Genomic DNA, 72089 nt, shown 5'->3' with positions numbered 1-72089 from the left:
TGTGTTGTTTGTATTTGTTAGTTTTGTTAAATGAAATTTAGTAGTTTTTGTGGTTTTCAAATATTGCGTAACCGATTTTTAGGCATTGCGTGACTAGTTTTTAGGTATTGTGTGACTTAGGTATTACCTAAAAATCAGTTACACAATGCCGACAACCTAGTCATGTAATGCTTGAAAAATAGTCATGCAATGCTTAAAAACTAATCTCACAATAACCTAAAAACCAGTGACATAATGTCTAAAAACCAGTAATGTAATATCTAATAATTCATTGATTTGCTTACTCGCGTCTAGGTTTAAGTTGCTAAAGTTATATAGTGTTCTAATTTATAAATATGTCTAATTAATTTCAATCCCTCAACTTTGGGGTTTTATGAATATAAACAAATAAACTCAAGAACTTAAAACACATACCTTGATATCATTTTTGTTCTTTGGAATAGCGAAAAAGAGCTACATGGCGAGATAGACAATATTTGGTAAGAGAGAGAAATTAAGATTTAATTTTAAAATTTTTTTCTAGATGACGAGATAAAGAAAACTGAAACTATTTTAATTTGTCTGAAATTATTTAAAGAGCATTGTTGTCTAGTCATGTCAAAAATTGAGTAAAAATAATTAAAATTATAATAAATGATATTTTTGAATTGAGCTTATGAAAAATATTATCTCTCACAATTTCTTTATAAACAGTCACTTAATTTTGTCCTTGTACTATTGTTTTAACGTGATGGCCAAAAAATTTGAAAAAAGAAATCAACTTCAGATTTGTCCTAGACCTACTCTCTTAATTTCATTAATTGCTAAACTTATCAGCATAGCTTCGCTCAAATGGTTGGAGCAAACTTCGAAGTTTTTCAGGCACAGAACGCTGATGTTCTCACCTAGAAGTCGCCAGAACATCTTTCTGGGGCAATATGGTAGTAAGACCAGAGTCAGCTGAAGCAATGTCCAAACATTTCACTAAAAAAGCAGATTACTATAGCAGTTCACATGTAAAATTAATGAGTAATGTTGATTGAGACCATGGGACTTTCTCAACAATATGTAGTGTGGAAATGAATCCAAATATAACGAAAACAAGGGTAAGGGAGCTCGGCCGACAAAGCGACATCACATGTTTTGGGGATTTGTTAGAATATACTGGACCACATATGAAATTTTATGGTTTCCTTGTTCTTCTGGATGTTTTCTTTGTGATATATATTGTGTCTGGTTGCCACCGAAAAATGCGATCTCGTTAATCGGTTACCCTTTACTTGAAGAAGTAGTCCTAAACTAAAATTTCATCTTCTACAATTTATCTAGCCACTACCCTTTTAGCTACTAAAGACTAGGGTTACTCTGGATGAAGCTTGCATGCAACAAAAAGTTCTTATTGGGTACTTCTCAATCATGAATTTCTCCTTTCTCTCATCAAAAGTTATCGTGGATATACTGAGATTTGCTTTGTGACTCACAATTTTATCAGATTAAAGTTTTTTCTCTCTTGGAAGTTGATCAATTCAATTCCTCAGATAATAAAACTAAAAAAATAATATGAATATTACTATTTTGAAACTAGTCATATTGCTGAAGAGTGGACACTTAAGCATGCATTTTTTATTTTTACTTTTCAACACAATGACTCTTGGTATAAGTGAACAGGCTCTAATTTTTTCAGCTTCGTTTCCGTGTGGGATTTATGAACCTTTTCTCATATGACCAATAATTTTAAGAGACGAAACTTTGGACTTTGAAACTTTCTTTTTCTTACAGCAAATATGTGGCTAACATTTAGCAACAACCAGGATACGCCTCCCCTTACGTTTACGCAAACATTACTAGCAAAGTATCTATATATATGCGTTGAATTCAATATCGTGAGATATATGATTGATATACGCAAACTTTACCTCTATGTTTGGTGGTCGAGCAGTGCTGGAAATGAACGTTACTTGGAATATCTTGTTGGAATATTAATTGTCTCATAATGTCCTGGAAAAAATGATGAGGTTTCGTTGCAGCGATTTTAAAACACTGTGCCAAGAGGACAATTGTACTAAATGTGAGCCAAGCAAGAGTATACGTCTCAAATAGACAACCCTTCCTTAATTGATGTTTAATATATAAATCATTAAGAGTTATATCAGTTGTTCTGGCCTACAGTTTAACCCATATATATATGCAATGCCGAAAATGGAATCATTTGTTTACTTCAGAAAGAGTACAGTCCTATATATATTTTATATTCCTGAACAAGTCATGAATGCGTCCCACAAATGTTCGATATCTTGTTTACAAATTGTTAGAAAGAAAAATTATCACTAGCAAAGGCAAGGACATTTTATCTTTGCTGCAACATTGCTTCAATATAATCTATATAAATATCTGGCTGCCTAGCCACACATATTTGCCCTTTTTGCACATACGTAGATGGATTGACCTGCTCTAGATCACGGATTAAGAGTGCGTTTGGTAGGAAGAGGAAGGAGTTGGAAAGGAAGGGAAATTAACAGTATTTTGAGGTTCAAGTTTTGTTAAAAATTAGCAGAAATTGACAAATTTTGATATGGGATTTGAGATTTAAATATTTAATTTCTAGTGTTGTTAACAGATTATAGTTTTAACTCATATCATATCTAAAGCATCCTTAACACTGTCAAGAGGGTAATTTTGTTGCGTTGCATGATTGACCTCGACGACCTTTGGGAACAAATGCAAACTGTTGAAGCACAGGTCAAGATTTCTTAAGATAATAATATAAACTAATTAAAGTCATTAATTTCGTGAAATATATATAAATATATATATATATATATATGTAAAGACAGAAAGAAGAGGTGGAGGTCCCACGAGCCTTTACGAGAAGTAGCTCGTCGACTAGCTATAGTTGCAAGCCAACAACTTTGTTCAACCAAAAGAGAAGAAAATTTGAGCGAGTGTGATTGCATTAAGCATTGACTATTTGGCGACATTGTCTCACCATTCTAAAGCATTGCAACAAAAGCACACCTTTCCATTCATCAATCCCTCAAGTCCACATCCTTTTCTCTTTCCTGTCTATCCCTTCCCCATGCCTACTCTTTTCCCATTCTCACATGTTTCGTGCTACATTCTCACATGGGAGCCCCCGCCCTAGCTAGCCCTTATAATGTGAACCCATCCTTTCATGACCTTGGTTAGCCTTTTAGAGTTGGCGGTGATCACTATAGTGCTCCGGCGAGGCTGCCGAAGAATTCACCGACCACAGACATGACCCCAATTGATTAGACAAGGCCTTGTTGGAGGACAAGGACTTTCTTTTTGGTCGTTTTTAAACAAGGCTAGTAAATTGAATCGAACTTCAAAATTTGGCTCTTTACTATGCATATAAGAAATGATAATCACTTTAACCTAATTGTTAGGCGATTGCATGCCTGAATGGCTGGATTGCTTTATATTTTGCACCACTTTGTGAATCACAATAATCTGAGAACTGGATGAGAGAAAAGGAAAGAAATTAGTTGGTGATATGATTTATATCTTGTCGGAATACTTATGCACACGTAGTTTAATTTGGGACAAGATTATTTCCTTATCATTCAATTAATGATTTGATCCAGCTTTTTACAAGCTAACATTGTGAAAAGGAAGCTTCAATCATATCACCGGAAAATAAAAATGTCACCAAGTTGAAAGCAGCCGACCAATTTCGACAACAAGCATCTTTTCGAATGATATGGCCAGTACCAGAAATCTTTGCCTAAATTTTCAGCCAGGTGGTATTCGGATCTTATTGATCTGAATCCTAGTCTCAAATTTGAAATCTCTAAATTAGAATAATTCGAAATTGTAATTGTCAGAGTTTTCCTTTGAAGACAAGAACACATTATTGAATGAAGGAAATAGAAAAACTGAAAAAGGAACTCCGATATATGGAGTCAACAGATATGATTTGTGATTTATTGCTTAGAAGATTAGAAGCGGTCTTCAAATTGATCGACTAGGAAGCAGATGCAAGATAACCATGACATCCTTGGTGGATCCTAAACTTCATTGCATTGACATCGTTTAAGACTTCGAAGCCAACACTTTTGCCTGCAGTAACAAGATTGTTAACAGATTCAAGACTTTGGTACGATTCATCATACTTCAACTCATCAAAGGCTTTGAGACTGTCCTTCATGGAATAGACGCTATCGTTGTCATAATTCACGCAGACTACAGCCTAACCCCAACTGGGATAATCAGGTGAATGATTCGTCCGATGCTTAGCTACTGATAAGGAACTGTTGGCCTTCGATGCTGTTATCCCCAAAGCAATACTGGTAAGGCCAGTTATAGTGGAAATGAAACAGGGAGGATCTGATTCCAGTACCGATCGAGATGCAGTCTTCAGGATACTCTATCTTATTGCAAGTCTTTACCATGAGGGCCTTACCTGTTTCCTCGCTATTATTGTCAAAGATTGATCTAAAACAATGAGAGCAATTAGAGTCATGAGGAACTAGGAGGACAGATTCACCAATTTGACTAGCCATTTTCAAAACAAATGAACAACTGAAGGAAGATGCCATCATTGTATATATGTCTGCACTCAAAAGGCTTTTCTAATTATGGAAATTTATCAACAATAATTTGAATATGGACATGTTAGCCAAATCCATGGTTGGTGAATCTTGCAGCACAAATGAATGGATATTGTAAAGAAAATTGTTTCCAATCAGCACAAATGATGAATGCCTAGTTTAAACAGGTCTATGCTATGGAATTTTGTTTGATCATTGAGTGTCTGGTTGGATGAGCTGAGCTAAAGTTCTTGATGGCATGGGGGAGTCCTCGTGTTCATGAGCCATGTTGTATTGCAAACTATGAGCTGCTCTAAGGATGCTTAGTTTAGCAGGTTCGATTTTTATGGAAACTTTGAATGAGCTGCGTTCTGCTAGGTTGGATTGAGCAAAAAGGAGAAGATGGCTTTTCGGATGCTATGTGGTACCGAGTACACGTGGATTTTGTGGTTGTGTTATTGTGTTGATATAGTGGAGCAAAACGTTCTTGACGGTCGTTTGGAATTTCTGTCTCTTTGGCTGTGTGTTTTCAGTAGGTGGATACTTCTGGATGGAATAAGATACTGGTGGAGATGAAATGGAATACTGCTAAGATCGAAACCGACCAGATTTTGGCTGAAATACATGATGACATGTTTACCGATGGAATGCTGGATGGTACTGATAGGTGGGTTTGCTGATTGGAAGAGATGGTTTCAGGAGACAAGGCCACATTTTTTGTGAAAGTGGCTGTTGTATTTTGAGCAATCTGTAGAATGCGTACATGTGCAGATTGTGCGTAAGGCGAAGTAAGAAAAAGAAACATGCATGCAGGTTCTGTTTCCCCGTCATAGGTTCGGGTGCATGCAAAGTCTGTCAATATTAAATGGAAATGTAGTGTAAAGATTATGAGATGGCCCATTGTGTTCCTATGTGTATAGGAACAGAGTACGGTTCAATGGCATACTTTCGTCGGCCAGTCTTGTATGATAGGAGTCCAGACTGATCTCTCTTTGGTCGCACTTCCTGATAGAACTTGTATCTTTGAGATATTCCCTTTAATGAAATGAAATATTAATTTTCAAAAAAAAATTACGAAAATAATCTGATATCAATCCTAATTTTATTTTTGAAAAGCGTTTAAGGTGATTTCATTCCTCAAGGTAATGTACAAAGAACTACCCTTGTATGGTAGTGGTGCAGAAAGCACCAATCAGGGCTATACCTCCCTTATCTGCGAATATGAAAGAAACAAAACCTTCAACCCAGTTGCAGATGGGATCAGAGTAAGCATAAGAGACTCCCTAAAATGACCAACAAATGGCCCAAGCATGGTCATCCCACCACAACCCGGTTTCCTTTCCCCATACAAGCAGACTTATTTTATCTGTCATAAGAACTAACCACTGCAGTTTAATATCCAAATCATCAGGCAGCCAAAACATCCTTTCAAAGTCATCACTACTGACCCTTCACATCTTTCCTGGTCTCCCCACCTTTGCATAGCACATTTGTTAGACAAAACCATGACTCTTGCCCATTCTCTGAAATGCATCAACCAGAAAACCGCGCAAAGAACTTAAACCAGGACAGTTCAAAATTGAAAGCTAGCGTGACAGAGCATTCCTCAGCGAATCATAATCCTTTCTCTGGCAATAATACACCATCCCAGAATCAATTCTTCTTTCTTCACCAGAACGCAGGTTCACAGTAACGCAGTAAACAGCCACCTTGAAGGACCAAACCAGCAGAAGACATTGGCCCAAAGACAGAGCAGAGAGCAAAATTTCCACATCATGCTCCAACCAACGGGGTCAGAGTCGTAGTCACTTACCAACATACACAAACATCCAACCAGCTCCATCAAACCCCATCCAGACTGGCGAAGAATAGCCCGGTAGGGGTCATAGCACCATATGTGACATTTGGAAACTCCATAGCTTGCTTTACAGCTGCAAAAGATGAATATTAGGTGATAGCCAGCGTTAAGAAAATAACCTAGAGGTGAATCAGAAACGAAAAAGCAACGTGATTTGAAGGGGACAAAACTTCATAGTAGTGTGCCAAAATTATTAGATTATGACTAGGATAAAAGAATGATTTCATTCTTGTTTTATCCATCACTAGTGAATGAAATCTTTGATTTAGTGAACGAATTTCAAATTACTCAGTTTAATATGTTTTGGATTAATTTAAATTTGATGAGGACCTTTTTTTTTTGTTCTCTTCTCATGCATCCAAATAGCCAATAGTGCGAGAGGCAAATTTATAAATTTTCCCTTTTTTTCATGGTAAAACAAGAAAATGTACCTCAGTTTCTCAGGAAAAAGGAAAAAAGAGAATGCACCTCAACCTGATTCAGCACAATGTTAGTAGGCTAGGCTAGATGAGTGGCTTACTATTACAAGCCAATTGGATTATAGCACAAACACACTACTACCCACTTAATAAAACTAGAATATTGGTATCTTTGGATCTTTGAAGCGATTACAACTAGAATTTAATTCCTAATCGGAGCACAGATATAAAATATCGTCAGAGACTCGGAGTTTGTCCAATTATCAGAATTTGATGTTTTATACCAACCCATCGAAATTTACTCAGAATATATGGAGCAAAATAAAGTATAGATTGTTAAAAAAAATTATTAGCAACAAAGGAACATAAAATAAGTAAAAACAGTAATTGATCTGAAGCGTGGTATTATTGTCCTTAAGGATAATTTTTACCCTTTCGGAGTATAAAACTCGGTACAAAAGGACTGTAGCGGTTATCTTCCATGATTCAACAGACCATTCTTTATAGTTTGCACAAACTATTAAGGGATGACAGGAACAACAGAAAGGAAAAAACCCAGCTAGAAAAGAAAGGAGGCAGAGAAAGCTTAACAGAAGAAAAGAGGCAAAGGAAATTAGTGGAGAAAGCTTAAGAGAAGAAAAGCTTTGGTGTGTGTTATGGGTGAGGGTGTGAGGCTGTATTTATAGGTATGGAGTGAAGTGAACGTTGCACCAGATTAGGGAGTTGAGAAAAACCTAGTCAACATTTATACTAAGTCAGATAAACGTTGGAGCAAAACTAGGAGAACCAAGTAATCATGGTAGAGTTTGAGTTTGATTTAATCAAAAGTTGAAAAAGCTTAAAAAAAAAATTAAAGCCAAGGTACAAAATGTCACTTGGGCACAGTCCACATGTGTATTTCCGCGCAAGGGGGGAATTTGAAATTTTTAAAGGTTTGGCCCAATCTTGTGTGCGCGCGAGCCCACTCTGTTTTTCTTACTTGCAACAAGCCCATAGTTGGTTTTCATATATAAGGCATTCACCTTTTATGTATCTTGGCAATGTGAGATGTTTGAACCTTATGAAATATATTATTTTCCAACAATCCCCCACATATTTCATAAGGTTTTATAAGAAGTTTTGCTGGGTCAAATTTCATTTGAGTGTAATGCATCGTGACTGGTGCTTTTTAAGTTATGAACCACCTCTAGAAAGAATAAAATATAAGTCACAGAATTTTGGTGAAGTTTGTAACTTATATGAACCAAAATTCTTTATGTGAAATATAGTTTTCATCAATCACATTACACCTCCACAATTTCTGCTATTCAACACGGTTTTGAGCGAATAGGCCATTCGCGTGCCTGGTTATTCATAAGTACTCTAGAGAATTTACCATAATTCTCATAGGAGCGGCCCCACTCCACACTTATATAAGTTGATTCCATCAAGTGTATACTGTAATATAATACATTACCCATAAGGGATATGAAATGCATTAAGAGTTTAACTCAACCTCTCTTGCATTACAGTTTTGCACTACTTATACACCATAGGAGGGACAATAATTTCAATAGTACATTAATTTATCAACAAATAACTTGTTATTACCCATATGAACCTAATTCGTGAGATTTCCAATCACATAAGTTGGGTTACTACTATTTGTTGATTTTCTCATTTGGCTTAAGTCTCATTCCTCTTGATGTAGCATTAATTAATTTTCTTCCTAGGGGTTTAGTTAGAGGATCGGCCAAATTCAACTCTGACTTCGCATAATTAATGGATATAATTTCATCTCTAAGTAGCTGCTTTACTACATCATGTCTCAAATGAATGTGTTTATTTTTACCATTGAAAGTTTTATTCTTTGCAATGGCTATTGCCGCTTGGCAATCATAATGCATGGACACAAAAGATGTTGGTTTCATTCCCAACGGAATATCTGCTAAGAGGTTTCTCAACCACTCAGCCTCATTACCAACCAACTCCAAAGCTACAAATTCTGACTCCATTGTAGATTTAGCAATTATTGTTTGTTTGACTGATTTTCAAGTTATAGCACCCTCACCAAGGGTGAATACATAACCACTTGTAGATTTCATCTCATCTGAATCTGAGATCCAATTAGCATCACTGTATCCTTCTACAGCGAGAAATCCATTATATAAAATACCATAGTTTATGGTACCTTTCAAATATTTTATCACCCTACTCACGACAGTCCAATGATCTTTATTAGGACTTTGTGTATATTTGCTCAGTCTACATACAACATAAGCTATATCTGGTCGAGTATAATTCATCAAATGCATTAGACTCCCAATAATCTGTGCATACTCAGACTGAACTACACTATCACCTCTATTTTTCTTTAATTGGATATTATTATCATAAGGAGTACTCACAAATGTGAGATCAAAATGTCCAAACCTTTTAAGTAGCTTCTTAACATAATGCTCTTGTGTTAGCATTAAGTCACTATCACATCTTATGATTTTAAAACCCAAAATAACTTTGGCTTCTCCCAAATCTTTCATGTCAAATTTAGAAGCTAAAAAATATTTTGTTTTATTGACCACATCAATGCATGTACCAAAAATAAGCATATCATCAACATATAAGCTAATAATCACACATTCACTATCAACAATTTTTGTGCACACACATTTATCAACTCCAACAGTAGAAAATCCAGTACTAACAAGAACTTGATCAAATTTCTCATGCCATTGTTTTGGTGCTTGTTTCAAGCCATATAACGATTTAATCAATTTACAAACTTTGTTTTCTTGATCAGGAAGAATACATCTCTCGGGTTGTACCATATAAATTTCTTCTTCTAAATCACTATTTAAAAAAAGTGATTTTTACATCAATTTGATGAACAACAAGTTTGTAAATTGAAGTTAAGGCAAATAAAACACAAATTGATGCAATTCTTGTTACTGGAGCAAAAGTATCAAAATAGTCAATATTTGGCTTTTGAGTAAAACCCTTTGCAACTAATCTAGCTTTGTATTTATCAATAGAACCATTAGGATTAAATTTCCTTTTAAAAATCCATTTGTAACCAATTGGTTTGGCTCTAGGTGGTAAATCAACTAATTCTCAAGTTTGATTTCGTAAAATCGAATCAATCTCATTTTGTATAGCTTCTTTCAAAAATAAACTTTCATTAGTAGAAATTGCATCAGCATAAGTTAAAGGATCATTATCTACAAGATAAGTATAAAAATTATTATTAAAAGAAATTTCCTTCCTTGGTCTTTTACTCCTTCTCAAATCATCATTTTGTATTTCAAAATCATTTTTACTAAAGAGTGCACGAGAAATTGTATTAATTCTTAATGGAAAAATATGCTCAAAAAATTCAGCATTCTTTGTTTCAACAATTGTATTACAATCAAGAACATCACTTTTTAATACAAGAAATCTATATGCACCACTATGTTCAGCATAACCAATAAACATGCAATTAAATGTCTTAGAATCAATTTTTCTCTTCTTAAATTCAGGAAGCATTACCTTAGTAAGACACCCCCATACTTTCAAATATTTTAAATTAGGAGAATAACCTTTTCATAATTCATAAGGTGTCTTACCAGTTTTCTTATAAAGTATTCTATTTTGAATATGACATGCAGATAATAAAGCTTCACCCCACAAGTTTTCATATGCATTAGAACTAACAAGCATAGAGTTCATCATTTCTTTTAATGTTCTATTTTTTCTTTCAGCTACACCATTTGATTCAAGAGAACATGGAGGCGTAATTTCATAAATTTTTCCTTCTTTTTCACAAATATTATTAATCGGTATATATTCACCCCCTCTATCTGGTCTAACTCTTTTTATCTTTTTATTCAGTTGATTTTCTATCTCAGCTTTATATTTAATAAACATGTCAAAAGCTTCAACTTTATGCCTAAGCAAATAAACTTTAGTAAATCTAGAATAATCGTCAATAAATGCAACATATTATTGCTTAACACCTCTAGTCATAGTTTGTTTTAGATCTCCTAAGTTTGTATGAATTAAACTTAATAATTCAGATTCCTTATTTACTGAAATACAAGTTTTCTTAGTTGATTTCATTTCAGCACATATTTCGTATTTATTAAAGCATCCATTTTTAATATTAGAAATTAAACCTAGTGATTTCATTTTCTTAATATAGGGAATGCTAACATGTCCTAGTCTACCATGCCATAAATCAACAGAGTCAATCATGTAAGTAGAAGAATTACCATTTTCATCCAAAATATTGGAAATGTTAAGTACAAAGAGTCCTTGATTGCAATAACCATTATCCACAAACACATTATTTTTTGTCATCACAATCTTGTCAGATTCGAATGACGCTTTCACCTCAACCTTGCCTAATAAGGCCACAAATACCAAGTTTGCCCTTATATTGGGAACATGAAGAACATCATTTACAGTTAGGGTTTTGCCAGATGTGAGCTTGAGAAGGACTTTCCCTTTACCAAGAACTTGAGCAGTTTGAGAATCACCAAGTTATATTGTCTCTTCTCTTTCTCCTACTGGAGTATAGGAGGTAAAGGCATTTCTGTTTGCACAAATATGTTTGGTAGCACCTGAGTCTACCACCCATTCCTTCACACTGACCACCATATTTGCTTGTGAAATGACCGCGGTAATTACATCGTCGGATTCATTTGCTTTGACCAAGTTGACTCTTTGATCAGTAGGTTTGTCATTTCCCTTTGCTCTTTTCCTGCATTGTGCTGCATGATGCCCTGGCTTTCCACAGACAAAACAACTACCTTTCTTTTTGAAGGTAGGATAAGGAGCTTTGGGTTTATGATCAGATTTGTAAGGGTATCTTTGTTGACGCTGGGTTCTGCCTTGCACAAGATTAGCTTTAGTTGCAATTTCCTTAGCTTTGGAGGCCTTAATCTCCCTACAGGTTGTGTCTTCAATGATGATCTGCACAATCAAATCTGCAAGTGACAACTACTTTTCCTTGTGCTTCAGTTGTTGCTTGTATCCATTCCAAGATTCTGGCAGCTTCTCAATCAGCAACCCAGCAACGAACTCTTCTTGCAAGTTGATTTTTTCAACCTTAAAATCATCCACCAGCTTGTGGTATTCATTAATCTGACTCTTGATGTCCTTGTCATCATCTTCCAGCGATAAAAGTTGCCAATCACAAACTTCTGTTTCTCAACATCTTTAGTAGTGTATTTGACTATCATTGACTCCCATATTTGCTTTGCTTTTTTGTAAGGGCTGTATACATCAAACAACTCATTAGAAAGTGTGCTAATGATTATATGCCTACATACCTTATTTGCATGCATCCATGGTTTCAGCATCTTGACATCATCTGGCTTGGAATCAATTAGTGCAAAAGCCACCCCATGAACATCAAAGATTGAAAAAATCCTTTCTTGCCACCTTTTGAAGTTTCTGCCATCAAAGACTTCTATTTTGGAAATATCTGGAAATGGTTTGGCATATGAAACCGAGGGTATAAGAGGAATGGTCATCGAAGTGGGAGCTATGGGGGAACCGTTGACAGTGGTGGTGGCAGTAGGGACAGAGGTAGCATTAGGAACAGTGGTAGCAACATTATCAACGTGGGAATGCATTATCCTTAAGAATGTTAAAAAAAATTATTAGCAACAAAGGAATATAAAACAAGTGAAAACAGTAATTGGTCTAAGGCGTGGTATCACTGCCCTTAAAGATAATTTTCTCTCCTTCGGAGTATAAAACTCGATACAAAAGAATTGTAGCAGTTATCCTCCAGATTTAACAAACCCTTCCTTATAGTTTGCACAAACTATTAAGGGATGACAGGAACAACAAAAAGGAGAAAACTCAACTAGAAAAGAAAAGAGGCAGAGAAAGCTTAAGAGAAGAAAGGAGGCAAAGAAAGTTAGTGGAGAAAGCTTAAGAGAAGAAAAGCTTTGGTGTGTGTTGTGAGTGAATGTGTGAGGGTGTGAGGCTGTATTTATAGGCATGGAGTGACCAGGTAAGCATGGTAGAGTTTTAGTTTGATTTAATCAAAAACTGAAAAAGCTTAAAAAAAATCAAAACCAAGATACAAAAAGTCACTTGGACACAACTTACGTGTGTATTCGCACTCAAAGGGGGGAAAGCTGAAATTTTTAAAAATTTGACCCAATGTTATATGCGCACGACCCACTCCGTTTTCCTTACTTGCAACAAGTCTATAGTTGATTTTCATATATAAAGTATTCAACTTTTATGTATCTTGACAATATAGGATGTTTGAACCCTATGAAATACATTATTTTCCAACATAGATTGCTGGCAAGCAATTAAGAAGTAGACCAATTAAGTAATGATAATATAGTTTTGCTGTTTTTTGTTTTCATCTGTGTTTCTTTCTTCTAGAGTTAAAATTTATTACACAACCACAGAGAAGGTGGGTAATGCAGCCAAATCCAATCCTTGTGCTAATAGCTGAACAAACCCTCCTTAGTTTGGCTTGATTTAAAACCCAAATTATGGGGCAATTCGAAAGCTATGTAGCTTAGGAGGCTTAATCCAAAAACCGTGGAGGCAATGTTGGACGAGCGAGCTGGAATTATTAACTACTTCCTGGTTTTTTTATGATGAATCAAGTGCATGTTGATCAATCAAGTCAAACAGTTCATCTCCGATCCCAAATCCAAGCATCCTAGCCATGTCACTTGTCTTCAGTCTAGGTTTTGGAATGCCTTGCTGTTTCAACCATGCGTATACAATGAAGACCTTCTTCATGATAAACAACTCCAGGGCCTCTGGATTAAACACAACTCCCATTCTCATGCTCATCTGCCAACATATACGAGAGGGAAAGAAAAAAAAATTAGGCCATTAAAAATATTTTCTCTGCCTCTCAATTGGGTGTTCTATATATTTCAATCGACATTACCTGGTGCGGGACTAACATGGCTGCATAACGAGCTAATTCTCCAGCTCGCCAGTCCAACAAGACAGGGAGCCAGGGATAAGTAGCATCAAGTCTTACAAACCATAACCTTATATCAGGAAATTCTGACAGTTCTCGTGGATCATGTGGATCATCTCTTGTATAATTAATAGTAAATCCAATTGTTCTTTCAAGAAACTCTTTTGCTTCGGCTGCAAAGATAGTAGAGTTTATCAGGGTTACAACCTAAAACTTTATGAAAATATAAGCAAATGAAAATCTATATGTGATTTCTACCTGATGAAGGTGAAGTAATTCCAGTAGCAATCTGAAATGGGGATAAATCAAGCCGGCGTATAGCATCATTATCAATGACTACATCAAATCGGCCTTCACTTGGAGGCAATGGAGGCTCTACCTGGGGTGAATCTGTGGGTAACAGAGTTTTAAAAACAGATTTAACATAAATTTCCAATTTTAATCATGGGTAACTGGGCATAGTATAAAACTTAAAAATAGCTAAATTATACTTAATCAGTAGTTCAGACCCTTTTGGGCCTTATCTACTAGTACTAGCTACTTTTCCAGAATTCTAATTTTAACATCCCATCTTGTAATTTCAGTCTCTATTTCCAAATTCCAGTACTTTGCAACAAAATATCCCTATATACGGTACGCTATCAGTATCAGATTCTTGTTCTTTCCTTTTTCCTTTCTTGTTCTTCCTCCCCCAAAATTGAATTGTTTTAATCAAACATTGAGCACAAATTGAGACCAGGAAATAAAAAAGCAACTTCCAAAATTATATCTCAAAACGAAACAACATTCTAGCTAGTAGTGAAATTGATCAGTCGTTACCATCCTCATCCCCATACAAGGAGAGGTCAAAATTTCCGGAAGGATTGAAGGAGACTGAGACTGCAACCTGTCCTCTTTGTCGACTGAAGCGAGTAATGGTTAAAGCAGCCACTGAACCCGAGATGGGTTTGCATGAAATCCATGGAGTTGAGGAAGGAATAATGGTGTGTTTGAGTGAAGGAGAAAGAGGAAGTAAAGGGTTAATGGCAGTAGCCATGAACTGTGTATTTTATGGCCGCAAGAGTGGCTTATATAGTTTGTTTCTGTCTCTTTTCACTTTATCTACTAGGTAGTCGGTACTTTCGCTTGCGGCCTTGTGTTCGAAGCGTTGATATCCATTTTATGAGGTTTTTGTAGGCTGTTGCTCAGGCCTATCTTACAAACATGCTTCCTCTTCATCTTAAAATATTAATCTTAGAAATAATAAAATGCATGATTTTACTTTTATTTTTATATTCAACAAAATAATTATTCAAATTTTTACCTTTATTTTTTATATAAAACGAAATAATTATATTTGAATATAAGTGAGTCTTACATTTTAATCAAATATATTTTTTAACATAAGCCCATATTTATAAATATAAAGATTTTATGAGTTGTGCATTCATACATTTATCTATCTACTCTAATATTCAGATTCAATCCCTTTCCTCCAATCTAAATAAAAATAATGTTATATACTTAATTTATGTAATAAGATTTTTTGATTTGTAAATTTAAATTCTTAAATTTAGCTTTTATTTAATAATTGTAAAAAAAAAACTCTCATAATTAATTTAAGGAATCTTATTTAAATATTACCCAAAATTACATATAATTTTAGACATTAAAAATTAAAATAGAAGATAATACACTGCGCTGCAACAACCAAACAAAAGAAGAAAAAACACATATCTTCAGAACAAGTACATACTTTAATCCTATTTTAATTATTTCCCTTCCCAAACTTCCTTCGCAAGCGAGCCTCCTTCAATGAAATCCAAAGTAACATTTTTTCTTTCAAGTTATCAACATACCGGAAATACGCATGCCTCCACGACTCCTTCAAAACTAAGGTACCACAAACACTCCAAAATCCCACAGCAAACCCCGTAGCAATGCTAAGATAGAGCCATAGCTTGTCTTTTGAACCATCAGCACCATGGGATGATGGCGTCGAAGGAGAGTTGTCTCCTGCACACCTTGTTTGGAGGGGAACCCCACAGAGCAATGGATTGCCCTCGTAGTTGGACGAATCATTAAGTGTTTGGAGCTGATTCCCTGTGGGAATTCTTCCTGACAAGTTGTTGTAAGATAAGTTCAAGTGTGCCAAAAGTGACAAAGAGGCAAGGCTTGGAGGAATCGTCCCTGAGAGATTGTTCTGCGACAGATCAAGAGATTCCAACAATCGCAGGTCGCCAATATTGTTGGGAATGCTTCCATTTAAATGATTTCTTGACAAATTCAAGGTGTCCAAAAAAGCCAATCTAAATATCCCATCCGGCATTTCACCTGTAAGATCATTCTTTGAAAGGTCAATGTTCTTGACCTGCAGAAGAGTTCTGCTATATTCAAGTTCTCTTCCCTTGGTCCCAACCAGGAGTGTCTGCTCATTAATGGTACTATCTTGGAGGTCAAATAACTCTTCGTAATCCAAACTTGTATTGCCATACTTCAAGCTGGTGAAATTATGGAAACATTTCGGAATGGATCCATTAAAATTATTGTCTGAAAGATCCAAATCGTGGATATGAGAAAGACGGCAAAGTTGTTCAGGAATGTTCCCCTCAAGCAGGTTCGACCGAAGCTGTAAAATGTAAAGCCGAGGTACATTCCGGAAAAGGTGTAGTGGACAAGGAATATTGCCACGAAGATTGTTGTTGTTCAATATCAACAAAACGAGGGCACATAACGAACTCAGGGAACTTGGGATTTTACCAGAGAGGCTATTGTTTGAGATATCCAGAACTTTCAAGCTTGGCAATTCATTCCAACAATTTGGAAGTTCTCCAGAGAACCTGTTATGCCCGGCAGAAAGAAATTTTAGACCCTTCATTTTGCATAATGATGATGGCAAGCTACCACTGATCTGGTTCCTAGAAAGAAAAAATGTTTGCAACCCTGGCATTAGTTCCCCAATGTTCTGTGGAATAGAACCTGAAAATGAATTTCTCTGGAGATACAATTGCCTTGCATTAGTCAACCAAAGTGGGATCTGGCCCTCGAAGCTATTCCTACTCAAATCAATAATATCTAACCATTCTGAGTAAATTTGTCTGGGTAACTTGGCCTTGATGTTGTTATTGGAAAGATCTACGTACCAACATTTAGAAAATAATCTGGCAAACCATTCTTCTTCTACAGTGTCCGAAATCCCAGCATTGGAAATTATAACATAGGAAAGATTGCTTTGAACTTGAAGCCAAACTGGAAAAGAAGGACCTACCAGGCAATTAATTAATGTGAGGGTTCTAAGCCTGAAAGGAGGAACCCAGTCATGTTTCACGTTAAAAATCAATGACTTATTTGGATATGTTGTGAGCCTGAAAGAATCCAATTTGGTGAGATTTGCTAAATGGGCTTCTGTCAAGACACCTTCCATTTGGTTTGATTGTAGATCCACTATGGATAGCTCGGTGAGTTGCCCAAAACGTTCGGGAATTGTTCCATTGAGATGATTATGAGAGAGTTCCAATAAACTCAAGGATGACAAGTTCCCTATAGAAGCCGGAATTGAACCCCAAAAGAAGTTAGTGTTGAGGTCCAATTCTTGCAAATTCTTGAGTGCTCCTAATGATGCTGGCAAGATTCCTTCGAGGTCGTTGCCTCCTAAATCAAGGTACTCTAAACTGTTCTTATGGCAAGCTGAGAGACGGTCCAGAAACTCAACAATTCCACCGTGGAAATGGTTCGAATTGAGACTCAAAACTCTCAACTTGCACAAATTTCCGAGCCAACCCGGAATTGTACCACCGAAGCGAATATTTGTTGCCAGATTAAGCACTTCAAGATTGGTTCGGTTAGAGAACCAGTGCGGTAATGGAGACTTAATTGAATTGCCAAACAAATTGAGGACCTCAAGTGAAGTGAAGTTGACTGATGGAAGGGTGAGATCAAGGCTTGTAAGCCTACAATCATACAAATATAAAGACGAAAGAGATGGCAGCATGTTAACTGCTTTCAACCAATGTCCTCCTACGTCAACGAGGTTCACCCATCCTAGATTTAAATATTCCAGTGAATACAGACTTGAAAGCCATAGAAGGCTTTTGGCATGCAAACCACGATTCATAGTCAGGTCAAGAAACTCCAAGGCTGATAAGTTCCCTAGATGAGATGGAATCTCTCCTGCAAAGAATTGAGTAAGAGAGATTAAGAACTTTCAAGTTCTTTAACATGCCAAAGAACTTGGGAATCTCGTTTCCACAAAAAGAATTGCCCATAAAACTCAAGTGACTCAAATGTTTCAAGTGAAGCAAAGAAGGCTTTATCTTACCACTCAAGGAATAACTATGGAGGTCAAGCTCAGTGACATGAGCAGTTCGGTTGTTGCATTCTACCCCTTGCCATCGGCAGCAATCCAATCCAACCCAAGAGGAAAGCCTTCCAAGAGGATCGATGAGACCTTCCTTGAAATAGACAAGTGCCTTTCTCTCAGTCTCTATGCATTTGTCGCTGACGTTGCCATTGCCTGAACATGAGGACGCAAGCAGTAGCAAGTGAAATAGCAAGAGAAAGAAATATACCATGAAACTGGAACATGGGTTGTTGCTGTGGCTGTGACTGATGTCCATAATTGGAAATGTTTTGGTTGTTATGGGATCTACCGATCTACTGATGTCCATTATTCTTATATACCACTAAATTAACCATTGTAGACAAGATTGCTTCCTTTTTCACGACTCTGGTTCCTTAGAAATTAATGGTATGCCAAAACTTCAAAAGTAGAAAGCGGAAATTAGTCCATTGACGCGTGGACCAAATTCAAGGTAAACCACCAAAGTCTTCCAAGTATCTTGACATTAAGCACTCATCTTCTGTTGTCCATACCAAATACATAGACTTCCAGTCACGAGTGAGCTGGAAAAGTGAGACAAGTCTTTTAACATCCGTAAATCATACTCTCAATAAAGCTTGACCTCTAAAGTTGACTTAATTAATCATTTAAATTAATTAGCCTTAAAACTGTGCTGCCATCATACTCAGAAAACTCGACGTCTATTTATCATGAATATTTTTTTTGAAAAGCCATTTATCACAAATTTGATAAGTGTACTCTCCATCAGCGCATTATTAAGATGAATTTCATTCAACTTAATAACAATTTTTTTACACTTGATCATTTGGCTCATTGATAGTGCATGACTCGCTCTCAAAAAAATTCTAAAATTTTTTTTGTGTGAACAATTATATTAGGTTTGGTTTATTTGATATTTTTACTATTTTTTTCAATTTTACATTCTATTCCTTTTTTGTAAAAAAAAATATAAAAATTAAAAATATTATCAAACGAAACCTATTCGAGGCTCAACTTGAGTGAAGTTTGACAGATCACTCAATCCATGGATAAGTCTAATTTTTGCTTTCAAATTCATTTTGATTTTTTATTCAAACACTTTTTTTGTCTAATTAATGTTTTCAAAGACAATAAGAATGGTATAGCAACAGCAATAAATCTTAATGAAAAGATGCATCCGAATATTTATCTTATTAGTTGGTACATAATCTCCTGCCTAAAGAATAGGGTTCGAATCTTCCCTCCCACAATTACAAAAAAAAATATAAAAAAAATCCTAATGAAAAGATCTTATTAATACAATAGAACTATAAAAATAAAAGATTTTATGAAACTATTATACCACATCAGCTTGTATCTCCTTTCACTCATTAATGTCAATTCATCAGTATTTAATATTTCCATGTCACTTATCACACCAAAAGTTGAAATTTCCCATAAAATTTTTTCCACAACACATAAATCATAAATCAATCCTTTGAGCATTTATTTTTTATTTAGTTTGAATGAAAGAAATACTTTTTCATATGTACATACACACACGTGTTCAAGTATGTGTGAAGAAATTAAAAAGAAAAAATAAAAACTAGTATTATCTAAATTTAAATCAAAATAATTTTTATGATAATTTTCATTAAATTGAGTTCATGTTCAATATTGTAGTCTAACCTAGTTTGTTATATCATATTATGGATGATTATGATATTGTCTTTTTATCAAAACGAAATAAGTTCTTTTTTGAAAGATATAAAAATGAAAAAAAAAAGCATAAATTATAATGTAAATTTACATTTTATTATTTGAAAAAAGATTGCTCCCCTTTTCAAGATCCAGGTTCCTTTGAATTAATGGTATGCCAAAACTTCCAAGCATAAAGGGGAATACTAGGCCTCTAACGTGTAGGATCAGAATCAAGGCAAGCCACCAAACTCTTGTCACTGTTTCCGCATCAAGCACTCGTCTTGAATGCTCCCTACCAAATCCCAAGAGTTGTAGTTACGAGTGAGCTAGAAAAGAGAGACAAGTCTTTGAACGTCCGTAAACCAATACTAGAGAAACTTGACCTTTAAACCGGACTCTACAGAGTCTAAAAAGCTCCGTAAATCATACACTCAAAAAAAAAAAAGTTGACCTCTAAACTTGACTTAATTAGTCATTTAAATTAATTAGCCTAAGAACTCCACCATTATACTCAGAAAACTTGACATCTATTTATCACGAATTTGATCTGTATACTCTCCATCCGCAAATCATTGTGATGAACTTCATTGTGGGATGGGGATTACCATTGGTGAAAAATACAGTTATGGGGGAGATATTTTGTCGAATTGGCATTGTATATGTCTGTAGATAATTTTTTGTTCTGCACATCCTGTGAAAATGTGGAAAACAGGGGTGATAGGTATTTGTTTAGAGCCAAAGTTGACACAAAGGCAGAGTAGGAACAAAGTGGGGATGGGATTTGGAGTCATTTAGGGATATTGGGAGGGTATACTTGGTTGCAAGTTGAGGGTATATCGACCAATATCTTCATGTAAATAAGAAACTAAACTAGATATTACATTTTTTTGAGTTAATTCTTAGAAATGCAGCAGTTAATGTAATTGGTTTGTACTTGAACATAAACCTAATTGTTACATTTTTTGTTTCTTAGTACAAGGGGAAGTTAATATAATGATATCATTTCATGAGATATTTTTCTTGGATTGCATAAATAAATCAATAAAACAAAAGATCTAGTGTTTCAAATTACAAGCAGAAATTACATTCAATTATAATGTTTCATATTATAAGTAAAAATTGCATACAACCACACAAAAAAAGATTTCAAGATTTTCATACACCATTTTAACTTATGGAAAGGGCCAACATTTCCATATGTAATGTGAAACAAAAAATGGTAAGAGTATTCAAAAGTCCCTATACTATAAACTTTTATTCAATTTAATCCCTCTATCTTAAAATTTCCTTAATTTAATCCATGTAGTATACTATTTAATGTATTTTGATTCTTATAACATAGCACACAAAAGCCATGTGACGAATTTTTTGCTAAAAGAATTCTTTTCATCTGACACATCTTTGTCACGTCAATATGGTCAACAAAGTTACTCATAAAGACCTAATTAACACAAAGTACAGAGATTAATTTTATTAGTTTTTGGATAAATAGGTTATATTGAATAAAATATTATTGTACAAATACTTTTTGCATACTTTGATCACATATATATAAAGATAAATTTAAAAATTTTATAAATAGTATTATAATTAAAATAATAATAATAATTAAAAAATTAAAAAATTTATTAATATTATTAACTATATAAAACTTTAATATAATTAATATAATTAATAAAAATTGTTGACACCTGTGGCGTCATTGACATCACTTACATCTACATGGATCGAAAAGCAAAAAAACCTGTAATTCATTTTTAACTGTACAGGTTACAAGAGTACGGCAGGTATGATGTGACAAAAATAGCATTCCCCTCTGAAAGTATTACGTGCGCAGTACTGTACATAACAAAAAATGGAAAAAGGCGGCAACCCGGCTGAATATTCACAATCAAGACTCAAGTGCGACCCAATCCCACCGCTCAAGCAAAAACAGCAAAAATTTAAACCAGTTAGTGGGAATCAGTGAACCAACCCCCTAACCAGAACACAAGGGCACCATCAGATCATCCAAGAATCAAAAGAGATATCAGAGTCACAACCAGAAGAATCATCCCAGAAAGAGGCAGAAGAGAGCCGTGAACCAGTATATATATTTTTATATTGTCGTATAATAAAGTAAACACATATTATGTATATTGTTTTTTTACTTGCTTATTCGTTTATTTAGTTTAAACAATTAAAACAATAAGTTTCTTATTAAATTAAACAATTGAAGAGTTCTTGATTGAGAAGATTTTATGAATGGGGGTAATCTATCCAAAATGCAGATTATAGAGTGAATTAATTTAAATTTTGAAAGGGGCAGCGCCTATACTGCATCGTTTGTTTGGAGGGATTCTTGAAGTACAAAGCGATGCGTTTTGAATGAGGTTTGTTAGGTTTTGGTGAGCTGCTCTGACCCTTCACAGCCAAGGTGCTCTTGGGCTTGTCCGAGCCCAAATAAGGTAAAACCTTATCCTTTGTTGTTGAGTTTAGATTGAGTTTATTGGGGTTTGCCCATTTGTTTGGTTAAAAGTTTGTTGCTTGAAATGGATGATTTGTTTAAGTAGGATGAAAAAAAAATTATGAAAAATTTACATGATGTTTAAGGGTAGAAAAATAAAAATAAAAAATAGAAATCTGTGTATAAAAATATAGATAAACATGTAGCTATAAAAGAATAGGTTTAATTAAATAAAATATATGTATAAGAAGAAAATGTATGTCTAAAAATAATAATAATAAACTTACTAAAAAAAGAAGATATATGGAGAAAATTAAATAAATATTCTGTAGTAAAAAAAAAGAGAATGTGTAAATAAATGATAGATGAAAACTATTTAGTTGTAAAAGAATAAATTTAAATAGATGCAAAATACAAAAAAAAAAGAATAAATATATAAGTGTATTTAGTTACAAGAAAAATAGAATTTATTTGGGCAAAAAATAGATATAGGTAAAAGTAGACATTTGTAACTAAATATTAAGAATAATAAGGTAAAGAAATAATACTAAAAATAAAATAGATGTTTAGGGTCACTATTAATAGATAGGAAGGCATATAGGATTGGTTGAAAGGATGTCATAATATTAATCATGGGAATAATATATAAGTTATATAAATTGCTCTGATGATGAAATGTTCATTTGGAATGTAAGAAATCACAATTTTGAATGACTTTTTTTAAGTTAAGGATTTCGATTAAGACTCCACCAGTACGATGGGAGGGTTTTAATTTTGAGTCTCGATATTTATAATCCTAAGTTAAAATGAAAAACGCATTAACTTAATTACTAATCAAACAAAAACATAAAAACAAAAAGAAATAATAAGGTAATGATAATAATAAATATAATAATAATTATAGCAAATACAAGAGAATAAATGGCATATATACTTATAGTTTCAAAAATATATAGGTTAGGTTAATAAAAAATAGGAAAAAAATTGAGTTATAAACAGATATCCATAAATAATAATTATGAGATAAAATATTTGGTTTAAAAAATAGTATTTAGGTAAAAGAGAATCTATAGAGTAAAGTAGATAAATACTTAAATATAAAAAGTAATAAAAATGTATAGTAAAAAAATATAATTAAAAAATAAATAAATATAAAATATTCACTCATGATATATATGTATATGCAAAGATAAATAATAAAAAGGAAATTTCAAAGAAGCAACAAAAGAGCAGTAAGAAGGTTAAGAAATAAATATTAGAATTTATGGGCACGTCACACATCATTATTGCATTGTGAAATGTCATGATATGTAAGACATATTATGGGCACGAGTCAAAAGCTCGATGATGAGACTTTTTGAGAAAACTTGCAAAGGAGAGTTGGCTTGAAAAATTTCCTAGGTGAAAGAGTATTTTCGAGTCCCACCAACATGATGGGAGGACTCGGAGGATGTTCTTAATAAAAGACTTTTACTCGTGCTAGGATTTGTATTTATGAAAATATTTTTACTCACAAATGATTACCCCGATGATAGGACTTTTCAAGGGAACTTGAAAAGACAAGCTTTCTCAAGAAATTCCCTAAATGAAAAAACACCTTTGAGTCCCACCAATATGATGGGAAGGCTCGAAGAATGTCTTTAATAAAAAGTTTTCGCTCGTATTATGGTTTGCATCTACAAAAAATGTTATTTTTAAATATAAATGATTACTCCGCTTATGGGATTTACTCAGTAAAATTGCGAAGGTGAGCTTTTTCAAGTGATTCTTTAGGTGAACGATTATTTTCAGGTCCCACCAGTATGATGGGCAGGTGCGGGGAATAACTTCGATAAAAAGTCTTCATTCGACATCTTATCAATGTTTACGTCATACATTTCACGATTATATCACATGTACAATAAAAGAGTAAGTTGTAACCCAGTTTAATAAAATAAATAAATAATGGTTAAGGAAACACAATGAAATAAATTTAAAAATTAAAGCTTTCATAGGATAGCATATGATTAAATGATACTATTCATGAAATAGGCATCACGGGGGGTGTTAATCCTTCCCTGTGAGTAACCATATTCTCAAATATAACTCTTAAAAGTCGCAAACTAGGCTATTGTTTTTTAGATGAACCTAAAATCAATTTAAAACTTCGTCGAATAGAACAAATTTAATATATGATCAATCATACCTAAATAAAAAGATTGGTAGCAACTCTTAATTTTTCCCCTTCTAACGGTCAGGTTCCCAGACCCACACGTTATGACAACTATGTAATATTTTTAATTGATTCTAATTTTTTTCTATCAGCGGTTGTATTCCCAGACCCACACATTACGACAACTGTGTGATATTTTTAATTGATTTCACTATAGGTCTATTTTTTAATGTTTGAAATTATCAACTGTATTATAAAAAAGATCACTTATTAAATCACTTACAAGAAAAAAAATCACTTAATTATGATTTAAAATTATAACTTGAAAAACATGTATTAATTGCCAGTTCTAATTCACGTGTTATACATGTTATCATGTAATAATTTTATAATATAAAAGTTAGGACTTTTATTTTTGTTTATTGTTTTATATAAAAAATGCATATAATAATTATCATATTATCTATGGCTTCTATAACCTTCAAAACTTTAATAAGATTTCCTTTTTACTTTCAATTATGGAATTGAAAATTTTAATTAGATGGCATTATATTGATGTCATTTACTTCTTAAACATCATTATTGAAGCCATCAATGATGGATTATGTCCTATTAGTGACTTAAAGGGAGCTAGTCAACTTTTATTGGGTAGTCAAAGAAGAAGAGAAATAAAGATTAAAATTTTTTAAAACTAATATGTTGAACTTAACCATTAATAATCAAAAGATTTATAATAAACAATAAATTTGTAACAACCCCACCTCGGTTGCTACCAATGTCCGAGACTTTCGAAAAATTTTGCCAAGTCCCGAACAAGCCTCATTTGAGATTTTTGTTAGATCCATTAAATATACATTCACGTAAGTAAGCGAATAATATTAATTGTACTATTGTTTACTCTCTTCAAAATAATAACAATTAAATATCAATCATAAGGTCTTAAACCATTCATGTCCATGAGTTTACAACATTTTGCAACATCTAACAATTTCTTTATGACACAACCCTAGGCAACGGGGCAACTCGAAGCGGGTTAGAAGATGCCTTTACCTAATCTGCAGTGGACCGTATGCACCGATGATTACACGTTAAGCTAATCTTTATCTGCAAAAAGGGGAAATAAGAAGGGTGTGAGTCTCACAGACTCAGTGATCATCGACCTGTGAGCAGGCTAGGAGGGGAAACAAACATATAGATGGAATGTTTATAAATCCAAGAGTAAGCGTAGAAAACACACTCCATTAAGCTGAGAAAGTTTGTTTTTATACCTTGCAAGTCTTAAAAATAATAAATCACAAGTAAACATATATTAAAAGGGTTATATTTAAGGTACTAAAAAAAATCTTTCAATTTTGATATTCAGTCAACAGTAAATCCAATAGCAAGTGTAAAATGAAGAGTCTCAAACATAAAAATACGAAATAACTGATCACCACTAAATATGTAAATTTCACTTGCCATTTGTAGACACCTAAAACAAAAAATTTAAATTATAAAATAAAATATATAAAATAAATAAAGAAATATATATATAAACAAAAGAGGGATGGCTAGGCGTACGCCCAGCCATCCCGTCCCCCACCCACTACCCGTGATGGGGTTCTGGCCACCAACTCCCTGATGCCAGAACCCCCTCGCCGGGTTGTCCAAATTTTTGGACAACCCGGCTCTTTAAAGGGGTACCTGCAAAAAAATCGAGAAGGGGAACAAAAAAATAAAAAAAAAAGCAAGCAAAAGAAAAAAAAAAAGAAGAAGAGAGAGAGAGGTGAGAGGTCGGCAAAGGAGAAAGAAAGAAAAAAGAAGCCAACGGGGAGAAAAAGGAGAAGGAGAAAAAAAGGAAGAAAGAAGAAGAAGAAAAAAGAGAAGGGGGACCCGCGGGGAGAAAAGAGAGAAAGAGAAGGAGAAAGAAAGAAATAAGAAGCCAACGGGGAGAAGAAGGAGAAGGAGAAAGAAAGGAAGGAAGAAAAAAAAGAAAAAAGAGAAGGGGGACCCGCGGGGAGGGAGAAGAAAAGAAAGAGAAAAAGAAAAAAGAGAAAGAAAGGAAAGAAAGGAAAAAAAGAAAGAAAAGGAAAATAAAAAAGAAGACAAAGCAAGTTGACCAAGAAACAAGATAAGAAAAAAGTTGTGGGCTCTTGAATTCACCTGAGTTTCGTCGGACTCAAAATTAGGTAAGTTTTGCATTTTTTTGTTATTTGAGTTATTATATTATTAGTATTAATTTTATTAACATTCAATATAGTTTTTACAAAAATTATAAATGTATTTATAAAATAATAAATAAGAAAAAATATATTTAAGAAATCAAATAAATAATTAAATAATAATAATAACAAGAGTAAGTAAATGCGAAGAATAAAATAAAAAAAAAGAAAGAAATAGTTATATTATAAATATATTTAGATAGTTGTAAATATAATATACATACAAAAATACATGATACGAATATAAAAATATATATATATATATATATAAAAAATGAATGAAAAAATGAAATGATTATTGGAAAAATTTCACTTAAGAAAGGCAAAGAGTTGCTTTTTTTTTAAGTGAATTTTTTTGGGTGCAAAGTTCGAGACAGATTTTCACCGAAGCATCGGGATAAGTCCGAACTCTAAACTCCAATACCCGTTAAGTCAAATAGTCATTGTTAAAAAATAATATATGTAGGAAAATTTTGTTACATTCGAATTAATTTAAATAAATATTACTAAATAAAGTTAATCTAATCGTTTAAAAATTAATTAATTATTTATTAGATAAGCTTTGTAATCAAGTAAAAAAATTGACCAACAACAAATATGGATTTGAATAGAAAACCAAAAAAATAAAGTATATATATAAATAATAAATAATCAAAATTTTTTTAAAACAATCAATAAACGCACGCATGTAGATACCATCACTTTATACTGTCATTGCATGCCACTCTTATTTTGCAAATGGCGCGGGAATCCCGATGATAGGATTTTCCTGAGGAGCTTGTAGAGACCAGTTCTTTCGGGGATATCTCTAGGTGAGGAGAATTTCGAGACTTCACCAAAGCGTTGGGATGGTCTTCGAATAATTTTCCAATAAAAGATTACCGACTCCATCATTTAAAATAAACAAGTCACGACATCATTCTACGCTTGCATCATATGCATACGTAAAACTAAGTCACGACATCATTCTACGCTTGCATCATATGCATACGTAAAACTAAGTGAAAAACTCAGTCTGGCAATTCAATAAAAATTTAATTAATAAAATAGGGATTAAACTAAGAAAATGCTATATTAAGATAACTTAAGATTAAATGGTACTGTTCGTAGAACGGGCGTCACGGAGGTGCTAACCCTTCTCCGTGCGTAATCGCACTCCCGAACCCATCTCTAAAAAACGTGGACCAGTTCTCGTTCTTTTCGACGGACCTAAAATTAATTTAGGACTTCGTCGATTAAGAATCGGGTTAATAGGTGACCAATCACACCTAGATAAAAAAGATTGGTGGCGACTCCCACACATATTTAATTTTTGCCCGCGTCTGGCGGACGGGTTCCCGGACCCGCACGTTACGACAGATGGTGACTCCACTGGGGACATCGAGAGTCAAGCCATTAATTAATCATAAGTTATCTTAAGCCTTAAATAATTTGTTGTTTTCCCTAGCATCAATTTTGCATATTTTTGTTTAATGCATTCATTTATTTTGCTATTATTACTTCACTATTTTTAATAATTGCGAGAAATTTAGGATAAAGGGAGCGTGAAATTGTTGGTCCGAGATCAATATATTCCTTCTCACACACTACACATCTTGCATTCATGCATAAGCCTTCCACCAGGGCTTTATCCTTAATTAGGGGGGAATTAAGTAGCTACGCTCTCGTGAGGTGATAACCTCCGCACGGGCTAGTGAAGACTCCTACTCAGATCGAACCTAGTCCGTTTGAAGCTTGTAATGGGTGAGGACCGGGGTGCCTTACTAGTCCGTGTGGATGACAGTGAGGAGCGATTTGGGAACCTTTAGCTCCATTTTCAACCCAAACTCAGCATGTAGAATACCGAGAGTCGCCTTTGCTTAGGTAGAGCTTCACCGGTGAGAATATACCTTTTGACTAGGTACACATGAAGGAATTTTCATAATCCCCTTGTTCTAAATTCTTCTCCGCGAATAATAAAGGTATCAGGTTACTAATTACTTTCATTCATCTTTTGGAATTTTTGTTTATAGTGCTAACTTGAATTTTTTTGCATATGCATGTTTGCATCATAATTTTGCATATAGGAAAAGTATGTCATTTGACAACCATTGACGAAGTAGATGCAAAAGATGACTCCTGAATTGCAACAAGAAACAATAGCTTATGCACTGAATTACTTTGTTGAGGGGTGTTATGTGACAGATACTTTTAGTACATGATTATTCATATGTGCATAAATCCTCATTTCATGACAATAAGTATTTTCACCTGTAAATAAAGATAAAGGGTTCATTTTTTTATTCATACATGCATCTAATTCACGTTTATGATTATAATAAGGTTCCAAAAATAGCTCGACCACCTAAGCCAAGTGACCAACGTGTTCATAATACGCGTCGACGAGCAAGGATCATGGAAGAAGAACAAAGTGAGCGAATGGATAGAATGGAGAGAGCTCAAGAAGAAATGAGAGAACAGTTAGCAAAGATGATGGAGTCGATAACAAGATTAAGTAAAGGAAAAAGGGTTGCAGAAGAGTCAGCTCCGTCAGAAAACCCACCAGCTCAAGACAGTGGAAATCAAAGGGATGATCCACCCTATCCCCCAAGGTTCACTCCACCACATGCTCAAACCTCTCAAAGGGTCCACCCTCAAGTGATGCCATCTGTTTATTACAATGCACCACCTCCGATGGGCCATCAACCGACTCATGGGCGATTTGGGCCATATCCTGGGATAAACCCTGCTGAACCAATACACGTCCCAGATTTAGATGATCCAAAAAAGCAAGAGAAACTGAGAAAGGACTTGTCACAAACGGGAGAAAATGAAAAAGATCAGAAGAAGTACGATCTGTTGGAAGAACGTCTTCGTGCTATCGAAGGAGTTGATAGGTTTGGTACCATGGACGCAACCGAGCTATGCTTAGTGCCGGATGTATTGATCCCTGCCAAGTTCAAGGTTCCAGAATTTGAAAAATATGACGGAACAAAGTGTCCCATGGCACATATTACCATGTATTGTCGGAAGATGGCTGCACAGTCTCACGACGATAAGTTACTGATCCATTTTTTCCAAGACAGCTTGACTGGGTCAGCTGCTCGGTGGTACGTACAACTAGATCAAAACCGTATTAAGACTTGGAAAGACTTAGCAAGGGCCTTCAGAGCTCAATACAAGCATGTGGCTGAATTAGTCCCTGATCGATTGTCATTGCAGACTATGGAAAAGAAGCAAAGCGAGAATTTCAAGGAATATGCCCAAAGGTGGAGAGATACAGCAGCGCAAGTTCAGCCACCTCTCACTGATAAGGAGATGACTGTTTTGTTCATAAATACACTCCGAGCTCCATTCTATGAGCGCTTGATCGGTAATGCCACGAAAAACTTTGCAGATTTGGTTTTATCGGGAGAAATAATAGAAGGAGCTATCAAAAGTGGAAAAATTGAAGGGCATGAAGTTGCCAGCTCGAAGAAAGGGAGTACGCCCAAGAAGAAAGAAGGGGATGTGCAAGCAGTCGTTCACGATGGCCAACAAGCCCACAACTTTAACCCATATTACCCGTACCCCCCATACCAACCCTTTTATCCGAACATAGGCAACATCACACAAAACCCATATGTGTACCAACCTGTCCCGCAACCAACATTTCAAACCAATGTTCTTCCACAAACTCCACCATCAAGACCGGTAGTTTCAACCAATAATCCTGGCCATGGTCAAAGAGGACCTAAAACTACCCCAGAAAGACCAAAGTTTGATCCTATTCCAGTCCCTTACACTACATTGCTGCCACAACTCATAGAAAATTGACTCCTTGCTCGAACCCCTTTAGAACCACTCCGATCACCTTTCCCGAAATGGTATGACCCGAATGCGCATTGTGATTACCATTTTGGAATTCAAGGGCACTCCACCGAGAATTGTACTACTTTAAAACATAAGGTTCAAGCGCTCATTAAGGCAGGACTTTTAAATTTTGCCAAAAAAGATAATTCAAATGTTGATGGGAATCCCTTGCTTAACCATGGAGGTCTGATAGTGAATGCAATATATGAAGGGATGATTCGAAGGGTGAAAAAGAATGTCGACGAGATTCGAACACCGATGGATAGAGTGTTTGAGGCGTTGTCCAAAATAAAAGCCATCACTCCAGAACCGATAAAGATAAAAGAAGTAGGACATGATCTCACCCTTTCTTGCAAATTCCATATGGGGGTTGTTGGACATTCCATTCAAAATTGTGATGGCTTTCGTCTTAAGTTGCAAAAGCTGATGGATTTGTCAGAAATCGAGTTTTATGAAGAAAGTGAGGAGGAAGAATTTTGGAAAAAGATCATTCCCTTTTTGTATGAAACCTTTCGATTCGTGGGGTGCAAGGCATCGGACGAGGTCAATCAGGTTCTACGGATATTTGGTAAGCTATCAATCCATATGATCAAAGATGAAGAACTTAACGAGATCTCTATGGTGTATCCAGTACTACCAGGAGAGGAGCTAAGCAATTGGACAGCCACGGAATTGCCCATCATCTTTAAGTCTTCCGAAATGTAATGAACAATTTTATCTAAATGCCTATGCCCAAGGGTGTTAAGAGTAATTTCTTGTTTAAGTAGGGCTTTCTGTTACCTTCATCATTTAAATAAATGACAATGCATAATGTGCTTCATAATTCATCAACCTTTTTGCATGTTTTCTTTCATCTATTCTTTTAGCCAATAAATACTCGCCCATACACGCGTCCAACTTTACCTGTTTGCAGGTATTTAAATAATGAACACGAAGACAATCTAGACAACGATTTTAATATCGATTTTGAGATGATTCCGAACGTTGATGAATTGAAAAATGAAGAGGAGGTGGATGACTATGGCTTACCCCCTGATTTGTCGAGAATGCTGGAACAAGAGGAAAAGGAGATTTTACCTCATCAGGAACTCACAGAAATGATTAACCTCGAAAATGGGAAAGAGAAGAAAGAGGTTAAGATTGGCACCTCGCTGTCATCCGATGAACGACAGAAGCTAGAAGAATTGCTCCGTGAATATGTGGACGTGTTTGCTTGGTCATATCAGGATATGCCAGGTCTTAACACTGACATGGTTGTTCACAAGTTACCTATGGGACCAGATTGCAAGCCTATTAAACAGAAGTTGAGAAGGATGAAGCCAGAAATGTTGCTGAAGATTAAAGAGGAAGTAAAAAAGCAATTCGATGCTGGATTTTTAGAGGTGGCTAAGTACCCTGAATGGGTGGCTAATATAGTTTCAGTTCCTAAGAAGGATGGAAAAGTTCGAATGTGCGTCGATTATAGGGATTTGAACAGAGCGAGTTCGAAGGATAGCTTCCCTTTGCCACATATTGATACTCTTGTGGACAACACAGCAAAACATGCTTTGTTCTCATTAATGGATGGCTTTTCTGGTTACAATCAAATTAAGATGGCACCCGAAGATATGAAAAAAACAACGTTCGTGACCATGTGGGGAACGTTTTGTTACAAAGTAATGCCATTTGGATTGAAGAATGCAGGCGCCACCTACCAAAGGGCAATGGTAGCTTTGTTCCACGATATGATGCATAAAGAGATAGAGGTATATGTGGATGACATGATTGCAAAATCTCATACAGAAAGGGATCATACTGTCGATCTCAAGAAACTGTTCGAGAGATTGCGAAAGTTCCAGCTCAAGTTGAATCTTGCAAAATGCACTTTCGGTGTAACTTATGGAAAATTGTTGGGGTTTATAGTAAGTGAAAAAGGAATTGAAGTGGACCCGGATAAAATACGAGCTATTCAAGAGCTACCACCTCCCAAAACGCAAAAAAGAGTGAGAGGATTTTTAGGGAGGTTGAATTACATTGCTCGATCCATATCCCAACTCACCTGCAAATGTGATCCAATCTTCAAGCTGCTTCGGAAACGAGACCCAGGAGAGTGGAATGAAGAATGTCAAATAGCCTTTGATAAAATCAAAGAATATCTCACAAATCCACCGGTGTTGGTGCCACCGACGGTCGGAAAACCTCTTATTTTGTATTTGACTGTGAACAAGAATTCTATGGGATGTGTATTAGGACAACATGATGAAACTGGGAAGAAAGAACGAGACGTATATTACTTGAGCAAGAAATTCATGGAGTATGAGTCCAAATATTCTGCGCTCGAAAAGATGTGTTGTGCGTTAGCATGGACCGCCCAGAGGCTCCGACAGTATATGTTGTATCACACAACATGGTTGGTGGCGAAATTAGATCCCATCAAGTATATTTTTGAAAAACCCTGCCTGTCCGAACGAATAGCTCGATGGCAAGTGCTATTGTCTGAGTATGACATTGTGTATGTGTCTCAAAAATCAATCAAATGGAGCGCCATCGCCGATTTCCTTGCAGATCGAGCTAATGAAGATTATGAATCTGTAAGTTTCGATTTTCCAGATGAAGATTTGATGGCCGTCTTGCATATAGAAGAGGTTGGTCCCAATGAACTTAATCCATGGAAAGTGTATTTTGATGGAGCATCCAATGCTTTGGGGCACGGAATTGGGGCAGTGTTGATTTCTCCAAATGGAAAGTACTATCCAGCCACGACGAGATTGAATTTCAATTGTACTAACAATATGACGGAGTATGAGGCGTTGGTAATGGGATTACAAGCAGCAATTGAGATGAAGGCTGACGCGATAGATGTTTACGGAGATTCGGCTTTAGTGATATGTCAAATGAGAGGCGAATGGGAAACTAGAGATTCTAAACTAGTTCCATATAAAAAGCTGATTACAGAATTAAGCAAACAGTTCAAAGGAATCAGCTTCAACCATTTGCCTCGAGAAGAGAATCAGATTGCTGATGCTTTGCCCACCCTCGCAGCGATGTTCAAAATAAAAGAGGCGGCTGATGTACGCCATTTTGATTCAGAAGTCCGCGAAGTCTCCGCACACTGCTTGAATGTTGAAGAAGAGGTTGATGGTAAGCCGTGGTATCATGATATCATGCAATACATCAAGCACCAGGCATATCCTGAGAATGTCACGGATAATGACAAGCGAACTCTTAGAAGATTAGCAATGAGTTTCTTCCTTAGTGGAGAAGTGCTCTACAAAAGGAGTCGAGATCAAGTACTCTTGAGATGTGTGGATGTTGTGGAAGCCAACAAAATAATGAAAGAAGTCCACGAAGGAACTTGTGGAGCTCATGCTAATGGACATATGTTGGCTAGACAAATTATGAGAGCTGGTTATTATTGGTTGACGTTGGAATCAAACTGCATAAACTTTGCTCGAAAATGCCACAAGTGTCAAGTATACGCTGATAGGATCCATGCTCCACCAGCCCCATTGCATGTTTTCACAGCACCTTGGCCATTTTCAATGTGAGGAATGGATGTGATTGGACTTATTACGCCAAAAGCCTCTAATGGACATCGATTCATATTGGTGGCCATCGATTATTTCACGAAATGGGTAGAAGCAGCTTCCTATGCCAATGTGACACAAAAGGTGGTGTGCAAGTTCATCCAAAAGGAGATCATATGTCGGTATGGGCTTCCAGAAAGGATCATTACGGATAATGCAAGCAATTTGAATGGTGCGATGGTGAAGGATGTTTGCGCTAAATTCAAGATCAAGCATCATAACTCGACAACTTACCGTCCGAAGATGAACGGAGCGGTAGAGGCAGCCAACAAAAACATAAAAAAGATTGTCGAAAAGATGACTGAAGTTTATAAAGACTGGCATGAGAAACTTCCTTTTGCCTTACATGCATATCGAACTTTTGTGCGTACCTCCACCGGGGCAACTCCGTACTCATTAGTATACGGTGTAGAAGCAGTTCTACCTGTTGAAGTAGAAATCCCATCGTTGAGGGTGTTGATGGAAACAGAATTGGAAGATGCTGAGTGGGTCCGCTCCCGCTACGAACAGTTGAATCTGATTGAGGAGAAAAGGCTTACGGCTCTTTGTCATGGTCAGATGTACCAACGAAGGATGATGCGAGCGTACGAGAAAAAAGTTCATCCCAGGCAGTTCCGAGAAGGAGAGTTGGTTCTCAAGAGAATACTCCCTAATCAAACTGATTTTCGGGGAAAATGGATGCCGAATTGGGAAGGGCCATACGTGGTAAAGAAGGCTTTTTCAGGAGGAGTTTTGATTTTGACTGACATGGATGGGGGAGATCTGCCTAATCCAATAAATGCGGATGCGGTGAAGAAGTACTATGCTTAAAAAAAAAAAAACGAAAGGGGTTCGTGCTGAAAATCCGAAAAGGGCAGCTCGTACCTAAAGGAGGGGGTTCGTGCTGAAAACCCGAAAAGGGCAGCTCGTACCTAAAGGAGGAGGCTCATGCCGAAAACCCGAAAAAGGGCGGCTTGAGGCCAAAAAAAAATAGGAGGATAGAATGGAATTTGGGGATGTCAGCCTAAAGGGAACACAAGATGGAGGTAAAAATACACAATGAATGGAGCTCCACAATTTCACAAAATAGGGGAAGTTAAGGAGTCTGCAACCTACAGATTTGCTCAAAGCATTAAACAAGGACAATTCTTGAAGTCGAATATTAGATTGTTTTCTCTTAGTGGTCTAAGTGTTCATTACTTAAAGATCTCATGTTTGCCCTGTAAATTCTGTTTGCCTTGAACTATTTGATTCCTCATATATGAAGTTCTTCTTCGCCTCTTTATTTTAACTCTTTCGTAATTTACCATCCCATGATTCACATAGTGATTGTCATAGAAATGAATGATGATTGGTAAAAGACATAAACTAATTAAGCAAGAAATTACACCCATTGTTCAGCAAAAGACTTAAGGATGAAAAAAAGGAATGGTAGAGCCCTGAACCTAAGGCAAAGTCAGATGTCAAAAGAGAGGGTGCTTAGGGAAAATCTGGAGTTACCTGAATTCTATAGGAGGAAAGAAAACAGGCAAAGAAGATAGAAAGTTGTAGTGAAAAAATCGGATGAAGCAAGAGAAAGGTCTTGGAACCTTAATGAATCATAAACATGAAAAGCATTCTATCATGTCAATCATGCATACATGCCTAGCCACGCACTCGACAAGAATCAAATTAATTCATGTCCCAAGCGTCGAAGGTAGAAAGTCACTCGACCTAAAGGGTTGAGATTGTAAAACTTTGATGGAAATATTTGAGTTTTTTTCATTTTATGTTAATCCAATTAAGTTAGCATTAAAGAATTTAAATCGAACCTGTTGTGAGATAGGTCGAGCCTAGATTAAGTCTAGGAATTTCAATTTTTAGATCGAACCTGTGGTGAGATAGGTCGAGCCTAGATTAAGTCTAAGAATTTCAACTTTTTAAATCGAACTTGTTGTGAGATAGGTCGAGACTAGATTAAGTCTAGGAATTTTAATTTTATTCAAATCGAACCTGTTGTGAGATAGGTCGAGACTAGATTAAGTCTAGGAGTTTCAATATTTAAATCGAACCTGTTATGAGATGGGTCGAGCCTAGATTAAGTCTAGGATCTCATTTTTGTTTAAATCGAACCTGTTGTGAGATAGGTCGAACCTAAATTAAGTCTAGGAACTTCAATTTTTTAAATCGAACCTGTTGTGAGATAGGTCGAGCCTAGATTAAGTCTGAGAATTTTAATTTTTAAATTGAACCTTTGTGAGAAAGGTCGAGCCTAGATTAAGTCTAGGAATTTCAATTTTTAGATCGAACCTGTTGTGAGATAGGTCGAGACTAGATTAAGTCTAGGAATTTTAATTTTATTCAAATCGAACCTGTTGTGAGATAGGTCGAGACTAGATTAAGTTTAGGAATTTCAACTTTTAAATCGAACCTGTTGTGAGATAGGTCGAGCCTAGATTAAGTCTAGGAATTTCAATTTTTAGATCGAACCTGTTATGAGATAGGTCGAACCTAAATTAAGTTTAGGAATTTCAATTTTTAAATCGAACCTGTTGTGAGATAGGTCGAGCTTAGATTAAGTCTAGGAATTTTAATTTTTAGATCGAACCTGTTGTGAGATAGGTCGAGCCTAAATTAAGTTTAGGAATTTCAATTTTTAAATCGAACCTGTTGTGAGATAGGTCGAGCCTAGATTAAGTCTAGATCAAACCTGTTGTGAGATAGGTCAAGCCTAAATTAAGTTTAGGAATTTCAACTTTTAAATCGAACCTGTTATGAGATAGGTCGAACCTAGATTAAGTCTAGGAACTTCAATTTTGTAGATCGAACCTGTTGTGAGATAGGTCGAGCCTAGATTAAACCAAGAAATTTTAATTGAATTTGTTCTAACATGGGTCAAGCCCAGATCAAGTCTAGAAATTTCATTTTAAATTGAACTTATTTGGAGATAAGTCGAGTCTAGATCGATTTGATTAAACCAATTGGCTTCGAGATAAGCTAAATGCGGTGTCTACGTCTTTGCACTATCCTTGATTCTCAAGAATGTACAAAGAGGGGCAACTGTAGACACATAAAACAAAAAATTTAAATTATAAAATAAAATATATAAAATAAATAAAGAAATATATATATATATAAAAACAAAAGAGTACGCCCAGCCATCCCGTCCCCCACCCACTACCCGTGATGGGGTTCTGGCCACCAACTCCCTGATGCCAGAGCCCCCTCGTCGGGTTGTCCAAATTTTTGGACAACCCGGCTCTTTAAAGGGGCACTTGCAAAAAAATCGAGAGGGGGAACAAAAAAACAAAAAAAAAAACAACCAAAAGAAAAGAAAAAAAAAGAAGAAGAGAGAGAGAGGTGAGAGGTCGGCAAAAGAGAAAGAAAGAAAAAAGAAGCCAACGGGGAGAAAAAGGAGAAGGAGAAAAAAAGGAAGAAAGAAGAAGAAGAAAAAAGAGAATGGGGACCCGCGGGGAGAAAAGAGAGAAAGAGAAGGAGAAAGAAAGAAAGAAGAAGCCAACGGGGAGAAGAAGGAGAAGGAGAAAGGAAGGAAGGAAGAAGAAAAAGAAAAAAGAGAAGGGGGACCCGCGGGGAGGGAGAAGAAAAGAAAGAGAAAAAGAAAAAAGAGAAAGAAAGGAAAGAAAGGAAAAAAAGAAAGAAAAGGAAAATAAAAAAGAAGACAAAGCAAGTTGACCAAGAAAGAAGATAAGAAAAAAGTTGTGGGCTCTTGAATTCACCTGAGTTTCGTCGAACTCAAAATTAGGTAAGTTTTGCATTTTTTGTTATTTGAGTTATTATATTATTAGTATTAATTTTATTAACATTCAATATAGTTTTTACAAAAATTATAAATGTATTTATAAAATAATAAATAAGAAAAAATATATTTAAGAAATCAAATAAATAATTAAATAATAATAATAACAAGAGTAAGTAAATGCGAAGAATAAAATAAAAAAAGAGAAAGAAATAGTTATATTATAAATATATTTAGATAGTTGTAAATATAATATACATACAAAAATACATGATACGAATATAAATATATATATATATATATATATATATATATAAAATGAAATGATTATTGGAAAAATTTCACTTAAGAAAGGCAAAGAGTTACTTTTTTTTTAAGTGAATTTTTTTGGGTGCAAAGTTCGAGACGGATTTTCACCGAAGCGTCGGGATAAGTCCGAACTCTAAACTCCAATACCCGTTAAGTCAAATAGTCATTGTTAAAAAATAATATATGTAGGAAAATTTTGTTACATTCGAATTAACTTAAATAAATATTACTAAATAAAGTTAATCCAATCGTTTAAAAATTAATTATTTATTTATTAGATAAGCTTTGTAATCAAGTAAAAAAATTGACCAACAACAAATATGGATTTGAATAGAAAACCAAAAAAATAAAGTATATATATAAATAATAAATAATCAAAAATTTTTTAAAACAATCAATAAACGCGCGCATGTAGATACCATCACTTTATACTGTCATTGCATGCCACTCTTATTTTGCAAATGGCGCGGGAATCCCGATGATGGGATTTTCCTGAGGAGCTTGTAGAGGCGAGTTCTTTCGGGGATATCTCTAGGTGAGGAGAATTTCGAGACTTCACCAAAGCGTTGGGATGGTCTTCGAATAATTTTCCAATAAAAGATTACCGACTCCATCATTTAAAATAAACAAGTCACGACATCATTCTACGCTTGCATCATATGCATACGTAAAACCAAGTGAAAAACTCAGTCTGGCAATTCAATAAAAATTTAATTAATAAAATAGGGATTAAACTAAGAAAATGCTATATTAAGATAACTTAAGATTAAATGGTACCGTTCGTAGAACGGGCGTCACGGAGGTGCTAACCCTTCTCCGTGCGTAATCGCACTCCCGAACCCATCTCTAAAAAACGTGGACCAGTTCTCGTTCTTTCGACGGACCTAAAATTAATTTAGGACTTCGTCGATTAAGAATCGGGTTAATAGGTGACCAATCACATCTAGATAAAAAAGATTGGTGGCGACTCCCACACATATTTAATTTTTGCCCGCGTCTGGCGGACGGGTTCCCGGACCCGCACGTTACGACACCATTTAATAGTAAATTTCAAGTGTTAATGCCATGCATTGTGTAATAAAAATCCACAAGTGAGCATAATCTTTGGGTAGGTTTAATATAGCCCTTAGGCTTACTCTCTCAGACATCATCACCTATTCGTGAAAACTACCCACGCCACCATATATAAATCGGGACTTCAGGTCCCCCTTTACCTACTCGTGGGAACTGCTCACGTCACCCAATGTAAATTGGGGCTTCAGGTCCCCTTTTACCTACTCGTGGGAACTACCCACGTCACCAAATATGAATTGGGACTTCAGGTCCTCCTTTATAATCAAATATCGATAATCAACAATCATTACTTTGTGCTAAAAGATCACACTTAATCTGATGTGGTAACAGGTCTTACCCACAGTATCTCAATTACATTAAAATGAAAATCATTGCAATTTAATGCATTTGCAAAACATGACAGATCGAAAGCAATATAATCATAAATTGAATGTTATGCATAATTTATTTCAAAGCATGGCTTATCCATCAAATCAGCATATTAAGTGAAATCAATAAATTTTTTTATCAAATCCTATGAATCAAGTAATGGTCATTGGCCCAAACATCACACAAGCTTACAAGGTATGATTTTGAAATGAAAAGCCAGTCAAAGGTTTATTTTCCCGTAATTAAAACCTTGTAGATAGATGCTTATGTATAATATAAAAAAACAGATTTAAAATCCTTGATTGCAATTACAAACAGCCTAGAACTTTCTACCAACTCATGCTTTTTATAATTTCGTCAACTATTAAATATAACATATATAATATATTTATAAGGATATAGTTTTTGAAATTTAACACCTACTCACCTCACAATAGCGAGACGCTATTTCGCTCTTGGTTCGTACGTGTATCTAGCTATTCTTTCTTTCTTTCTTGTTTCTTTCTTTCTCTTTCCTGCTTTTTTTTCTTTCTCTTCCTCTCCTTTCTCCCTTTACTGTCGGCCTTCCTCCCAGCCAACATTTCTCTTTTAGTTTTCTTTCTTCTTTTCTCCCCTTGCTGTCAGTCTTTCTTTCAGTCGGGGTTTCTCTCTTTTTTTTCTTCTTTTTCTTTCTTCCTTTCTCCCCTTTCTCCTCTAGCACCGCCGCTCTCCCTCTCTCTTTCTTCTTCCTTTTCGTCCTTCTTTTTTCTCTCCTTAGTCCGGCGGAATTCCTTCTTTTTTTTTCTTCCCTTTCTTCTTTCTCTTTTTTTTTCCTCGGCTTTGGCAAACTTTTCTTCTCTCAAGCAGGTCCCTAACTCTCTAGACCACTCTCTTCCTTTCTCAAATGGTCGGCTGATGCAAGCCAAATAAAGGCAAATGATTTTTTTTTCTATCTTATGGGCTGCATTGTTAGGGACAGCCGGACATTTCTTGTCCCATCACTCATTTCTTTTATTTATTTCATTTCTCTTTGCATTGCCCCCCCCCCCCCCACCATTCTTCTTCTCCTTCTTTTCTTTATTCCATGTGGCCGGCCCCTATCTTTCTTAATTCATCACTTAAAATATATTTTTAACTCATGTATTTTCCACATGGCTGGCTACCCACTCCATTTTGTTCCAAATTTATTATTTTTTTTCCAATTAGCTTTGACTTTTCTTCATTCCCATCCACCACTTCCCAATTCTTTTATTTCCTTATTATTTTATTATTTGTTTATTTTTTTCTCTCCAAATAATGCAATTTACATATAAATCCTCAATTTTATTTTATTTGCTACACAACCTTTTAATTTTTGTATTTTAAAATTTGATTCTTCTGACACATTTAAAAATTTTAATTTCCTTCTATCTTTCTTTTTTTACACATGTATAATCGAAATATTGAAGTTACACTTCAAAGCGGTATCACCATAATATTTAAATATTTACTTACCTGCGCTAGCTCAATTTGATAAAAACACGCGAGTCTCATTTGCGTCATTCCTCTCCAAAATTCATTCGTACTTCTTCTCTCTCACTTGAATTAGCCATATACTCCTTTTTCATAACTAATTCCAATCTCTGATAAAATATTAATATTTTAATATTATTTTATTAAATAAAATATTCCTCTGGTCCCGAAACATCTTATTATGTCTCAATTCACTTCCAAATCATCTTTTAGCTAGCTAATTCGTCCGCGACAAAGATATTATTATTTAATTATTATTTTTGTGCGTGCAAAATTTTTTACTCTGGAGCAATCCTTTGCTCCTTTTATCTCTCTTTAGCACATAATTTCGTACCAATTAGCCCTTCATCTTACTGGAATGGTTACATTGATTATTATACGAGGGTACGGGGTGTTACAAAATTTATATAACATGTAAATCAAAAAAATTAAGAAAAAAAAAACTTATAATAGTCTTATAGAAAAATTGTGTTAGACAATGTTCCTTGGATTTAAATTCATTAATTATTGACTATGTACTGAAAAGGTTAATAATATTTTTCTCAATATAAACAACTAAATTATTTGTAAAAACTCATTATCTATTTTATTCCGAAGTCTTGTCTTTTTCAATATAAAGAACAAAAAAATTAATGCAATCAACATCCAATATTTTATTTTATTTCTATTTAAACTTAAAATACTAAATATAAAATTATAATGTATAAAATATAAATAGTTAAATATGAGATACAAGTTTAATATTTTCTCTTATATAATTAGGATTGTTTAAATACTAAATATTCAAGATAATTTCCTTTCAACCAAATATAAAACATAAAGCATATAAAAAAAATATATTCAAGATAATTTCTTCTTATATAATTAAGATTAATAAAAAATAATATATTAATAAAATTTTAAGCAACAACCAATGTTGCAACGCTACAACTTATATTTAATAATTACATAATAATTTTTTAATTTTTAAAATCTAAAATTATTAAAAATAAAATCCATAGAACAGAAAAAAAAATATGGCAAGTAGAAGATAAAACCTACATAACAAAAAAAAAAGAATAATATGGTTGATAGTTTACAGAAATTTAAAGAAAAAAATCTATAGAAACTTAAAACATGTGGGCAAATAGAATAAAATAAAAAAAAATAATAATAATAGAAAAAAGAAGATGAAAAAACCTTTATCTCTTCATAGATTCACAATTAAAGGACAAAAGATAAAAGAAAGAGAGGAAAAAGGGTGTGGAGAAATTTAAAAAATTAGGAAAAAACTTAGGGGTAAAGTTGAAAAAAACTTGTGAAGTCATTTTATTATTATTTTATTTGAATTAATCATTCAAATTTTAAAACTTTGAGAGATGGGACGCTCCGCCCTTGGTGATGTGGAAAGAAAAAAGAAAAAGACATTTACAAAAAGGACGCAGTACGATCAATAATCTCATAGTTTGACTGAGAATTTAATCATTTCCAAAGATTTCAAATCAAATTTCGTTTTCAATTGAGATCAGGGGCAACTGAGGAAAAAGAAATCATATGTAGCCTAACAATTTTTATAATGTACAAAAGTTAGTCGATCGGTCAAACTTCTAATTATAATAATGAACTATCTTACGTTTACGTTAGGGGAATCATAATTTATTTTCTTATTCTAAATGGATGGATTCAATTTGACCTTTTTTATCAAAATAGACTACGAATTCTTATTACGACATGAATACAAAAAAAAAAAGTAGTACGATCATATAATTTTATAGTTTGAATGAAAATTTAATCATTTTTAAAGATTTAAAATCAAGTTTGGTTTTCAATAGAGATGACGGTAAAGAGAGAACCTAACTATTGAATGTATAATATAGGTCATTTAATCGATATGTTACTACTTTAATCTATATTATTATTATAATCAGGATAGATACATTTTTGGTTCTCAACTTTTTATGTGTTTTTAACTTTGAGTCCTAAACTTTTAAAATTTGCTGTTGCAATCCTAGACGTTTTATCTAATTGTGATAACCTTAGTCCTCATGTCAATAAACAAACAGATTTAGTAACCAAAAGCTTATTGCGTGGAAACAATGGTGCATAATTGCCATATACAAGGTTGCCACCTTAGCATGGTGTTGGTCTACGTGCCACGAGGAAAAAGCTGTATTTTCTTTTGAAAGTAATAAAATTAAATTGAACTAAAATTAACTTAACCCAAATAATTTAAAATTGAAAGACCCCTTCAATAAATTAACACTCCAATCTAACACAATGACCAAGTCTTCACCTCTACCTGCAACCAAATATGGACTGCTGGTTTGTGAGCAGCTGTCCATATTGGTTGAAAGGAAGAATTTATGAGTGAGAGGAAGATCACAAAGCCTAAGGTAGAAGAATTGGGGCGCTGGGTTTGTTGAATTTGGAGAGGAAAGGAATATAGTTGTGATATTGTTGGATTTGATTTTGAATTTTATTAAAAAATCTTGATTTGGGTTTAGTTAATTTTTCTATTTCAATTGTAGCGTACATTATATAATTTTTATTATTAATTTCAAAAGAAAATAGCCTTTTCTTTTCAGTGCCACATAAGACCAGAAGCCTCCTAAGGTGGTAGCCATGTAGATATTTCCGTTATCAAATTTGTTTATTTATTAACATTTAAAATTAACATATCCCAAATGTTTAGGATTGAAATAATAAATTTTGAACGTTTAAGGCTGAAAGTTAAAAATACACAAACATATAGGACTAGAAGTGTAATTATCACAAATTAGAACGAAAATTGAGTGGTTGGCGCAGCAAGTAAAAAAGACAAGGAAAAGAACAGGTAAATAATGCTTGAAACGTACTTCAGGTTTCGCCATTTTGTATTGATGATACAAGGCATATAGACTAGAACTACGGACAACAGAGTTTCAGCTGCTTCTTTGAAGTATATTAATCACCATGGAAAAAAGAGTGGCGATTGTTGGAGCTGGAGTAAGTGGCCTTCTTGCCTGCAAGTATGCCCTGGAGAAGGGTTTCCAAGTTAATGTGTTTGAAGCTGAGAACACCATTGGAGGAGTTTGGGCTCATACTATAGATTCTACAAAACTCCAAAACATTAAAGAAGCTTACCAGTTTTCTGACTTTCCATGGCCTTCGTCGGTGAAAGAAATTTATCCCAGTCGCTCTCAGGTGATGGAGTATATTGAATCTTATGCACGGAATTTTGGCATCTCGTCTTACATCAAGTTCAATTCCAAGGTCTTAAGCATAGATTATGTTGGAGAGCCTTATGAACAGATTGAATCGTGGCATCTCTGGGGAGGAACCGGAAAGCCCTTTGGCTCCAAAGGAAAATGGCACCTCAAAGTGCGAGATGTCAAGAGCTGCAACATTGAGGTACGAAATCATATATCAGAAACTGGATTTGTTCTTGCTAATTGGGTTCTGAACTGATTATACCAATGGCCAGGTTTACCAAGCTGAGTTTGTTATTCTTTGTATCGGGCAATTCAGTGGCCTCCCAAATATCCCAGATATGCCTCCAAATCAAGGCCTTCAAGTGTTCAATGGCAAGGTGTTGCATTTCATGGACTACGCTGCTATGAACAGCTCAAGTGCTGAAGAATTAGTGAAAAATAAGAGAGTTGCTATTATTGGTTCAGGTAAATCTGCAATGGATTTAGCCGCACATTGTGCAAATATAAATGGTAAGTCTAACTTAAAACAACATCACTGCTATATATGCAAGTACTGAAGTTTCCGGGAAAACCTGGCCTGCCTGGTCCTCATTCATAGAGAAATCTGTCTTTCTGTTCTTTTCTAGGAGCAAGGTACCCTTGCACGATGATTCAAAGGACTGCTCGTTGGGTTCTTCCTAATGACAATATTAGTGGAATTGCTCTGGGTCTTCTATACTGCAATCGTATCTCAGAGTTTTCAATTCATAAGCCTGGTGAAAAATTTCTGCTAGAATTATTGGCAACCTTGCTCTCACCATTGGTACAACTTTCACCTTGTTATTTGAATTTGAAAACTAACATATTCCAGAATTTATATTTGTGAATTACCAAGTCGATCTATATACATATATTTTCAGAGATGGGGTATCTCCAAGCTTGTTGAGTGCTATCTTAGATGGAAACTCCCGCTAAAGAAATATGGAATGGTCCCCAAATACAGCTTTCTTCAGAATGGTTTTTCATGTCAGATAGCAGCGCTACCAGAAAATTTCTTTAACAAATTGGAAGACGGAAGCATCGTTATTAAAAATTCACCAGTCTTTGGCTTTTGCAGGAAAGGTTTGTTCCTCGACAACAAGGCTAGGCCCCTCGAAACAGATATTGTTATTTTTGCTACTGGATTCAAGGGTGATCAAAAGCTTAAGAATATTTTTGCATCTCCAATTTTCCAACAATATATAATGGGGTCACCAACTTCTATACTTCCTCTCTACAGGTATTTGGTTCTTACCTAATTTTTTTTATTAAAAGAAAAAGCTTCTGATTATCCACACTAGACTATAACCCGTGCGTCACCCATGAACCTCTTTCTACTTGTTTTTTCCTTTTTCTTTCTATCTCTTTTTTTTTAGTATTTTTTTATTCTCTGCTTTGGCCTCCACGTAGTTAGAGGAGGAAGCCCAAAATGGGCTTTCTTTTACTTATGTATTAGGATTGAACTCCTGCGTTGTGTTACGTTGGGATTAAATATAAAACTATTTACTTTACTAAAGAAAAAATTGAGTTAGACTTGTTAACACTCAAAGTAAAGTTATGTATAAATAAAAAAAAAAGTCAATCATGAGAAAGGACTTTAAATTAAAAACTTGTTCTATCATAAGAAGTGCTAATCATTGAAGTGAAAAACAAAACCAAGATAGAACAAAAAAAAAATAGAGATATGGTCGGAGCCAAAAGACTGAACACGACACCCATCTCAAACCACACATGTCGACAGGACATAGAAAATCCAAAGGCCAAAATGAAATCCCAAAAAGCAAACATAGCACTGAATCCCAAAAACCGAAACTCTCTGATCGAAATCTATGATAAAATATTAAAAATTCATGATGCCCTGTTGTTTCCCAAGTCGACTCGAGAGCAAGCCTAAAGTATAGAGTAGACCCGAGGGAAAGCTGATAATGAGGAGAGCTGAAAAGATAAAAATGATCATGTAAATATAAGCCAACTCAAGGAGTAAAAGAACAGGGGATGGGAATGGATAGAGAAATACCAACAAGGTCAAATGACTTACTAATGTGGGCAATTTGGGTTTTATTTGAAAACCCATGACAGAGATTTCAAAACCCTCCCTTCAAGTTTGACAAGTTCAAAACTCCTTCCTAGAAAACATAGGTTCTCTAGCTATAAAGAAAAGATATAAGAATTTGACTAATGGAGAAACGTGAGTTGATTAGTTCTTTTGTAAAGTTGGACTTACTAATAGGTTTAGAGATTGATGGAGAAACGTGGATTGACTACTTCTTTTGTAAAGTTAGACTTACTAATGGGTTTAGAGATTGAAAACGTGGGCATTGCCTGGATCAAAATGTTGGTAAATGAGAAAGCTCCTTTGGGGGTTCCTTTTACTTATGTTATAGACTAGAGTGGTGCCTCGCTTTGCGAGAGTGTTGAATATTTTATTAAAATAATTTAAAATTATATAATATTATAAATAAAAATAATTATAATTAAAGAGAAATAATTTCAAATTTAAAAATATTATAAATAACAGTTATAATGATAATTTAAAGATAATTATTTTAAAAAAATTTAAATATTTTCTCATCTCTTATTAAGCAAATTTTTTATTTAAATAATTTTTTTTGAAAACATTTGATTTTTTAGATTTTAATATATGTTAATGTTGATACAATCATATTTTGTTAATTACATGATTCTAATAGTGAAATCAAATTCATATTGAGAAAATATAATATTTTAAAAGTAATTATTGATAAGCTACATAATTCATACAATAAAATTATTAAAATAAAATGAATATTTTTTGAAAATCAAAATAAAATGAATATTAATTATACTTATTAAATTTTTTTAATTTTAATGATGAAATTTTCTAAATGATCTTCAATTTTAATTAATACTTTTTTTCTCATGCCTTTATAATTATTTAGCATTAATCCATCTTATGATTTCTATCATGTCTCATTAAAAATTAAAAATTTATTTCACATCAAACTTGAATGAAATCCACAAATATCTAAAAAAAAATTATTTTATAAAAAAATATATTTCTTAGTATATGAAAGCACTATTAACTTAAATTCTTTGTGAACCAAAACATCATCACTCAATGCAAAAAAAAAAACCTCTTCTTAAGTTTCAGAAAAAAATGTCTTGTTAACAATCCTAAATGCAACCGGCTCACAAAAATCATCTCAAATTTTTTTTTAAATCAATCATTTTAAATTAATTTCAAGTCAATAAAAAAAAGCCCCAAACGTGGCCAAGTGTGGAATCTCCTTTGCGGCTTCCTCTTAAGCATGTAATAGAGATAATAGGTAGATATCTACAGGGCACCATGCCGTGTCAGTAAATCATTAGGCAGGTAGATTGCATTTCTCAACTTTGTCCAAAATTCATAAAGTTGCATTGTTTGCACTCTTTCCCAAGACTCCTCTGGTGCAACTGGGACACGCCATGAATGTCCAGCTGCCACGTCTGCTTGTTCCAGTCTTTCTTTCCAACTGCCGTTTTACATAAAGATTAAGTATTAAAAAGAAACAGCGACAAGGCACACAGATTCTCCGGGCCAATTAGGGTCCACAAACAACAGTGTTTATCAAACTAATTTCCATCATTTTATATGCAGAACTATGTGTTTCTTCCACATTTGTACTAAGAGGAAAATCTACCTAAGAGTGGGTGGAGATGTAGATAATTGTGCGATTGTTCTTACATAATTATTAAATCTTACAATTTGTACCACCTCAAAAGAATTTAAATCTTACAATATATAAATCCATGTCTTCTTTTCAGTACAACTAATTTTAATATAATATCTTCTTCTGCACTGATGCAGGCAAATAATTCCACCTCGAATTCCACAATTGGCCATAATAGGATATGCAGAGAGTCTATCAAATTTGGCTACCTCTGAAATAAGATGTCAATGGCTAGCACATTTCCTTGGTGAAAACATGGACTTGCCTTCTGTAAGAGAGATGGAAAAGGATGTAAAAATTTGGGACAAGTACATTAAACAAAATGCTAACAAGTATTTCAGGAGGTCTTGTATTGCTGGAGTCCAGATATGGTACAATGACCAATTATGCAAGGACATGGGATGTAAGTCAAGAAGAAAGAAAGGAATGTTTGCAGAGTTGTTTGAACCATATGGGGCAGCGGATTATGCATGTCTTACAGCTGAGATACCAGTACGGATTCATTGATGATGTGCTGAAGTGGAGAAACAAGCAAATAAAGAGATTGACGAAAAATAAAGAAATTAGAAGGGGTAAAAGTATTCAAGTTAACTAAGTTGAACAAGTCAAAGCTGTCATAAGACTTTCTAAGCTTAAATTTGGTATTTCATTTTTAGATCTTTTAATTTAAATTTCCTAGCCTTGAGCTGCTAGATTTGATAAGTTTTTTACTTTGATTTGCTTCTGCTACATTGGATAAGCTTCGCTACTTGATGCATTATTAGACACTTTCTGAAGTTGGAGTTGTTGCTCCAATGACTTGGCCTACTGCTACATTAATTTAGTTTGATCTGTTGCTGTATTGGTCTATTGCTACGTATTTAGTTTAGCTTAGTCTGTTGCTGCATCGGACGAAAGAGGCTCAATTTCCTTTACATACCGTCGCAAAATAGTGAAGGCATCTGCTACTTCAATCTTGGATCTCATAGACAAATATCTTTGCCAAGAGAGAGGTTTAGTTAAACCATTAGTTATTGATCATGAGTAGGAATGTAAGATACTTTTATAGCATGTTTAATTGAGGGAATGACTTTTCAAAAATTTTCTACCTATGTTTGATATTTGGAGGAAGAAATGGCTATTCCTCAAAATCATCCTAAACCTTGAAATAGCTAATACCATGGAATTAGTTATTTCATACCCATGGAAATAGAATTCAAAACATTTTAAAATAAAATGTCCTTACTTTCTTTGAAAAATTACAAACTTAAACTTATAAAATTAATGTTTTACATTAAAAAATTAAAAAATATTAATATTTTAATATTTTAACTATAACAATATTTAAATTATAAATGAAATATTAATATTTTAAAAATATTAATTTTAAATTTATTAATTGAAAATACAATTAAAAAATAAAAAATAAAAAACTATACTAATACTTAATAATAAATTATTAAATTATTAAAATTTTAATTTTAATAAAAATAAAAAATTAAATGATTAAAAAAGAAAAAAATTACTTAATTTTATCTTTTGATATAAATTTTACTCAATTATATAAACAGTATTTTTATTTTTGATGAAAATAAATCTTATCTAAAGTATAATGAATCCTACCCTTCTACACCTAACATCTGTCTTTGGTATTTTAATATGTTTGGAGGTTACTTTCGACTTTCAGTTTTTAATTTTTGAGAAATTTAATGTTTCAGCTTAGTGGCTGGTGGTGCTTGAATGTGGCTGGGAATTTGAGATTTGAAAGAGCCAAACTAACATCTAAGGTCAAGATTTCGCTTAATGTTGAAGAATTTAAAGGATTTGAGCACTATATGTTGATTTGCCATAGATTGAGCTATTTTGATAAGGTTAGAAATAAGTTGAAAGCTAGAATTAGTTATGAAATAAAGAATTGAGGTATGAATATTGATAAGTGTATGGTTGTTGAATGTTAGATTACACTGGGAGTACGAATGCTACCCGAACATCCATTCTGTTTCAAAATAGAAAATCTAATAGTTGACTTTCATTAAAAAGGACATTCCAACTACATCAAGTACTATGGATTATTTATAGGACAAGGCAATATATTTTGATATATTGGAACACATCGTATTCTTAGGTTTATATTTGTGATTCGAGGCTCTATCACTTTCACCAATGCATAGAGTTAAGTTGAAATTGTTTTTAATAGTACATGCAAGATGGTGACTAAAGCATATGATCTACCATTTTGATTATGAAGGTATATGACACCATTGGAAGCAACAAGCTTGAGGATGAGCCATTTTCCAAGTTATTTTTCATTGTAGTTTCTTCCAAGTCTTAGTTTTGTTTGTCCATCAAAAGAAAAATTAGTCTTAGTTTTTTTTACTCTAAAACCTACATGTCGTACAACTGGTGTCTACAGTTTCTTGTGTGTTTAACAGTTCTTTGATATATTAATCAATGAGTTCATCTTTCAACTTTAACATGAAACAGCATCATTACAATTGTATAGCTTGGATTAAATGTCAGTGGTTAAGTATGGTGATGGGATACTCATTACTGACGTATAATATTGACATTTAGGATTTCAAGTAAAAGAATTTAGTAATTAAATTGTTTGATAAATGATCCTGTCTGATATAATAAATACATTCAAAATGAATTTAACATTATGAAGGAATTATGGTGATTCAGGTGCTGAGATTGTTCTCTATATTTAGATTTTGACTTCTTTCCCTTTTTATTTATGCAGAGATGATGATTGGTCCGTTGAATAGAACAACAGCACTCTTTCTTTCCCGTCATAGGAAGAGAGGGATATAACATTGACCGATTAAACTAGACGATCCAGCTGTGAGTAATTTGGTTGCTTCATATGACTCAAAAGCTGTATCTAGGGCATTACTTCTTCATTTTAAGAAGCACCTCCAGACCAAAATACATTATGTCATTTTACAAGAATTGCTAAAGCTGAGACTTTGAGTGCCTTTTTCATTATGTCATGTAAAAAGTTTCATGTTACTTCATAATTAAATGGTTTTATCTGCAAAGATCACTTTGTTTTTTTCATAATAAAATATATGATTAAATTATTAACTATTCAAAATAATCTACAAATAAAATAATCTTTTCAAATTATATGTCAATTAATAACTCTTGTAGCATAGCATGGGTCGATAACTAGTTATAATAAAGAGTTTAAGTTTTCAATTTTATATTTAAAAAATTTTTGAGTTTAAAAATTAACTAAAAGTATTAATATTTTAATCATAATTATAGTTAATTTATAAATAAAATATTAATATTTTAAAACTTCAATAATTAAATTATAAATAAAGTATTACTATTTAAATTATCAAAATATTAATATTTTGAATAAATTATAAATTATTCATATTTAAAAAAATAAAAATAAATGATCATAATAACATCTAAATTATAAATAATATATTAATATTTTATAACTTTAATAATTAAATTATAAATAAAATATTAATATGTAAAAAATAAAATAAATAATAAATAATAAAATAAGTAATAAATGATATTTTTATCTTTTTATCCTCTATTCTTTTCTTATTTCAAAAATGTTTTTACCAACCAAACACTGTAATAAGTTATAATAACTATTTCTATTCTATTCCATTTATCGTAACAAACTATATAATTACTATTTTAGTTTCTTTTATTCAGACCTTTTTTTATTTTTACAGAATAATTATTCTATTCTATTCTATGCTTATTTATTTCGCGAACCAAATATGCAATTAGTATACTAAAGTTGACATGCTGTCAAACAAAGTGATCATCTAAGACAAGATGTTTCAATTTCCATAGTGAAATGAAAGACTGGATTTGCACTTAGATTAGTGACAGTAATACTATTATTTTATAATTTCAAAAAACAAAGATATTGAACAATGAAACTTTCAAACATAAAACTAACACACTCGATTAAATAATATTATTGAAATATATATTTTCTTCTTTATATAAAATATATTTATCATATGGAAATTGATAGGATGCAGGAAAACTATAGTTATACATAATTTTTATTTTTTATTAAGAGCAGTTTTTGAGGATGAGGATTTGAAACCGAACTATGATAGGGAGATACACAATTATCATTCAACAAAAGGCTCACGCGCTAATTTCATGTTTTGCCTTATATTTCAATTTATAAACTATATATAGAAGTAAAATCTTGGAAGGTTTAATTGATTATATCAAAAATAATATTTTTTATATAAAAAAATAATTTACTTTTCAAAAAAAATATAAAACAATAATTTTAATTACTAATATATAAATATTATAAATTATTTACAATATGCTGATATTAGCGCATACATATATTAAGGTTACATAAAAAATATAAATATTTTTTAAATTAAAAATCATTCAAATAAAACAATTTTTCTCCTGCAACAATGCTCAAGTAAAATATATATATATATATATATATATATATATATATATATATATATATATATGCCCTTTGCCTGGCACAAGCATCTTAGAAAATATAAATAAATTTAATATACACTTTATACATTTTTTCAATGTAAGGTGTAAGTTGTAAGCAAGTCTAGAATTTGATTTTTGAATATATAATATGTTCTCACTATCAAACAAGGGAGGACAAAATATATATATATATTTCTATTTTTTGCCGGAAGAATATTTGTTTTTTGGTTATTTGTTTTGGTGCTGACGTTTATGCCGCTAATTCCACACCAAAGTTAAATGCAAACCAACGAACATACCTGCATATTACAATACCCAAAGGCGCAAAAGTTTGCCAAAACCACAATTTCCAGCCTTTTCCATTTCCAATGGCGATTGCTTCACCATCTCTTCGCCCTCTTCACAAATCTCTCTTCCCGAAATACCCTTGCCTTTCTCAGTGTTCACGCTTTCGTCCTTCCCTCCATTTCTCTTCTCAACCGCTCCGCTTCACTGTTCGTGCGAGCTCCGCTGTCGCTTTGGAGCCGGTACACTCTTATCTGCTCCTCCTTTTAATTTTTTTTATTTTATAAATTTTCCTAATTTATTTTTGGCTTAAATTTCAAGTACTACTTTTTAACCGCTTGAATTATTGTGTCAGAAAAGATGTTTAAGTAATTGAAAATTCACATTAATTATCCGAACTGAAAGTTTCAATTTTTCGTTTTTTTTTCTGATGTGCTGGAAATTACATGCTGTGCCGCTTTCAAGTGAATTAGAGTTTGGTTAATTCATGGGAATTAAAATTTTCTTGCTCTTTACCCTTTTCAGTCATCTTAAATCCTTGTTGCATGACTCCACTCTGGTCCACAAGTGTTACAGCTGAATTTTATGTAGTATTTATCTATATGATGCTTAACATCATGGAGCAACTTCCTTTCACCCAGAAAAGTTGGATGCCCTTGTTTACTTGTGCATTAAGATAATTAAAACAATATCTTTTTCAGGATTTAAGTTCTCAGCGGAATCAAACAGTGGACACTGACTTGTTTTCTTGCCCTGTGTGCTACGAGCCACTGATAAGAAAAGGTCCTTCAGGTCTTAACTTGTAAGTTAGAATTTATACTGATATATAATGGATTCGATCGGGTTACTGTATGATTATCTAATGAATTTGGACAACTTGCAGGGAAGCTATCTACCGGTCTGGATTCAAGTGTAAAAAATGCAACAAATCATACTCGAGTAAAGATGTATACTTGGATCTGACTATTACTGCTGGATTGAGGGACTACACCGAAGTCAAACCAGTTGGGACCGAGCTATTCCGGTATGGGTAGTTGCTGCACATACATGGATTTACACTTGATGTCTTAACACATGACAGGTTGAGTATTCAACTTGTTCTACGAATTTTAAGTACAATTTGGTTAGGTTTTATGTTTAGTAAGTAAATCAAATTCTGGCAAGTATAATCTGTTCTGGAGTTTGATGCAGCTAGAAAGATAATCAGCAGTTTATGACTGGATCCATGAATCTGTGTTCAAATTCCAAATATATCTGAGAACAAAAATCAACTCTGTAGCATATTCCAGAAAATGTGCAGAATTTGGGGGTCCTGTGCAGAGCAGGATTGCAGTAAATAATGAAACTATAAAATAACTTGTCTGAGATCCTATAACTCTCTGAATTGCTAAAACATGACTTCAACAAATTTAAAGGGTGAGAAGGCAGGGATAAAGATAGAATCATGAAAACATAAAGGTTTCGTTAAAGTTATGTTTAAGAAGGCTTGATACTTTAATCTAAAGTCTGAAATGTAATATGAAAATCTACTCTAAAAGAAAAACAATTCATTTTTTAAGTCTGCATTTGATATTTACTATAGCTGTTTGCCTTTCACTTCCTAAAAAATTTCTATAAAATGCAAATGCAAATATAGAAAAGAAAATTGTGTTTGATTAAAAACAAGCAAATGGTTACTTCAAGCATGATTATTCCATATTAAAGTAAACTATATTTTTTTTTAACTAAAAAATTTGAAATTTTAACTTTTAATTCTTAAAAAATATTGTTTTTTCTTGCATTTTACACATTTAATACTTTCGACTTCCAGACGTAAACAACAAGTAACAAAAGCAAGAACCATTCTAACCTAAATCTGTTAATAAGTCACAATACTTTTTACCAGTTACTTGTATTTCTAGATTGAACTGAGTCCCAAGTAAAATAGAAGTATTTTAATCCAACATTATCCAAAACCAACATATGTTCAGCCCACTTATTTGGTTCCTTTCAGATCTGCCATAGAAAAATACAAGGTACCTACTGCCATAATTGAGATAACAGGATAATAAGAAGTCCTGAATAATGCTGCTACAAGAATGATAACTGCCTCTAATACACCTCCAAAGATGACATTTTGTGGCATAACTAAAATTTTTCAATGTAAAGGTATTATTTTCATTATATCGTGCTTTCATTTTTTCTAGGAGTCCTTTTGTATCATTTGTCTATGAAAGAGGCTGGCGTCAAAATTTTAATCGAAGCGGCTTTCCTGGGCCTGATGAAGAGGTAAATGTTGATTGGCTTTCTATCATATTCAAATGCACAGAGATGGATGAATAACACTCTGAACGTCATTCTAAAGAAATGAGTCTCTTGTAGAATATTAATTTATACACATGCATATATTGTTTTGTGAAGCCTCTCCATGAAAGTAAATGAAGTTGAAGGGTAATATTTTTTGCCTGACGTTTCTTTTTCCTGAACAAGCAGAATTAATACCTACTGAATATCCTTATGTTGTATGACCTATTGTTGAGTTTGTAACCTTGCTATTTTTGTTTAACTTTATGGTTTTCAAATAATGCAGTTCAGAATGGCTCAGGAATACTTCAAACCTGCAGAAGGTGGCATTTTGGTGGATGTTAGCTGTGGAAGTGGTTTGTTTTCCAGAAAATTTGCCAAATCTGGGACATATTCTGGTGTTATTGCACTTGATTTTTCTGAAAACATGCTGCGGCAATGTAATGATTTCATTGAGCAAGATGCATCTCTTTTAGCTAGGTAGCATCTCTACCTCTTTGATGCTAAAAGTTGAAGCAGTTATGCAAATATCAATATTTTACTTTTGAATGTTTGTATTTCCTCTTAAGCCAAAAATTGATTCACACTTCATTACAAAATGTGCAGCAATATTGCTCTTGTCAGGGCTGATGTTTCCAGGCTTCCTTTCTCATCGGGTTCCATTGATGCTGTACATGCTGGTGCTGCCTTGCATTGTTGGCCATCTACTTCAAATGCAGTAAGCATTATTTCCTCCTCTGTTTTTCTCCTGCAATTTTGCTGGCAAATTGGCTTGCAGATGTACCAAAATGTTCTTGATCTGACAATACTGACTTAACCCTCCTGATAGACAAACTGAATTTGTTCTGTTCTTCCTTCTGTCCTTGTTTGTCCTTAAAGACTGTTTTGATTGGAGAAATTTTTTTAGAATTCTGTTGTAGGTCTAACTAGACAAAAGAAATAAGCATCTTTTTATTCATTGGTCTTGTAGGCTGACCTATGGAAAATCCTATCAGCTAAGAGCTTAAGATGATAAAACATCTCAATAGTGTGGTTTTTTTTTTTTTAATTTTATAGCATGCTACTTCATGGCAATGTTACTTCCTTGAGTCAGTGTGCACATCACTTTCAGGACTTTTCTGAGTTAGAGAATACTCTTAAGTGGTTACTTGCTTTGATTATTTTCAGGTTGCTGAAATTAGCCGTATATTGAGAAGTGGTGGAGTTTTTGTTGGAAGCACTTTTCTTCGCTATAGCTCTACTACTCCCTGGATAGTACGACCTTTCAGAGAGGTAAAGCACAATATTTTTGGTCAGGTTTTTTAACTTTTCACTTTGTATTAGCATGTTCTCCCTTCATTTGGCAAACATGCCCATTTTTTAACACATGGACATTGGCTACACTGAGTTGTTCACCATGCTGCATTTTACAATTCCACTGCCTTTTATTTCTGCCATTCACTTATGTTAAGTCTTTTTTAATGTCTAAACTATAGATAACATCCCCAATATATGCAAAAGTCCAACCGGTATTTTGTGTCTATCCTCTGTGTCCAAAACCTAGTTGCTACACGTATAATGATGTGTTAATTAGTACCAGAGGTTTGACCTGCTTCTTGACTTTCCATCACTTAGCAATTTTTATTCTCAGATGCATTTTTTTTCCTTTTTAATAATTTCTATTCTTGAGATGATTATAGTTGTTTGGTTGCACTGTATGTACCATCAACTTGAATTTAAAGACATTCATCTTTTGTTGCAGAGGATTCTGCAAAATTATAACTACCTTACAGAGGAGGAGATAGAGGACGTATGCACATCTTGTGGTCTTACCAACTTTACAAAAAAGGTTCAGCAATCTTTCATCATGTTTTCTGCTCAGAAGCCTTGAAGCTGGGTTTGGATCATTCGAAGTATGATTTTTCTTTCCTTGCATATCATCTATGATGATCCTTGAAATTTGTTGTATAAAATTATTGATTATGTAGACACCAGGAATAAAAGACCTGGAAAAAGATGATAACCTGGGGAAGAGGCAATATTTGGTGTATGCTTATTAATGCAAGTATTGCCTGCTTGCGAATTGATGATTGTGTAAATACTATTAAACTCATTATTAATGCAAGGCATTATATGGTCTACTTAGCTGTCCAACTTAGGTTTCCCTTTTCTTTCTTACATATGATGCACTGAGAGGGTTAAACTTGGTGACTCCTTGTTTTGCTGTTAGCTGTGGTGAAAAGTATAAATCAGTAGCAGGTAGATCATTAGTTAAATGTTATTGAATTATATGGTGACATATAAACTCCTAAACAAGTTGGAAATGTGGACCTTGATAGTTATTTGTAGAGAAGGAAAAAAAAGGGCTAGAAATGAGGTAGGGTCGTCAGGTTGTCTTAAAAACCACCTGGGTGGTATCCGGTATGTCTTATCTGCAAAGTAGGAGCAATTTTGTGTGTTAATCTTAAATAGTTAAAGATTTAGGAATCTATGTAGTGGCAAGGCCACCCTTTTGACATGGAGTTCCAATCATAGGTGCTATTAACAACTCCCACATACAGCTATGACTCATTAAGTATCTTGCCAATTATGTGCAATAATCAAATGGTATCAGAGCACTTTCATCTATTTATTTTTGGGGCATGACCATCTTCACATGCATAAATGATGCAGCATAATACTGTGAAAAATGTACATAAATAAGACATGGAAACTAGGACTCCTGTATGTAATAAAGACGAAACTCGACGTTTAAGTTGTAGCCAAGAACTTTACCAGCTAATTAACGCCTTACATACAAGATATTTAAGCAGGAGGGAGATCAGAGCAGAGGAATGGCGTTTCAAAACAGTCAATGGGGAAAGATGAATGCACGAACTAAGCAGCTATAAGTTTTTAAGAAGTAAATAATCACAACCCAGGCACCTTCTCTTTGCGCAATGTTTAATTCATGCGAGTAATGACAAAGGGTGAAGGTGATGATGGTCGTACTTAGACCAAGCTTAGGTACTGGCTTTAGTCATCTTTTACTTGTTGATTCATTACTCAGCTTTAATGTTTTAAAAAGAGTTTGATTCCACGCATCTTGATCTCACGTGAGACTAACCTCAAAACAGTTACCACCTTCAATACCTGGAAAAAGGACGTGCACGTGAGGTAGGCCTTGATCACAAAGGGGTGCAAAATATAAAACTATACAAGTAACATCAAACTGGCTCAGCCGCTTAATGCCAGTAATTAAAACCCATTGTTTCTGACAGGAGCAAAGTGGCTGTGAGTCACTCACACATGTTAGAAAGAAAAGGGGGGGTCAGAGAGATCCCCTCGTGCGGCTCACACGCTGACCCACTCTCTGTTTTGTTCTTCCACAGTTTCCCCTTCCCCTTAACGCCCACTGCCCCTTGCCCACATTACATCTCTGCTGCATCTTTGACCTTTGACCACCCAATTTAATTTTAGGAAAATAAAAAAAAAAGAGAAATATTTTTGTCTGTTGAAAGACACCCTTCGCTTTCGGCTTTCGAAGTCAGGCCATTGGATCCCCTGCACGTGAGGTTTTGCCTTTTCATGGCACGTGGGGATGCTCATTTGAACCATTAATCCCCCTTTGTTTCTTTCACAATTTTCTTCATTATAAGTACTTTCTTTGTCTTTGGGGTTTACATAATATAGATTTGATTATTAGAGAGTGCACGTGAATTCTTCCTAATTTTCAATTGGTCGGTTCTGATGATTAATCCACTGTTATCAACCGAAAGTTTACTGATTTCATACTGAATTTTGCTATTATATTTTACATAGATAAAACATATGGTTTCTTTATCGTTTTTCATTCATCCCCTTTATTTCTTTAATAAAGTATATAAATATTGCTGCTTTGCTCTAATAATAGCCACCTTTTTTACTTCAAAAGTAATTGAAAGACATCGTTAAGTAACTTAAGTTTCGCTTTTTTGAAGAAAATTGTTGTTTCAAGAAAAAATTAGATACTGTTAGTTATTTTACATATACTAATAATTTTGAAGTCAAAAAGTCTAAAAAAGCGACCTACTTCATTCTTAAATTATTCACATTTTTTGAAATTTCTTTTTAAATAGTCTTAGAGCATAAAAATGAAGAACGCAGCGTAATATATAACGGTGACAAGAGAAGCCTAATTCCATTACATTTTAATCATATATCACATAGTTTTCACCATTTGAATTTTTGTTTAGAGAGTATATTCACATGATTACTTGATTCTTTTTTAACAAATATTGTAAGGATGGAATGAGACTTGAGAAAGATTCAAGTCCTAATATTTTCTTTTTAGTACAAAAAAAAATAATTCAATGTCTTTCAAATATGATTTAATTTCTTTTTTATTTGAATTGGATATAATGTTCAAATAAATTCCTAAATTATTTAAAAAATTTAAATAAGTTCTTATTCTTTTATTGGATTCGAATAAGTTTTTGTATTTTTATTTTTTATCAAATAAACTCTTATAACTAATGATTAACTAATTATCGTTAATTAAAATATATTTTATTATTTTATATCCATATGACATGGGCATGACGTTGATGTGAAAGTGAAAATATCAAATGTTCATGTTATTATGTCAAATTAATATATCACATTATCAACAATTATAATATATCAGTATGTTACATCACATGATATGTTATTATGTCACATCAATATTATATGAAATAAAATAAAAAATAGTATTTTAACTAAGTCAATTATCAATTATAAAGGTTTATTTAATTTAAAATAAAAAATAATGACTTATTTAGCTTAAAATAAAAATATAAAGACTTATTTAAATTTTTTTAAAATAATTTAGAGGCTTTTTTGGATATTATACCTTTTGAATTAATATATCACAAATACAAAAGAAGGATAAAATGTTATTTCACAAAGTTGTTTGCGATTTAGGTGAATTGCAAATTATGCTCAAATTTGGAAATAGTATATTTCAGAAAATATACGTTTTATATATGGTTAGTTTTTCTTGTTGAATGAAACTATATAAAACTAGCATGCATATTGGAATTTCAGTTTGTTTCTCTAAATGGCAAAAAATAGAGTAAAGGCAAGCAATCTAAACTGCAGATGGAACTGAAAAACATATAAATTTTAATTATCGACCAACTCTAATACCCTAAAACATGGGGGCACAAGCAAATCATCTATATTGTCTATGTTAATGTTTTGGCTAATATATGATGGATGGGGATGGGGAGGATGAGTTGGTTCTCACAATTTGATAATGTCTCTTTTTAAATATTTTAAGTGCTTGTTTGGTCTCGTTTTTTTTTTCAACTTATTCATCTCTTAAAAACAAAAATCAAGTTAAACAAGAATTTGGTAAAGCTCTTAAAAAATAATTAAAAAAATAAGTAGTTTTTTCTTTAAAAATAAAATTTTGTAAAAAAGAGTTTCAGAAAAAGCTGCAAAGAGGAACTTTCTCTCCTCTATTTTTAAAAACACATCTCTTTTTTAAGAAAATTTTTCTTTTTGTTTCAAATATGTCCTCATCTATTAAAAATAATTTCAACATTATTTGTTTTCGTTTTTATATTATTTATTACTAATTATAAATTTTATGTTATATAAAAATACTTTTTATACTTTTTATAAATAAAAAAATAAAATTAACCTTTTTCCATTATGAACAAAGAAATTTGTGATTAATAGAAAATTATTTATTAAATACCTTTTATGATAATTTTAATCAAAATTATAACTTATATAAATTATTTTGTCAAATAACTTATTTATAAAAAAGACTTTATAAAAGTAAATTTATCAAATAGATTTAGTTTAATTTTAAAAGTTATTATTTTTTATAAGAGCTTCATAATAGCTTTTAAGCTAAAAAAAAATCAGACTAAATAGACTCTAAATCAAGTATTTCTTACTTATGTCAACATCTCACGTTTCTTCTATTTTGTCTCTACATTATCCTTATCTCTTTTTATGTCTTTTTTATTTCTTTCAAAATTATAAAATAATACGAACATGATTGGTAGTTTTGCACAAATATGTGTGTATTTAAAGAGTAACGCAAATTTTAATTGATCAGAATTTTGGTGGTTAAGTAGATAAAAAAAATTCCAACTTAAGATTTTTTTCTACCTTTTTTTAAGTATAATGATTGAAAAAGTTCTTAAATTATTTTGAAAAATTAAATAAATTTTTATTTTTTATTACATTCAATTAAATTTTTATATTTTTATTTAGATCTAATATACCTTTAAGACTTATTAGTGCAATAAGCTCAATATGAACAATTCCAAGAAAAAGTGAATTGGAATGTTTTGTATATTTTGAGATTTCTTTCAAATTCTTGAGAAAACACTTTTTCTTAAAAACAATTTTCCTTTTTGAAATAAGTAGAACAAGTGATTTCTTGTAAGATAAGAGAAATTAAGTGCACAAATCAGATTAAGAGAAGAGAAAAAAAAATCAATACAATAATTTTTATAGAGGTTCGAATTCCTTGCCGATGTTCTTTTCTTTAGATTTACTAAGGAGTTTTAAATCCACTATTGAAATCAAGTTGAATACAATACTGATTATAAAACAAGTACATTCTTATAATATAATAATCAAGCACAACTATTCTACCTTTTACTTTGACTAACCAGTTAAATATTATCTTTTTAATTGGTTATGGTATAACCACCGAAGAGAATACAATAAATGAGATGAGCAGAGTTAGAATGCCTCTTAAAGGCTCAGTAGCAGATTAAGTACAATGTTTAGTAAGGAAGAAAGTAAGAAATAAAAGCTTAATAAATGATACAATAAAAAACTTAAATGCTAGAAGAGGAGAACAAGAAGTATTAAATGATTTGAGCTGAATTTCTTCCAACCTTCATAAATGTGGTGGGAGCTTGTATGTATAGTTGTTGAAGCTTTAAAGATGGTTGAAGATCCATTAAATGTGAAAATAGTCATTTAGCACTTTGTTTCGACTCCAACTGTCACTGTCTACTGATAGATTTTATAATCTATCGATAGATTGCCTTCAATAAATTCAAAGTCGCGTCTATTTATCGATAGATACAAGTCAAGATCTTTTAAAGTGTTTTCGAGTGGCTATTTATTAATAGATGCGTGGCATCTATCGATAAATGCTTATGGTCTTTGAGATCCAAATGTTTAGAATAACCAACTATCAATAGATGATTTTCATCTATCCCTTGATAAAAAACATCTATCAATAGATTAAAGGTAGATTCTCAAATAAAGGAGCTTTTTTTTTTTCAATTAAGTACTAACTCTTTCATTTAAACCTTTTCAAAGGCCGTTTAGACTTATTTGAACATTTAAAAAATAATTTTGATCACTTATTTGTCGAATCAAAACTTAAAATCAAATAAAATCTTAAATCTAACATGACTAACGGTTGACTAATATCTAAACTTTCAAAATTTGTATCAACTTTATATATGCGGACTTCGATTATTCTTTAATTTCTTCCCTAAATCTTTTCAAATTTGTTTCCATTACATACTACTTTTGAGATTTTCTTTTATTCACCACATGGCATTCCTCTACTTACAATCCTAGTAGATTAAACAAGTCATTCTAAATGGAGGGACTGAAATGTTTGATTGACAACATAATTTGATTGAGTTTAAGCTCCAAGGACTAATTTAATAATCTTGAAATTCTAGGAAGACAATAATTATTTGGATAATTTTAGGATTAATTGTAATTTATCTCAAACTTTACTCTTTAATCAGGAGATTATGTACCAACCAATAAACCAAATATTCAGATGCACACATGACACATATGGTTGCCACGTATAAGTAATACTAAAAAGAAAAATCGCCGAGTTTGAGCTGATGGGTGGAATTTTAAGACTCAAATGTTAAATGCATCATACATTCAAATATAATTTTTTTATATCAAGTAAAATCATGCGTTTTATTATCTGTAAAGATAAATGTTTTATTCATACTTATTAAAAAATATTTTTTTACTCTTGTTTCTAAATATATTTTTAGTTTTTTGCTTTCAAAATTAATTAAAAAATGAACAAAAACATGAATAATCAGCAACTTAATTAACTTAAAAATTTTAGATTATATAATAAGCATGAACTAAATGAAATATTATCTTTTATTGTAGTAATTTTTTATTAAAGGAATTGAATGTACTCAATTTATTGAATATTAATGCTTTAGGATTTAATGTGAAATGTTCTTTAATAACACAATGAATAAAAAATATGAGCTTATAAAATGCGCATTAGCATGAGATAAATAAACGTGTGAACAAAAAATATAGGGAGGCTATAAGCCTAGCGCCCGCACAACTTTTTCACAGCTCCTTTACCAGAAGAAAACAAGCAGCTTTTCCGGAACCCTATTTTGTCATTTTTCCTAAATTTAGCATAGATCTTAATTGCAAGCTCATAGGTCTGAACCTTTCTTTGTTATGATTATTGCGAGCTCGGATTGTTGTCTAACTTAAATCTATCAGACCATCTTGCTTTTTGTTGCTTCTTGTCACTATTTTACAAGGGAAATAATTCGTATTATATGCTATTTATTTCGAATATATAACTAGTTTTGTTTCTTGGTTTAAAATTTGGGATTATCATTACATTAAGCTAACGCTAGCTAGGCAGCGGTTGCAGTCTAAATCAATTTGAACTTTCTAGAGAAGATTAAACAAGTAATCAACCCTACTCCTGTTTTTTGGAAAATTTTGTTTATTTTATTTGCCAAAAAATTATAAAAAAACCTGGCACTTTTGCATAGTGACATGGCATGCTACGATTGATGATTAGCCAGAAGATTAGGAGGTTGATCAAATTGAAAATTGAAGGGCATAAGTGGAAGTGGCAAAATAGTTAGCAAACCCCAAGATTTGCTCTTGGATGGAGCTTAAAGGCACAACAAGCTAGGTCACCTCAAAATTAGTAAAATGAATCCAGAATTAATTTAAGGGACATTGAGTCTCTTAACTAGTGCTTAATGAGTTGTGTTTGTCTGTCAATTGTTTGTGCTAGAAAAACCACATTATTGTTAAAGCCACATAGTTGATTCTGATTAGTGGAGTAGTTGGGTTGAATGTTGCCATGTCTGAATCCCCAAAAACCGGGTTTCCTCGTACGTGTTTGTGTTTTTAGCTTTGTTCATAAGGTTCAGTGATTGCTGCAATATTGCAAGGTAATAGCACCGGCCAATGTACATACCCTAAAAACTCTGCCTCCAATTATTGCCTCAGAGCAGGTGAAATCATTTGCTATTGCTAAATTTAAATGGTTTTTTTCTGCTAATTAGTTGATATTACTAATTATATAATACAATATAGATGTACATAAATCCAAAGATATTATTTTCCAAATTTGAACCCATAATTTTAAGTTATGATGAAATAATTTTATTCTTACGCGAATATATATCATTAATTTTAAGTACATCCAATTGTTACACAGGAAAATATGAATCCGAGTGATATTTGTGTGATTTATTTATAAAAGACTGGTTTTTAAAAATATTAATCAATAATGATGGAAAATTAACCCCTTGTCATAACAGCTCCTCCACAGAAAATGATAAAGGCAAATAAAAACAAGGGCTAAAGTCAACATTTGCAAGAGAACATAATTTGACTGTGATTGGATCCCCCTCATAGGGTATCCTCGGTCCTCATAAAGATTTCCCCATTTACAAGGACGGTACATCTAGACTTCCAAAGAAAATAGAGTGCGACTTGGCTAGGAGAGATACATGGGGGGAATCTTTATTTTCTTTCTACTTAACTACATCTTGTTTCTTTCTATGATCACAATTCATGCCTTGATATATATCTTAATGTACTCCCCCAAATTGATGATAAGCTCAAAATTGAAAAATATTCTTACAGTTAATATTTCCTTGTGGTTTTATTTAAGAAATTAAATATAATTATTGTGTTTGCACTTATTTAGTTTCATGTGAAATAATTTCTACCAAATCTGAAATGTGTGGAAAATTAGCTAAAATATATTACTATAGATATTGGGGCTCCATGCAGCTTTAGGCATATCAGAGATCTCTTTTCAGATTCTATACATATACACACTCACGTTACCATCCTGTGCGGTACCTAGTTACTTAGCTTTGAAGTCATACCAGGGATGATAATAAATTTGGGAAGAATGTGTTATGCGAAAAACAACACTTACCTAGAAAAATATGTCATCTTCCAAAAACAAAAGTGTGTATTTAATACTAGTAAATTAAGTGCTGTTATTATTATTTTATTTTTTTTTGGGTTTTTCAACTACGTGACAGACTTCTTAAGATAAGACCTATCCTTACAAGTTGCTTAAGTTTTTACCAATGTTATAATTGTAAAGAATTAGGCTCAATTAAGGTGACTTGGTAAAGCAATAATTGTGATTACTGCAAATATGAACTATTTCAATCACTGTTATTTTATCATTGACTCAATCGTTAATTAGAGCTACAGTTAATCATAACATAAAATCTTTAAATTACTATGCTTTTTGTTCAATTCAAATTCCCAACAAAAGAGAGATTAGAGCCAACCCATTTCACCAACCAAGAGCCGATGAGCATGAGAATCACAGAAAAATAAACTGAAGGACAGCAAAAAAATATATTCTAAAAGGCAGCTCCTTCAAGGAGAGCTTAGTTAGTTTAGCAATAAGGAGCTCTTAAGCCAAGGAGATGGAAGAATTGTTTAAAGGTGTGGTCTAGAATGGGAGACATGGAAACAGCACCCACGTTCTCGTCATATCTTACTTCACTTTCTTTTATCTTTCTCTCTTTTCTCCCCCATATATATAATAAGCCACCAATTGACAAAATGTTGTGTATCTCTCCAAGGAATAAATATATACCCTTCCCTTTCTTGTGAACCTCCATAAATACTCTAATCGCCATACCCCCCACCCCTCTCCCTCTCTCTTCTGTTAACTCCACTGTCTTGATAAGTACTGCTCGAGGAGGGCTCTATTCTCTCAAGTGTTTATGGTTATCATGGTTTGTCTTTATTCCCTTTCTCTCCATTAAATCTTTTATTGGTTCTTTTTTCGTTTATTGACTTCATGGTTAATTTGGGATACTTTTCCTTTCATGTTGCTTTAGGGAATTCAGAAGCCTGCATGGTTGGAAGCCCTTTATTCTCAGAAATTCTTCGTGGGGTGTTCTTACCATGAAACTGCAAAGAAGAATGAAAAGAACGTGTATTGCTTGGATTGTTGCATTAGTATCTGCCCTCATTGCATACCCTCACATCGTTTTCACAGGCTTCTTCAGGTTCGTCGGTACGTATATCATGATGTTGTCAGATTGGAAGATCTCCAAAAGCTTATAGATTGCTCTAATGTTCAGGTTAGTTATTTCTTCAAAAGGAAAAAAATGAAGTTCAATTTTGGATTCTTCATCACAGTTTCTTTCTTAAGTACAATTCAGTTCATATTTGCTAACCGATGACCTTAATTCGATTAGGCCTATACTATTAACAGTGCTAAAGTGGTGTTCATCAAGAAGAGACCTCAAAACAGGCAATTCAAAGGGGCCGGAAACTATTGTACTTCCTGTGACAGAAGTCTCCAAGAACCTTTTATTCATTGCTCTCTGGGGTGCAAGGTAAAATATATATTCACTTGAATTTTGACTTGTTAATTTACCTTAAAGCTCTAAATCATGATCAGCAATCAAATGATTTAATCCCCCCCTTAAATTGTGGGCTTAAAATTTTGAATTATTATCAGGTGGATTTTGTGCTGAAACACTACAAAGACCTCTCTGCATTCTTAAGGAAATGCAACACTTTAACTCTGAGCCCTGATTTCCTGATTCCACAAGACACGGGAGAGGATGAAATGACAAACGAGACACCGCATTCAACAATTGTAGACAGCGATGAGCCGATGAGCTGGTCTTCAGGGTCATCAGGGTCAGAGAACATGAGCATGGCATACAGTAGTGATCAGATTGTGAGGAAGAAGAGAAGTGGGCTATATTTGTGTGGGAGATCAGCTAATAAGGTTTCTGATGAGGACATGGCTACAAGCATGAGTAGAAGAAAAGGCATTCCCCACAGATCTCCTCTATGTTAGCTAAACAAAACTTAAAACAAATTACAAATTTTTTACTACTACTTCTACTACTAGTTTAATTGTGATATTTTTGACTGAATCATTAATTTTAAAATGCTTGAAGCTCTTTCTCTCTCTCTCTCTTGCAAATTATTTTAGTCACTTGGTCGGGGGGTTTTGTCTTAATGGCATCACGTGATTCCCAATTCCAACTTCAGTGTTTGTACAATTTTTTTATATATTTTTATTTCTCATTACCATATGATTAATTGTTTATTCAAGCCTCGGATTGGAGGACCTCATTGTTCTATTCTTTAATCTCTCCCCACACATATAGTACATTTTTATGCTCAAAAATCGAAGCAATACTAATATGGTGGATGTGAAAGGCATTGTTAAAGCTTATAAACAAAACGAAAGTTCTCAATCAATATATAATACTAGATTCACAAATCCAAAATATATAAAAAAGAAGCATCCCTTTAATATTTTGATACATTTAAGATTTAGATTGCAGAATTAGATAAAAATGATATATTTGCATGAATTTATAATTCCTTAAAGATTTTCGTCATTTGATTATGTGTATCAAAAAAAAGGCTCATAAGCATTAATTTCACATTTTTACATATCATGAAACTTGATTTCAATAATTCATCTATGTTTGTATACGAATATAATTTTTAAGAGATTGAAGTTTTTATTTAATTTTTATAAATTTTTTAGGTATTTCTCATCAAAATTTATTACATAAAATAATAATAATAATAATCATATATTAATACTCCAAAATAAGGTTAATACTCCAAAATAAGGTTAATTTCCAAAAAAAAATGTGTAAGGCACTGATTAATTCCAGAATCCAAGGCTAAGAGCTCGATGGAAGGGGAGGGAAGGCAATGAGTATGGTTCCATCAAGTTGATGATAAAATAAAATCTTTGTCAGCCTCTCATCTCTCATGATGGAACAGAAAGGGGTTTTAATATCTTGACCATTCCATAACTACTACAGACAACATTGTCTCTCCTCGAATAGAGAGAGAGAGAGAGAGAGAGTTTAAACCTTCAAATTTTTGACCAGTCAAACCCTACCACGCTTCGCAAGCTTTTAAAATTAGAAAAAGCCTCTGTAAATAACAAGTACTTGTACTAATACAAGTTATTTACTTATATTAGTAGGGACCATTGCAGTCCTTTTCAAGTGAATAAAAAAAAATCAATGAACTGGAGAAATCAAATACTATATTCTATTTTATTAAATAAATTAATAGAATATCTATACATTCATTAGTCGGCTCCTTGGGCTTTGATTCAAGCCTTAGATGGACCTGTCCTGTCCTATGGGAGGAAATTATAAGCAATAGGCCTTATAACCTAGCAGCCAGTTTGTTTCCAAAAGTGGTTGGTGGTCTGCTTACATGTATGAACAAGGCCCACTGTCTCAAAGTGTTGCTAGCACTGCCTTAGGCATAGGCTTTGTCAGAAGCTGAAATTTTCTTCAGGCTGTGTTGTATCATACGTAGGCAAGACAATCAAAGCATTGACATTATGCGCCGTTGAAGAGGAATTCCCTCCCAAGTGTTGGTTTGAACCCATAAGTCAAGTCATTTGAAAGTTTGGGAGAAGAGATGCACTCTTGCCTATTAGCTTCTACCACATCATTATATGTTTTTTTAATTTATATTAAATTAAACAATACAAAATAATTCTCTCATCTCATCTCATCTCATTAAGACGGGTTAATCAAGGTTCAAAATTGATATATTAGTCAATTTATATTCAATAAAGAAAAAGTAGAGATCAAAGATGTCGACAACTTATCTCCAAAATCTCAATTAATTGAAATTTTGAACATCAAATTTGTGACCCTTATAATTAGCCTTTGAATAAAAAAGATTGAATTCTTCTCGTCATGATTAATTTGCTGACTAATCCAATATCAGAGCACTATCTCCTCTTTATCAACTTTCAAATAGGTCACTCTCGTAGCTCAACTTCAACTTAACACACTTTGAATACATCATGCGTTGGGCTTTGGTGACATAACCACAAGCTAGTCTCAACAGCTGAATCCCATTAAACAAAACCAAAAACCACAGTTAAACTACACACTGCTGAAATGCAGACCAATGAAACTTTGAATCCAAACAAATAAATTTGTTTTAAGTATCCCGTTCTGCAATTCTGTTGGCTTCCATAGACCTGGGATGCCAGCTTCAACCTAAAAAAATCTCTGAGTGCTGTTACTGCTGTATATTGGAAAATGAACACATCCTTTCCAGACATGAATCTGAGGTACCATAGGGCAAGGGAAAAGAAAACTAAACTACCGTGATGGAATTATACCCAATATATATCTTGTTATTCCCTTCTCTTGCAAGAAACCGAAATCTAATTCGTGGGGTACCCTACCAAATCACATCAAGTACTAAAAGTAAAACCTGCCGACAAAGCCCATTTGCTCTTTAAAATCAGCAAGGGGCCCAAGCCGGCATTCTTTCAGAAATGGACACCAATCTTTTCAGCTCTCTTCCTTATTGGGCACCGTGAATTGTATTTTTAACTCTTCTGCCTTTCTTTTTTCAACTTTTTTTTGTCTTCCTTTTTTAGAATTATTTCTTTACGTCCCAATCTTAGATTCTTAGTGAGATGATGCGACGATTCACAATTCATTCATTATCAATGAAGTGGAGATTCTAGGGATCTCCTATCAAGGAATATCAAATTCTCAAGTATCTATCCAGAGGATGACAATGTTTGAAATGTATTCTACGGTGTGAAAATAGTTCGATGAGAATTTTTCATATAAATTTGGCATATAAAAAATATCAATGGCCATTGGAAGATCAACTTGGAACAAAAAAAAAAAGAATATATTCTGAGGAATATCTAGAGGCCCAATCATCAAATTCAAAATCTATAGAAAATGGATAAAGCAAAACCAAGCAACAAAAAGAAAATTCTCCATATATATTTTAGGTCATTACATTTAAGGAAAGTGCAACAAGTTCTATGTCATTGAACCATGATCGTGTGCTAAGCCCTACCAATTCTTGTAAACAATAAATACTGAACTACTCTTATCATGTACAGAATAAGTTATTATAATAAATATTGACAAATTAATAAATGCCGTCTTTCAAACTTTATGTAGAATCAATGCACATGTTTGCTTAGCTGAAGTGATTAGATACGAATAACATATAAATTGCAACAACCTCTCTAATCATAATTTTCTCTATTATATTTTAGTCATAAAATCGACGGCTATAGTTTTGTTCCTGTTGCCCATTCTCCCTACGGTTTTGTATAATGTGGATGGACGACCATACAATATTATTGAAATATCTATGATATGAGTATCGCTTAATCTCCATTCTGAACCTTCAAAAATTTATATTGGTAAGTGAAAACGAAATTGATAATGTTGCCTGGCTTAAAAGTCCACCGCGCGTTGAGCAAACACCAGGCTTCCGGGCTACGTTTGTTAAGATCTTTTAAAAAATATGATCACTACTCCAATCAAAACCTCAAATTAAGCTTCTTGGATGATTGCTACTCAATTAGTTATATTCTCTTCCCAAAAGTTTACTGTGAATGTTCAAGACTTGAAACTATATATAATACCCTTTGCAGCATTTCCAGCTAACGCTGACAGGCATATTGCATGGTTATAAACTAAACAGCCATGTGTATGATTCCATGAATATTGTTCAAGAAAATAAAAGTAAACAACATGTTTTGGTGCATGGCACATGTAGCAAGATAAAACCCAGTGATGAAACAAGGTCAACATTAGCCGGTGCTTGCTTTCCATTGATTTTTGGATTTGGTTGTCAAACTTGAAGCTTAATGTTCATGTGGTTAGGTTGTCCCTTTTCCAATTAAATGCCTTATAGGTCGTGGATGCAGTGATAGAGTTTACCAAACATTTTGCGTCTTAAGCTTGATTTTTCCATTTTCATCAGCCCTGAAATGAAACTGTCAGTTTTTACTTGGTTGGTATAATGGGGGATTAAAGGTCCAAATTACGCAACCGAAGGAATTCGATTCTACCGACACCAGATAAATCAGGGGGAAAAACATGAAGCTTGTTTCCTTTTCTTTACAATTTTTTTAGATATATTAACCTTGTTAATTTTATCATATTCTTTGATTGATCTGTCACTAAAAATAGGAATCTGAGTCTACCCTGGTGTGCCCCTGATGAGAATATTGATTGCATTTGCATATACCTTTTTGGTACGTTAATTGGTTTTCCGTAGCTTTGGTACATTGTTTTGGTTATTGTATATAAATTTTGCTAATATCTTCCACTATATGATCTTGTCATAGTCAAGTTTAAAGTTAGAGATAAGTCGATCAAAGCTACAACAACCACATGGCATCAGAACAAATGTCAATTCCATTTTTCTTTTCAGCTTTCCTGATCTAAAAAAGATTGAACCAAAACCCAACCATTTGTAATTTTCTATAACAGAAATGATCCTTGCGGCCCTGTCTGTTTAAGATCTCTAATTTTGTAAGAAAGTCTTCAATGTTGCAACCCTTTTGACTACAGATACTGAAACTTGATGAGTCGATGTGAATGAGAACAGAGAAAATACTGGTGTATATTAAAGGAAAGTAAATGCAAAAAAGTTTCAAGCTCACTAGACGTGGGAGCCAAAGCAATGATGGTATATATGGCCCTGTAACTTGATGGAAGACATTTAACTGGTTTGGCTTTTGCAGGATAAGATATTCAAATATTCAACCAACCACGGCCACCCATTTAGAGCTCTGCAGCGTGAGAAGACAAAATGCTCGTTTTTAGCATACTAGCGCTATGGTCGATTAAAGGCCATGTGCTTGAGCTTGACACTTCATCTGTTTGGAGTCAGTCCACATAACAAGATAGTTCATAGCATTTGTTTTCTCCGTTTGGCGAAATATCTTTTCTTTTCCATTTTGGAACACCACAAAATTGATTCTAATCCAAATGCAATTATATTCCTCTTCGTTTGATTTATTTAAGAAAATAAAATAAAATGTTAGTGTTGTTTTATTTGCTATTTTGAAGGGGATGATGTTGCAAATTTGACTTAAAGGTAAAAAGGAAAGAGAAAGTAAAGGGTAGTCTTTAACTCGTTAAGAGTCATGATATAGCTTTGCCCAATAGACAATAGCCACTTATAGCAAACTTGGATTCAACATCAGACTTCACTCAAAGATTGCCGACTCCACTCTTGAATTATGTTGTCTCTTGCATAATGTGCTCTCCTTGATTATGATG

General features: G+C 33.4%; 5 protein-coding genes across 6 annotated transcripts; 3 read left to right on the top strand and 2 right to left on the bottom strand.

The window, feature by feature from the left end:
• Window positions 1-13356: 13356 nt before the first annotated feature.
• Window positions 13357-14803, bottom strand: CRR6 (chlororespiratory reduction 6). The gene is made up of 4 exons (XM_007013586.3): window positions 14554-14803; window positions 13993-14124; window positions 13699-13907; window positions 13357-13598 (listed from the first exon to the last, which is right to left on the bottom strand). The coding sequence occupies exons 1-4, from the start codon at window positions 14768-14770 to the stop codon at window positions 13392-13394; spliced, it is 765 nt and encodes a 254-aa protein (XP_007013648.3). The 5' UTR covers window positions 14771-14803; the 3' UTR covers window positions 13357-13391.
• A 521-nt stretch (window positions 14804-15324) lies between these two features.
• On the bottom strand, window positions 15325-18404 carry LOC18588887 (receptor-like protein EIX2). Its single transcript, XM_007013585.3, has 2 exons — window positions 18032-18404; window positions 15325-17883 (listed from the first exon to the last, which is right to left on the bottom strand). Exons 1-2 carry the CDS (start codon window positions 18378-18380, stop codon window positions 15482-15484), a joined length of 2751 nt encoding a protein of 916 aa, XP_007013647.3. The 5' UTR covers window positions 18381-18404; the 3' UTR covers window positions 15325-15481.
• A 25307-nt stretch (window positions 18405-43711) lies between these two features.
• Window positions 43712-48612, top strand: LOC18588886 (putative flavin-containing monooxygenase 1). Its single transcript, XM_007013584.3, has 5 exons — window positions 43712-44255; window positions 44329-44566; window positions 44683-44858; window positions 44956-45314; window positions 47901-48612. Exons 1-5 carry the CDS (start codon window positions 43818-43820, stop codon window positions 48268-48270), a joined length of 1581 nt encoding a protein of 526 aa, XP_007013646.3. The 5' UTR covers window positions 43712-43817; the 3' UTR covers window positions 48271-48612.
• Window positions 48613-52474: 3862 nt separating this feature from the next.
• LOC18588885 (S-adenosyl-L-methionine-dependent methyltransferases superfamily protein) lies at window positions 52475-56904 on the top strand. The gene is made up of 8 exons (XM_007013583.3): window positions 52475-52730; window positions 53190-53290; window positions 53372-53512; window positions 54675-54756; window positions 55058-55251; window positions 55378-55489; window positions 55939-56043; window positions 56513-56904. Exons 1-8 carry the CDS (start codon window positions 52572-52574, stop codon window positions 56639-56641), a joined length of 1023 nt encoding a protein of 340 aa, XP_007013645.3. The 5' UTR covers window positions 52475-52571; the 3' UTR covers window positions 56642-56904.
• Window positions 56905-65619: 8715 nt separating this feature from the next.
• Window positions 65620-67076, top strand: LOC18588884 (PLATZ transcription factor family protein). 2 transcript variants are annotated; one of them, XM_007013582.3, is made up of 4 exons: window positions 65620-65753; window positions 65859-66104; window positions 66222-66362; window positions 66488-67076. In XM_007013582.3, exons 1-4 carry the CDS (start codon window positions 65742-65744, stop codon window positions 66833-66835), a joined length of 747 nt encoding a protein of 248 aa, XP_007013644.3. In that variant the 5' UTR covers window positions 65620-65741; the 3' UTR covers window positions 66836-67076. The 2 variants fall into 2 exon arrangements, with proteins under 2 accessions (XP_007013644.3, XP_088666219.1); XM_088810093.1 differs by having other exon boundaries at window positions 65664-65753; window positions 65868-66104.
• The last annotated feature ends 5013 nt before the right edge of the window (window positions 67077-72089 follow it).

This window comes from Theobroma cacao, chromosome 9, assembly GCF_053813885.1.
Source record: "Theobroma cacao isolate CCN51 chromosome 9, ASM5381388v1, whole genome shotgun sequence".
Taxonomy (NCBI): Eukaryota; Viridiplantae; Streptophyta; class Magnoliopsida; order Malvales; family Malvaceae; genus Theobroma; species Theobroma cacao.
The sequence above is the reverse complement of the archived record's forward strand: the minus strand, read 5'-3'. Positions and strand labels throughout refer to the sequence as shown.

Bases quoted from the DNA above. Each gene is read 5' to 3' on its own strand.
- LOC18588885 (XM_007013583.3), top strand. From the start codon at position 52,572: ATGGCGATTGCTTCACCATCTCTTCGCCCTCTTCACAAATCTCTCTTC. The intron at 52,731-53,189 runs GTACACTCTTAT...TATCTTTTTCAG, and splicing joins CCGCTGTCGCTTTGGAGCCG to GATTTAAGTTCTCAGCGGAA. The intron at 53,291-53,371 runs GTAAGTTAGAAT...GACAACTTGCAG, and splicing joins GGTCCTTCAGGTCTTAACTT to GGAAGCTATCTACCGGTCTG.
- CRR6 (XM_007013586.3), bottom strand. From the start codon at position 14,770: ATGGCTACTGCCATTAACCCTTTACTTCCTCTTTCTCCTTCACTCAAA. The intron at 13,908-13,992 runs GTAGAAATCACA...CTATCTTTGCAG, and splicing joins AATTACTTCACCTTCATCAG to CCGAAGCAAAAGAGTTTCTT. The intron at 13,599-13,698 runs GTAATGTCGATT...ATATGTTGGCAG, and splicing joins CCATGTTAGTCCCGCACCAG to ATGAGCATGAGAATGGGAGT.
- LOC18588887 (XM_007013585.3), bottom strand. From the start codon at position 18,380: ATGGACATCAGTAGATCGGTAGATCCCATAACAACCAAAACATTTCCA. The intron at 17,884-18,031 runs GTAAGATAAAGC...AATTCTTTGCAG, and splicing joins CCATAGTTATTCCTTGAGTG to GAGAGATTCCATCTCATCTA.
- LOC18588886 (XM_007013584.3), top strand. From the start codon at position 43,818: ATGGAAAAAAGAGTGGCGATTGTTGGAGCTGGAGTAAGTGGCCTTCTT. The intron at 44,859-44,955 runs GTACAACTTTCA...ATATATTTTCAG, and splicing joins CAACCTTGCTCTCACCATTG to AGATGGGGTATCTCCAAGCT. The intron at 45,315-47,900 runs GTATTTGGTTCT...GCACTGATGCAG, and splicing joins TCTATACTTCCTCTCTACAG to GCAAATAATTCCACCTCGAA.
- LOC18588884 (XM_007013582.3), top strand. The intron at 66,105-66,221 runs GTTAGTTATTTC...TAATTCGATTAG, and splicing joins TAGATTGCTCTAATGTTCAG to GCCTATACTATTAACAGTGC. The intron at 66,363-66,487 runs GTAAAATATATA...AATTATTATCAG, and splicing joins ATTGCTCTCTGGGGTGCAAG to GTGGATTTTGTGCTGAAACA.